This window comes from Petaurus breviceps, unplaced genomic scaffold (assembly GCF_028583685.1).
Source record: "Petaurus breviceps papuanus isolate PSGF00001 unplaced genomic scaffold, PetGlider_PUasm1.0 213, whole genome shotgun sequence".
NCBI lineage: Eukaryota > Metazoa > Chordata > Mammalia > Diprotodontia > Petauridae > Petaurus > Petaurus breviceps.
The window spans coordinates 6,209,120-6,266,514 of record NW_027185860.1 but is presented as its reverse complement, the minus strand read 5'-3'; the positions used below and the strand labels follow the sequence as shown (position 1 = coordinate 6,266,514).

At 35.4% G+C, this 57,395-nt stretch overlaps 1 pseudogene; it reads left to right on the top strand.

Annotated features, from left to right (window-relative positions):
* The first annotated feature begins 32,787 nt into the window (after positions 1-32,787).
* LOC138165561 (14-3-3 protein zeta/delta pseudogene) lies at positions 32,788-33,626 on the top strand (annotated as a pseudogene).
* The last annotated feature ends 23,769 nt before the right edge of the window (positions 33,627-57,395 follow it).

Sequence of the window (57,395 nt, the reverse complement as noted above, 5' to 3'; positions counted from 1 at the left end):
ATATATTTAAACATTTGATCTTAAAACTTTGAATTCCAGATTCATTCTCTTCCTTCCTTTCCATCCACCCTTACTGGGAAGATAAGCAATTCAATATAGGTTGTACATGTGTAGCTATTCAAAACATTTTTACAGTGGATATATTGTAAAAAAAAAAAATTGACTATATTTCCCTCCCTCCTATCCCACATCCCACTTATTCTTTTCTCTACTTCCATCCTGACTCTTTTCAAAAGTGGGTTTTTCCAACTTCCCTTCACCCTAGCCTGCCCTTCCTTCTATCCTCACCACTCCCAACCCCTTCCTCCCACTCTCCTGTAGGTTAAAATGGGCTATTTAGTGTGTATGTCATTCCTTCCCTAAGCCAAATTGAATTGGATGAAAGTTGGCCCGTTCCCTTTTGCCTTCCTGTTCTTCCCCTCCATTGTAACCATTTTCCCTTATATCTTCTATATGAAGTAATTTACAACATTCTGACTCGGCCCAACATCTCTCATTATTAATTTCTCTTACCTCTTAATTCACCTTTGAAATATCATGCCTTCGCATGAAGTTGGTCCTATGACCTCTTTCTATGCATACATGTATATATATATACACACACACACACACATATACAAGTATATATGTATATATACATATACATCTATAAGTATATATATACACACACACAAAAAAATTAATAAATGTATTCATGCTCACATATACCCTCCTATATAGACATATATATGTATATATGTATGAGTGTGTGTATGTATAAACACACACACACTTATTTCTATTCCCTTAAGCTATTCTCATACTGAGAAATGTTTCATAAGTTAAAATGATCATTTTTTCCAGGTAGGAATGTAAGTAGTTTGATAACTTCCTTATGATTTATTTTCCCTGCTTACCTTCTCATGTTTCTCTTGCTTCTTGTACCTGAATGTCAAATTTTCTATTCAACTCAGGTTTTTTCATCAAAAATGCTTGAAAGTGCTCTATTCCAGTATATGACCATATTTTCCCTTGAAAGATGATGCTCAGTTTTGCTGGGTAGGTGATTCTTGCTTTTAATCCCTGCTCCTTTGCCCTCCGGAATATCATATTCCAATCCCTACAATCCCTCAGTGTAGAAGCTGCCAGATCCTGTGTTAAGCTAATTGTTTTTCCACAATATTCAAATTGTTTCTTCCTGGCTGCTTACAATATTTTCTCTTGGATGTCAGAATTTTGGAAGCTGGCTACAATATTCTTAGCAGTTTTGTTTTGGGGATACTGTTCAGGAGGTGATTGGTTATTCTTTCAACTTCTATTTTGCCTCTGGTACAAAAATAGCAGGGTAATTTTCCTTGAGAATTACTTGAAGGATGATTTCTAGGTTCTTTTTTTGATCATGGATTTCAAGTAGTCCGATAATTTTTAAATTATCCCTACTTGATCTATTTTCAAGGTTCAGTGGTTTTCCAAATGAGATATTTCCCATTGCCTTCTATTTTTTCATTTGTATCTTTTTAATAGTTTCTTGATTTCTCATGAAGTCACTAGTCTCCACTTGCTCCAGTCTAATTCTGAAGGAATGAATCTCTTTACGGTGCTTTTGAGATTTTTTTCTTTTCATGTAGCAGATTCAGCTTTTTCAGGGATTCTTCTCCTTATTGCCTTTTTGAGTCTTTTTTGCGATTTGTGTTAGTTTTTCTTTTAAGGTGAAATTTTCTTCATTCAGGTTGTTGACTCTCATTTCATAATTTTCTTGCATTATTCTCATTTCTCTTTCAAATTTTTCCTCCACTTCTCTTATTTGGTTTTCAAAATCCTTCTTAAGGTCCTCTATGGCCTGTAACCAGCTCAAATTTGTTTTGAAATCTTTTGGTGCAGGAGTTCTGACTTCACTGCCTTCCTCCCATTCCATGCTTTTATCTTTTTTATCCCCAAAATAGGAGTGTAAATTTGGATTGCTCTGGTCTTTTTGCTTCCTTTACCTGCTCACATTAGCACTCAATTACTTGACTTTTGAGGTTTTGCCAAAGTAGGAATCTGCTACCAGACAGTGGAGCTTCATCCCAATTGCTGTGGTTTTCTCAGCTGCCAAATGTATTATTTGGATACCCTCTCTGAAGCATCCATACTCTCTGACAAACTGGTAGCATATGGCAAGACCTCTACCCTACACTTCAATTCATATCCAAGCAGTTTCAAGCAAGAGCAATTATACCTCAGACAGCTCACTTTGTCCCCCTACAATCTGAAGGCCAGGTGCTGAAGCAGCCACATGGCAGCAGCTGCACGGCTATGGTGCCTCAGTTGCTTCTTGCCCTGGGGGCAAAGGCCAATCACACTCCCAACTACTGGATCCCAAATTCTACAGTGCACTGACTTCTCACTTTGTCCTCAGCATCTATCTGTTCTTAATTCTGGAAACTGCCAAAGGTACTGGTGATCGGAAGTCCCTCCAGCTGGTGTCCAGTCAGCCCATCCTGAGCCTAAAATTTCAGGCTCGGAGGGGGTGTGCTCATCTCCGAGAGTGCTGTGTTGGCTGCTTCCTGTTGGTCTGCCAGGCTTTCCTCATCAGGAGGTTAGCTTCTCTGTGTCATTTCGTGGGTTCTGTAGCCCCTAAGTTTGTTCAGAATCACCTTTTACATGAATTGGAGTTGCTGAAAGCCAGAGCCACACAGAATTTTTGTTTCCACTCTGCCATCTTCACTCTTCCCCCTCTCCTCTTTCAAATAAACTAAAGACTGACTTCCAAACCCCATGATTCATCTACCACAGGCTGAACATTCCCAACTTTTGCCTGTATTCATAAATAGGAAACTGTCCCTGCTCTTGCCTGGACTGAAGTGACTCTAGCTTGGAATCACACATATAGGTAACTCTCTGCTCTGGTTCTGTATCTCAATTTACTGCTCTACTCCAAGTTCTTTGAAGTTTCTGTTTCTAGGAAGACAAAACTTAACAGTTGCAAAAATATTTATACACATTTTTGTGACTATCCTCTCAATTCACTTTCTGTCTGACAAAGTAAGACAAATCAACAGACAAAGTTTCTGTCTGAGAAATCAAACACAAATAAACAGTAAAATGCCAGGATTTCTGTAAACAGCAGTAAAGTCCTCCTTCAGGTTTTCTGTATCAGCAGTAAAGTCCTCTTACAACAGACACAATTCTTCAATTACATAAACACAGACAGAATAGATAATGTGCCAAAATCACAAGCATTCTCCCTCTCAGTTCTTCGTGGTCCCAGATAATGTTAGAGATCTTCTCTGCTCAACTTCTTCCTGTTCCACCCTTCTTGTTCTGTTTTTTCAGCAAAGTCCTCCCACTTTTGGCTCCACATGATGATGTTAGGCCTAACAAGTTAAGGGGAGGTCTCCAAACTCACTGAGGCCTGTAAAAGCAACACAATGTATGTTGTTTCCAATAAAGATTTGAAAAAAAAAAGTGAGCCTCAAAATACCTTGAAACAAAATAACTGAAACAAGCATCAATGTATCACTTTGCTTGTGATTACACGTGCAGAGATGGTTTTGCAGAAATCTGCAGGAAGATCCCGCTGTCTCACCTTGACCTCCATGTGTCTGCTATATTATAAATACATCTCATCCCTGTCTTTGTTCTTCATAGGCTATACTCATTTACATTCCTTTTATTTTATTTTCTATTTGTTATTTAAAAAAAGTTTCTAAAATTTATTAAAAAATACATAAAATACTATTTAACATTCATTTAAAAATCGATTTCCAAACTTTCTTCTTCCTTCTTTCCCCTCATCCCTCTTTGAAAAGCCAAGTTATTGAAAGATATTATGTCTGTGTAATAATGCAAAACATATTTCCATATTATGCATGCTACAAAACCAAGAGATGCCCCCCCAAAGAAAGAATGAAAGATAAAGTAAAAAAAAATATGCCTTTATCTGTGTCTCTATCAGATATTTCTCTGGAGATGGGTAAGCATTTTAATCAGAAGTCCCTTGAAATTTTCTTCTATCAATGTGATGGGGTGCTTGGGATCTATGTCTGTAAACTCAATTTGTAATATCAATTTGTAACATCAATCTGTAAAACCAGTCTATAAAATTACTTTTTCCCCTCCCCAGCTTCAGAGCATTAACTCTTCCCCTTCCGCCTGCTAGTGCTCTGCCCAGCAACAGCTCATGAATTGTTTATCTCTGCTTGGAACTATAACAAGCTACACCTATGAATCCTTCACTACACCATCTATAAACATTTTAGCTCAGGAAGTGGCCAGCTGCATCCATGAATCCTTCAAAGTACTATCTATAGGTTAACTCCTTAGCCAATTATCTGAAAACTGAGTCTCCTTTAGCCTTGATTTCCAACATCCATCTTGTCAAACATGACAGTGATTGGAGGCATACTAGGCACTTCTCAGTTAGCCCTTGATCGCTAGCTGAGTTAGTGACATTTCAGCCCAAAATCCCCACCTCCAGGTAGCCCCACCTTGGGCTATTTCCCAGTGAGTTATGGGCAATATACCTGAGCAGTTGACATTAAAAGGGTATGTTCCTTTAAGCATTGACTACTCCTTAACTCCTCCCTAATCCTACTTAGGGAGTTAGCATAATTGACAATCAATTTACTCCCTATACTTCTTAAAAGCTATGTCTATGTCTTCTTTAATTTTGCTGATGCCCTAAGCACCATTGGCTGCTGTAAGGCATACAGTAAACTTTTACAATTATGACTCCAAGAGTACCTTGGGCTACTGAATTCTGTTCCAGACTGAATCACAGGCATTCTGGTATTTGATAAGAATCAAATTTCCTTTATAACCTATTGCCATCCCTCAACAACTCTATTGTTGAGAATAGATAAGTCTTTCACAGTTGGCCATTTTATAATATTGCTGTTTTATAGCAAGATTGTTGTACACAGTGTCTTCATGGTACTGCCACATGATTTTGAATAAGTTCATGTAATTATTGTGTTTACCACTTCTTATAATAAAGGAGTATCCCATCACAATTATGCACCACAGTTTATTCAGCCATTGCCCAACTGATTACCATCCCTTCAATTTCCAATTCTTTGCCACTCAAAAAGAGCTGTAATAAATATTGTTGTAAGTATAGGCCATTTTACGTTTTTTTTTTATCGTTTTTGGTATATATTTTTAGTAATAGTATTTCTAAGTTAATGGGTATGCACAGTTTTTTAATGCTTTGGGTGTAGTTTTAAATTGTTCCCCAGAAAATATGTCCTGTGATGTCAAAGAGGTAAGCCTACTAGCAGTCAGTCTCAGGTAAGTGTATAGACTGAAAGAGTTCACATAGAAGGTAGTAGATGGCATATGGTAGTAGTAGGTTTGGTCCACTAATTAATTGAAGAATCACTTGTAGAGTTGTAAATTTGTCTCAGTCCTCTATATATTTAAGAAATAACAGTTTTATCAGAAATACTTGCTGTGATTTTTCCAGGTTTCCTGTTTGACTGCAAATATCGACTGCATTGGTTATGTTTTAATTTTAATTTCATATAACTAAAATTATCCATTTTACATCTTATAATGCACTGTATTGACATAAGTGGTGATAAATTCTTTCTTTATCCATATTTCTGACTACTTTCCTAATGTGGTTATATAAATCTCTCAATCATATACCAAATTTGCCAGACTCTTTCCTAATTTTCCCTGCAATTTTATTCAAATGTTGAACTATTGTCCCCGAAGTTCAGACATTTATGTTTATAAAACACTAAATCACTATGTATTGTGAAACTAATGTATTACACTGATCCACAATATTTTTTTTAGTTTCTTTTTTATTGGTAAAAAATATTTTTATTTATTCGTTTATTAACTTTTAGTTTAAAAGATTCAATTCCACATTCCCTTTAGTTTAAAATTTTCTCTCCCTCCTTTCCCCCCTCCCCATGGCAACATGTAATCAAGTATATGCTCTGCAAGTGCTTTCAAAATAGAATTTAATCAGGCTGAGAAGAATGATTGTAACAGATGGGATGAACAAGGGGAAAGAGGAAGTAAAGCCAAGCAAGAATGCAAGTATTTTGCTTCAGTATGCATTCAGATTCTGTTGTGTCTAGTTCTTTCTAGTTATTTCTCTGAAGGTAGAAATCTTTTTTTTTTTCCATTGTGAGCCTTTTGGAATTGTCTTTTAGCCTTCCGTTGCAGAAAAGAGACCAGTCTGTCAAAGTTGGTCATTAGACATACGTTCTGTCTATACTTGTGTACAAATGTCTTCTGGTTCTTCACTTTTCACTTAGCATCAGTTTGAATAAGTCCCTCCAGATAAATGTGAAGTCTCTCTGATCCTCATTTCTTATAGCACAATAATGTTCCATTACATTCATATACCACAACTCATTCAACCTTTCCCCCATTGATGTTTATCTCATTAATTTCCAGTTCTTTGACACTGCAAAAAGAGTTGCTATAAATATTTTTTTATGTACAGGTCTTCCTTTCATTTCTATGATGTTGTTTGGATAAAACCCTAGAAGTGGTATTGTTAGGTCAAAGGGTAGGCAATTATTTATAGCACTTTGGGCATAGTTCCTCCAGATCGTTCTCAAGAATGGTTAAATCAGTTCACAATGCCATAAATAATACATCAGTGTTCCAATTTTCCCACATCCTTTCCAACATTTGTCATTTTCCTGTTTTATCATCTTAGCCAATTTGACTGGTGAAATGTGGTACCTCAGATTTGCTTTTATTTGCATTTCTGTAAGCACTAGAGATTTAGAGCATTTTTTTATAAGCTTATAGATATCTGTATTTTCTTACTCTGAGAACAACCTGTTCATATCCTTTGACCATTTATCAACTGGGGAATGACTTGTATTCTTATAGATTTGACCCAATCCTGTATATATTTTAGAAATGAAGTCTTTATCAGAGGCACTTGCTTTAAAATTTCTTTCCCAATTTCCTACTTTCATCCTAAACTTGGTTATATTGATTTTGTTTGTACAAAAACTTTTCAACTTAATGAAATCAAAATTATCCATTTTGAATTTTATAATTCTCTCTAGCTCTTGTCTGGTCATAGAGTCCTTCTTTCTCTGTAAGGCTGACAGGTACACTATTCTTTTCTTTCCAGATTGCTTAAAGTATCATCCTTTATAGCTAGATCTTGCACCCATTTAGACTTGATTTTGTGTAAAGTATTAAATAAGGGTCTATGCCCAATTTCTGCCATACTATATTCCAGTTTTCCCAGAAATTTTTGTGAAATAGTGAGCTCTTATCCTAAAAACTGGGATGCTTGGGTTTATCAAACAGTAATCTCATGTACTCAAGCTATTCCATTGATCCTCTACTCTATTCCTCACCCAGTACCAAGTAGTCCTGATGATTGTTGCTTTATAATACAGATTAAAATCTGGTATAGCTAGGCCACCTTCCCTAGCATTTCTTTTCATTAATTCCCTTGATATTCTGGACTATTTGTTCTTCCAAATGAATATTTCACTATTTTTTTCTAGCTCTATATATTAGTTTTTTGGTAAAATTTTTGGTATGCACTAAATAAGTAATTTAATTTAGGTAAAATTGTCAATTATATTTTAGTCTCTTGACCCAGCCATGAGCAATCGTTTGTTTGTTTGTTTTTTCTAATTCTTAAATCTGACTTTATTTCTGTGAGAATTGTTTTGTAGTTGTCTTCATATAGCTCCTGGATTTGTTTTGGAAGGTAGATTACCAAATATTTTATAATGTCTAGAGGAACTTTAAATTGGATTTCTCTTTCTATCTCTTGTTTTTGGATTTCATTAGAAATATATAGGAAACATCAAGGATTTATGTGGATTTATTTTATGTCCTGCAACTTTGCCAAATTTATTTATTCTCTCAAGTAGTTTTTTGTTTGTTTTTCTATGATGCCCTATATATATCATCATATCTTCTGCAAAGTAGTTTCCTCTTTGCCTCATTTGATTACTTCAATTTATTTTCTACTATTACTATTACTGCTATTATTTTAGTGCTAGATGGAATAAGAGGGGTGATAGTGGACATCCTTTTTTCAACCCTGATCTTATTGGAAATGCTTCTAACTTATCCCTATTATATGTAATACTTGATGATGGTTTTAGATAGATTCTACTTATTACTCTAAGGAAGACTACATTCTTTCCTATACTTTCTAGTTTTTTGAATGGGAAAGGGTTTGTATTTTGTCAACAGCCATATCTGCATTTATTGAGATTATCATATGGTTTCTGGTAGTTACACTGTTGATATGAGAAAATATAATGATGTTTTTTTTCCCAATATTGAAACATCCTTCCATTCCTGGAATAAGTCCTACTGGATCAAAGTGTGTTATTCTTGTATTCAGTTGCTGTATTCTTTTTGCTATTATTTTATTTAACATTTTTGCGTCTATATTCATGAGGGAAATTGGTCTATTAGTTTTGGTCTCTCTTTTATCTCTTCCTGATTTAGGTATCAGTACCATATTTGTGTCATAAAAGCAGTTTGGTAGCAATCTTTTTTCATGAATTTTCCCAAATACTTTGCAGAATATTGAAATCAATTTTTCTTTAAAAGTTTGATAGAATTCACTAAAAATTTCATCTGGCCCTATAGATGTTTTTCCTAAGCAGTTCATTGATAACAATTTCACTTTCATTTTCTGAGATGGGATTATTTAAGTAATTTAGTTCCTCTTCAGGTAATCTGAGCAACTTATATTTTTATAATTATTCATCCATTTCACAAAGATTGTCAAATTTATGCACATGAAATTGAGCAAAATAATTCCTAAATATTTTTTTTAATTTCCTCTTCATTGGCAGTAGATTTAACCTTTTAATTTTTGATACTCATAATTTGGTTTTCTTCTTTCTTTTTTTATTCATGTTTACTAAATGTCTGTAAATTTTTTTTCATAAAACCAGCTCTTAGTTTTATTTATTTGTTCAATAGTTTTCTTAATTTCAATTTTATTAATATGTTCTTTGGTTTTCATTATTTCTAATTTAGTTTTTAATTGGGGATTCTTAATTTGTCCTTTCTCTAGCTTTTTCAGTTGCATGTTAAATTTATTGAACTCCATTTAATCAATTTTATTTATGTATGCTTTCAGGGATATAAAACTGCCACTAAGAACTGCTTTTATTGCAATCCACAAGTTTTGGTATGTTGCTCTTTTTTATTATTCTCTTTAATGAAGCTACTTATTATTTCTATAAATTTTGTTTGACCTTCTCTTTTTTAGGATTAAGATATTCAGTTTCCAATTAGATTTTAGTATCTTATTCTATGGCCATTTATGCATAGTATTATTATTGCATCATCATCTTAGAAGGATGAATTTAACATTTCTGCCTTTTTGCAGTAAATTGTGAGGTTTTTATGCCCTAGTACATGATCGCTTTTTGTGTATGTGTCATGTACCACTAAAAGGAAGGTATATTCCTTTTTAACCCCATTCAGTTTTTTCCAGAAGTCTACTATATCTATGTTGTCTAAGATTCTATTTACCTCCGTAATTTCTTTCTTTTTTATTTTGAAGTTAGACTTTACAAGTTCAGAGAAGGGTAGATTGAGGTACCCAAATTGTTTATTTTTGCTTTCTATTTCTTCTAATTCCCTTAACTTCTTACCAAGCACTTTGAATTCTGTAATGCTTGGTGCATAAATGTTTAGTAATGATGTTGCTTCCTTTTCAATGGAGATTTTTTTTAAATAATTTTTTGCTTTCTGGAGGGCAATTGGAGTTAAGTGACTTGGCCAACATCACACACCTAGAGTTTTTTTTTCCTGCATGTGTGTGTGTGTGTGTGTGTGTGTGTGTGTGTGTGTGTGTGTGTGTGTTAAGTGTCTGAGGCTGGATTAAAACTCAGGTCCTCCTGACTCTGGGACCTGTGCTCTATTCACTGTGTCACCTAGCTGCTCCAATGGTGCCTTTTAGCAGGATATAAGTTCCTTCCTTATCACTTTTAATTAGATCTATTTTTGCTTTTGCTTTATGTGAGATAAGGACTGCTAGCCCTGTTTTTTTTTTAACTTTGGTTGAAGAATAATATGATTTACTCCAATCTTTTAGATTTAGCTAGTGTGTATCTCCCTGTTTCAGATGTGTTTCTTGTAAACAGCATATTGTAGTATTATATATTTTAATCCATTCTGCTATCTGCCTCCATTATATGGTAAAATTCATCCCATTAACATTAAGAGTTATGATTACTATCTTTGTCTTTCCCTCCATGCTGTTCCTTCCCCTTTCATGCTTTTAATTTTCCCCTTCTTAGGAGTTTTCTTTTTGACTCCCACCTCCCTCCGTATTCTCTCTTTATCAGCCCTCCTCCCTTTTCTTGACCTTTCCCCTTACTACTTCTTCTCTCCCTTCTCCCATCCCAATGTTCTTAGCCCTTCTCCCCTCTTGCTGCCTGTAGGGTGGGTTACATTTTTATGCTTATTTTATTATGTTATTTCTTCCTTGAACCAAGATTGAGGAGAATAGATCTCATGCAATGCTCCTCTCCTTCCCCTCTTTCACTCTGTTATGATAGGTTTTATGTCTCTTCTCTATAGAGTCCTATATTTAACTAATTATGTTTTTCTCTCCTTATATTAGGACCAATGAGGGTGAAGTTCCTATAATGTTCATCTCCCTCCCTTCTTCCCTTCCACTATAATGTGTTTTATGCCTCTTTGTGTTGCATAATTTAAACTTTTCTGTTTCATTCTTTCTTCTTTTTTCCATTGTAGTCACTTTGTACCCTATAATAATATTTTCTTATCATCATTTTGTTTAATTTGTACCAATCCCTCCTATATATTTATATACCTTTTAAATGATGTGATAAGTTTACAATTTTCAATACTACCATGCGTCAGCATATAGGGATGTCAGCAATTTGCTCTTATTAAATAACAAGTTGTGTTAGTGGTTGTGTTTGTTTATGTTTGTGTTTCTCCTATATAACTTTCTATGTCTCTCTTGATTCTTGTATTGGGAGATTGAATTTTCCTTTGAACTCTGGCTTTTTCATCAGAAAGTTATGGAAATAACTTATATCATTTAATGACCATCTCTTTGCATTGAAAGATTATGCTCAGTTTTGCTGGATAGCTAATACTTGGTTTTAGCCTGTACTCTTTTGACTTGTGACATATCACATTCCTGTCTCTCTATTATTTCACAGTAGCAGCTGCCAGATCCTTTGATATCCTCACTCTTTTCTGTATATATTTCAATTGTTTCTTTCTGTCTGCTTGGGATATTTTCTCCTTTACCTAATAGTTATGGGATATGGCCACACCAATTCACAGATATTTCAATTTGTGGTCTCTTTCAGGAAGTATCTGGGATATTCCCTCAATTTCTATTTTACCGACTCATTCTAGGATGCCAGGGAAGTTTTCCTGATGAGCTCTCGGAAGATATTGTCCCAGCTCTTTTTTTCATCCTTATTTTCTATTAGACCAATGATTCTTAGATTATCTGTGCTGGATCTGTTTTCCAGGTCAGTTATTTTTCCATTGAGATATTTCACATCTTTTTCTAATTTTTCATTCTTGAGGTTTTGTTTGACTGATTCTTGGTGCCTCATAGAGTAAATAGCTTCAATTTGGTTGATTCTAATATTTAGCTGATTATCATCCTCAGTTAGTTTTTGAAGCTCCTTTTTCATACATTCAGATTTCATTTTTATTTCACACCTTTTTCTTTTTAAGGAGCTACTTTTTTCATTGTAATTATTTTTTCTAATTTCACAATTTTTATTTTAAAATAATTATTCCTTTTATATTCTATCTAACTAACTTATTTTTAAAAGTTCTTTTTTTCAACTCATCTGAGAATGCTTTCTCTGCTTGAGAATAGTTCATATTCCCTATTGAGGCTTCAACTGTTGGTGTGGAGTCAGTACTGTCTCCTGAATTTGTTTCCTCCTGTTCACAATAATAGGATTCTAGACTCCGCCTTTGCAGTCTGTTTTTTTTTCTTATCCATTTTGAGTAAGAGCCTTATTCATGCCCTTGTTCTATGGCTCCCAAGTATTTTGTGTTTAAAATTTTCCTATTGAGCACTTATAACTGTGTTTTCAGCGTCAAAGAAGGGGATTGGAGCAGCCAGGGTTCACTCTGCCATCCTGCTCCCTGAAAGTTCAGATATGTGCATTTTAATTTTCCAGGCTGTGAGTTGATAGCACTTGGAGTAGCTCCTCCCACTGCCTCAGGCCATGCATTTGTCTCTTACCCAGCTCCAACAGCTCTCAGCCCTGGGGTGATAGGCCTGGGAGTGGCCCTTGGCTTTGGCGAATCAACTTGCCATGGTGTTGCCCTGGTTCTTTGCTGCCACATGTATGCCACTGCAAGTCTCCCCCACCATATTTTTCTTTTAGCTAGGACAAGATTGTTTTCATGATTACCACTTTGTAATATATCTTGAGATCTGTCACTACTAGTTGACTTTCCTTCAATATTTTCATTTATTCCATTGATATTTTTTATCTTTTCATCTAGCAAATTAATTTGGTTGTTTTTTTTTTTTTTTTTGCCTTTTGGTAGGCAATTGGGTTTAAGGAACTTGCCCAAGGTTACACAGTGATTTGTGTGTGTGTGGGGGTGTGTGTGGGGGGGGGGGGGGTGTGGGTGTGGGTTTAAGTGTCTGAGGCCACAACCAAACTTGGGTCCTCCTGACTTTGGGGACAGCGATTGACTCACTGTGCCACCTAGCAACCCCAGTTGTTATTCTTTCTAGGTGAATAAAATAATTTGAGTTAGTGTGATAGTAATGGCAATTAAAGATTCCCCTGTATTGGCTTGGTTTTCAAATTGATTGTATTAAAACCCAGAGTTTGTTAATCCCACCTGTGGGATGGGCTTGTTGATGTGAAAAGAAAGTCCTGAAGTGGGAGGAGCTGGTGACGTAGATTTGGAGAGACACTGGAGAGAGGCGGAAGTTCTTTTTGGAAGCAGCACCTCGTGGAGAGAGAGAGACTAAGAGATTGCTGGTGGCCGCTTTGAATTGCCCTGGACTTTTGAGACCTGCCCCCTGAGCTGCCAAGGACTGAGGAGACATGGCTGTTTTGCTGGTACTTTGTCTGTCTGTTTTGATGTTCTTTTGCCAGATTTGTCCACTGGTGAAAGACTGTCCTGTTGAAGAAGTCCTGGAACCTGGCATTTGGTTAAGAAGGCCTGAGACTATCCTGCAGACAGAGAGTGAATACTGTCCACTGGTGACGGACAGTACTGTTGTTGCAGGGGTCTGGAGACTGTCCGGCAGACAGAATGAATACTGTCCACTGGTGAAGGACAGTGTTGTTGTTGCAGGGGTCTGGGAGCCTTTCTGTTGGTTCAGAAGCCCTGAAGAAGGATTTTCTTGTTGTATGTTTACAGAAATCCTGGGAGAGGGCTTTGCTAATGTGTTCAGGGGTTCTAGGACTGTTCTACAGACAGAGGATAAATTCATGAAGGGACTGGCAATGTATCTTATGGCCTTGCTAAGCCTTGTCTCTCCAGGAACTAAGATTGCTGAGAACTTGCCTCTTGTCAAGATGAAGAAAAGACCTCCATTTGGGTATTAAGTGCTGTGTTTAAACTTGATGTAACTCTGGGGTAGATTCAATTGTGATCCAGGGGTGGGGAACTTTTGACCTTTTTGTGTTCTATGGTTGAGCAAATGAATGTATTTTACTTATGTTTGGAAACTAATCTCCATTTGAGAAGAGGGGCTTTGTGGTGGACTTAATTAAGGTGTAGCCTAGGGGTGGAGAAGTATTTGGAACAGAGACTTTGTAATTGATTGAATGATTGGAAAGTCCTGGGGTGGGGTAGGCCTTGGAGATGATTTAATCACACTTAGTAAATGCTGTATTTTGAATGATGTCATGTTTTGATCTTCTCTGTTCTGGGTTTGTTACTGAATAAAATAGAGAGCACCTATGCTGGTATTTCGAACCTGGGAAGTTGCCTTTGCTTGGTATTACATTACAGTTAGTTAGATTGATTTAGCACTAAATTAGTTAATTCATTTAGGTAGAATTGTAATTTATAATAATTTGGCTCATTCTACATATGAGAAATCAATGTATCTCCAACTGTTTTGATCTAAATTTATGTAAGAAGTGTTTTGTAATTGAGTTCATATAGTTCCTGGGATTGTCTTGGTAGCTAGACTCTCAAGTATTTTATATTGTTTATAGTTTTTGAAATGAAATTCTATCCCTGCTTGATTTTGTAGAAATAGATAAAACTATCATGATGTTTTATGTGTTTTTTTTTATATCCCACAAATGTCCTTAATGTCTTAATTGTTTCTTTCTTTCTTTTTTTAAAGCAATCAGGGTTAAGTAACTTGCTCAAGGTTATATGGCCAGTTATTTCTGGGTGTGGTGCTGAGTATCTGAGCCCGGATTTGATCCAGGTGATCCCAACACTGGAGCTGGTGCTCTTACTTGCTGAGCCACCTGGCTGCCCCTTGGTCTCAATTATTTCAACTAGTTTTTAATATATTCTCTAGGATTCCCTAAGTATACCACCATGTTATCTTCCAAGAGTGATAGATATGCTCCCCTGTTGTTTCTTCTAGCTCCTGTTTCATTTTCTTATCTTATTGACATAGCTTACATTACTGGTTGTTGTTATTCATTCTCAAAGAAGACCAAAATGACATAACTAAATCATAGCCAAGTGACAGAGTATAAGACAGTGACTGATCAACACTAGACTAATTCAGAATGCTCTACCACAGATTGGCTACAAATAGTTCAAGTGAATACTTGAAGTGGATTCTCTAAATGTGTTTACCTTACCTTTCTTTTGAGCTACTGCAATTCTCCTTTGCACAAAAAGCACAGCACCTTCTCTCATGAAAGTATGCCACACTCTGTCTAGTTTTCTGCAACTTTATATTATCACATGCTGTTTTAAAGTTCCTAGGAAAAAACCTTGAGAAAGTCATTGCATTATTTTTTTCTTGCCATATTGAGAATAGTTGATTTGCGGTATTTCTCCATAAAATAGTCTTTAAGGCAAGCATATGTTTGACCTTCAAACCATGTGGACAGCCCACTGGAGTTGCCTTCTTTTGCAGTAAAGTTTGAGTGCTTGGCTTTTTAGTTTGAGAAAGGAACTCAGTTACTGGTAGCTTACCCTACCTAGTGATCTTCCTAAGACAATTCATAGGAAAGCAATTCAATTTCCTGGCTTGATGCTGGTATACTGTCCAAGTTTCACAGACATATGACAATGAGGTCAACACCATGTCTCTGTAGACCTTCAGTTTGGCAAGGAGTACATTACCTCACAAACACTGAACCAGCTCTGGCAATGTAAATATTTTTTTTTTATTTACTTCTGGACATCTCCAGCATAATTGACAGGAGGCAAAAAAGAAATCTGTACATACTTTTATATCTAACCAAGGACTTTCATACTGTCATTCACGAGGACTTATGAAAAATTCTTTCTAAATTTCATTGCCTGGAAAAGTTCATCAGTATTGTGCATCCATTTCATTATGGCATTCTTGCACAGGTTCTGGATAATGGACAATCCTCTCACACTTTTCCAGTTATCAGTGGGATTAAACAGGGCTTTGTGCTTTCTCCCATGATTTTTAGCATGATATTTTCTGCAATTTTGTCAGACACTTTCATTGAGAAGTTCATTCATCAAAGTAAGCTTCCATAGTGAGGATAAACTACTTAAATCTAAAAAAGGCAATAAGCCAAGACTAAAGTGGAAGGAGAGGTGATGTGTAATTTTTGTTTCCAGAATGTTTTACATTCAACACAGCCTCTGAATTTGAGATGCAGCAAAGTATGGATTGAATCCATGGAACTTGAGCTAATTTTGGCATGACATTAACTACAAGGTAACAAATGTATTTTTACCATCCAGCACCACATCTTCCACGTGGGAAAATACCATTAATAAAAAAATGAAGAAGTTTTGAATACTATGGACAAGCTCACTTACTTTGGCATTATACTTTCCAGGGGTAAACATGTTGATTATAAAGTGATACACATATCTCTTCCTAGCATTTCTCGTATAATATTGAATACTAGTGTTAATAATAGTCCTTTTTGCTTCACACCTGATCTTACTTGAAAGACTTCTAGTTTATTCCTGTTGCAAGTAGTGCTTGCTAATGATTTAAGATAGGTACTACTTAGCAAATTAGCTAAAGCTGTATTTATTACTAAGCTTTTTAATTTATTAATAGTAATGTGTTGTACTTTGTCAGAATATTTTTCTGCATCTATGAGAAAATATTTTGCTTTTTTCATTATCGTCATTTTAAAAAAATGTTATTTGTCAATTATGCTGACAAATTTTCTACTGTTGAACCAGACGTTCAGTCCTAATATAAATCCTAACTGGTCAAAACTTGTGATCTTCATGATTCATTCTTGTAATCTATTTGATAGTACTTTATTATTTTCCATCAGTATTCAATAGAGAAATTGGTTTATACATCTTTATTTTTTACCTTCTTGCTTTAGGTATCAGCACCATATATGTGTCATAAGAGGAATTTTGTAGCACCCCTTTCTACCTATTATTTCCAAATTGTTTATATAGATTAAAATTAATTCTTCTATACATGTTTGTTAGAATTCCTCTGTGAACCCAATAGGTTCATTGATTTTTTTTTTCTTTTCCCTTAGGGAATACATTGAAGGCTTCTTCAACTTCTTTATTTGGTTCTCCTTCAATTGATTTACTTAGCTATTCCATATCCTGTTTTGTTAATTTTGCCGATTTATAATTATATAAATATTCATCTGTTTCATTTGGACTATAAGATTTACTGAAATGTAATTGAGAAATATAAATATTAATCACTTGAATTACTTCTTCATTGGTGGTAAATTCATCCATTTCATTTTTCATAATGGTAATTTGGTTTTTGTCTTCCTTTAAAAAAATCTGGTGCTATATACATACATACATACATACATTATATACACACACACACACACACACATATATATATATATATATACAACCAACATCTTATTTTATTCCTTAGGTCAGTGGTTTACTGCTTTCAGTTCATGTAACATCTTGTTTGATTTTCAGAATTTCCACTTTGGGGTTTAATTGGGTATTCAAAATTTCTTCTTTTTCAATTTTTTTAGTTGCATGTCTAAACCATAGACCTGCTGTTTTTTTTTTATTTATTGATCTAAGTATTTATAGAAGCAATTTTTTTCCTAGTTAATTTTTAACCTTTATTCCATAAATTTTGTTATGTTTTCTCATTGTTTTCATTCACTTTAATGCATTTATAGATTGTTTCTATAATTTGTTCTTTGACTCCCTCATTCTTTAACAATTCATTATTGAGTTTCCAATTAAATTTAAACTACATTTCCATAGCCCTTTAATTAAATTTTATTGCATTATGATCTTAAAATAATGCATGTAATTTTTCTACTTTCCTGCATTGTGTTTCGAGCTTACTATGCCATAATACATAGTTCATTTTTGTACGGCTTCTATGTACATCTGATAAAAAAGTATATTCCTTTCTATTTTCATCCATTTTTCTCCAGAGGTCTATCATAGTTAAATTTTCTAAAATTCTATTCACCTCCTTTACTTTCCTCCTTTTTTTTTTGTTTTGCTTTTGTTTTTTAGATTTATCTAGTTCTGAGAAGTGGATGTCTAGGTCCCTCACTTGTATAATTTTACTATCAATTTCCTCCTTCAGCTCATTTAATTTCTTCTTTAAAATTAAAATGATAAATCATTTTGCTCTTATGTTTAGTACTGATATTTCTTGGTTGTCTATGGAAACTTTTAGAAAAATATTATATTCTTATCCCTTTTAATTTGATTCATTTTTTTCAGTTTTGCTTTTTCTGAGATTATGATTGCTACGCCTACATGTTTTACTTTCCCTGTAGCATAATAGATTCTGCTCTCTGTTTCAAGTATGTTTTGGGTAACATCACGTTGCCAAAATCTGATTTTTTCATCAACTCTGATATCTTCTGCCCCCAGGGTGAGTTCATCCTATTCTTCTTCCCAGTTATGTTTCTTAAATATATGTGTGTATGAGTATATATGTATATATGTGAGTATATATGCGTTTGCGTATGTGTGTGTGTGTGTGTATATATATATATATGTATGTATATATATTTGTTTTAAGCGATTGGGTTTAAGTACCTTGCTCAAGGTTATACAGCCAGGTGTTTCTGGGTGGGTGCTAAGTTTCTAAGCCTGGATTCCATCCCCAGGTCACCCCAACATGATGGCTGGTGCTGTTACTCGCTGTGCTACCTGGCCGCCCAAACTATATTTCTTTTTATCCTATTTCCCCTATGTTTATCCTTCTCTGTCTCTCTCTGTCTCTGCCTGTGTGTGTCACTCTCTCTTTCCCCCCCTTCCAAAATCTGCTTCGCTTTTTACCACTGCCTCCCTTAATCCTCCATCCCTTCTATTGACACCTCTCCCCTTATTCCTTTGTGCTCCTACTTTCCTATAAAGTATATTATACTTTTATACTCAAAGAAGTGTTATTCTCTCTTTGAGCCAATTCAAATGCAGTAAGATTGAAATGTTGCCTGATAGTCCCCCTGTACTGTTAAAGCACTTCTTTTTGCAGCTTTTAATGTGAGATATAGATTTCCCCAATCTACCTCTCTGTCATATTTCCCCAAATGTATCCCTCTTTCCAACCCCTTATCCTATTTTATTCTTTATCTCCAATCCTATCATATTCAACTCACACCTGTGTTCCCTATTTATGTCAGCTCTTTGCAATTGTCTTAACAATAAAAATTCTCTTAGAAATTAGAAACATCATTTCCCATGTGATAATGCAATTTTTTAATCCTTACTGAATCTCTTATTATTTTTCTTTCCTGTTTCCTTTTGAATGAGTTATTTAAACATCAAATATTCTGTTCAGCTCTGGTCTTTTCATTAGGAATGTTTGAAGGTCCTCTATTTTTTTTTGACATCCATAAAACGATTTTGCAAGTTTAGGTAGAATTGTCATTGGTATTATATTAGCTTAGCTTTTCATGATCAAGTGAAAATTTTCCATTTATTCAGAACTGACTTTATTTGTGTGATAAGTGTTTTGCAATTGTTTTCCTATAGTTCCTCCGTTTTTCTTGGCAGGTTTACTCCCAAATATTTCATAATGTCTAAAGTAACTTTATACAGAAATTATCTTTCTACTTTTTCTCTTGGGCATTTTTTTTTAGCAATATATAGAAATGCTGATGATTTTTGTCGGCTTCTTTTATATCTTACTCCTTTGCTGAAGTTGCTTATTATTTCAAAGTTTCATTTTACTTGATTGTCTAGGATTATTCAAGAATATCAGCATATTATCTGCACAGAGTGATTCTTTTGTTTCTTCATTGCCTATTCTAATTACTTCAATTTATTTTTCCTTTATTAATGCTAATGCTAATATTTCTAGTACAGTATGGAATAGCATTGATGATAATGAGCATCCCCTTTTCACCCTTGATATCATTGGAAATGATTCTAGGTTATTCCCATTACATCTAATGATTGTTAATGGTTTAAAATAGACACATAATGCCAAATATTAAGGAAGACAGTATTGGTTCCTATGCTCTCTACTATTTCTAATAGAAATGAGTGATGAATTTTATGAAAAACTTTTCCTGCATCTATTGAGATAATCTTGTGATTTCTGTTAGTTTTGTCATTGATATGATCAATTATGCTGATAGTTTTCTTAACATTGAACCAGTCCTGCATTCCTACTATAAATCTTACTTATTCATAATCTACTATCCTTCTGATAAGTTGCTGCAATCTCTTTGGAAATCTTTTATTTGAAATTTTGGCATATATATCTGTGTAATTTGGTCTCCAATTTTCTTGAAGTGTTTTGACCCTTTCTGCATTAGGTATTTGTATCATAAAAATACTTTGGTAGGAAACCATATGTATTCCCAAAGAGTTTACACACACTCAGACACACACACACACACACACACACAAACACCCACACATTAATTATTGTTCTTTAAAGGTTTAAAAGAATTTTCTTTTGAATCCATCTGTCTCTGGAGATTTTGTTTTTCCTTAGAGAATTTGATGGCTACATTTTTTTTTCCCAAAATGCGGTTCATTAAGTATTTTATTTCCTCTTTTGTTAATCTGAGATATTTATGTGTTTGTAAATATGTATCCATTTCATTAAAATTGTCAAAATTAGGGGCACACAGTTTGGGCAAAATCACCACTAATTATTGCTTTAATTTCCTCTTTATTAGTGTTGAATTTTTGCCTTTTAATTTTTGATTGTGATGACTTGGTTTTCTTCTTCCTTTTTTTTTTTCAAATCAAATTATGCAAAACTTTACCTATTTCACTGTTTTTTTTCATAAAATCAGGTTGTAATATTATTTATTAGATCAATAGTTTTCTTAATTTTAATTTTAGAAATTTAACCTTCAGTTTTCAAAATTTCTAATTAGGTATTTCATTTGAATTTTTAAGTTTGTTCTTTTACACACACATACATACACAAAGAGATGCATTTAATATTTCCTCCTTTCCACATTCAATTTTGAGGTTTTTAAGCCTGAAAAAATGGTGAATTTTTTGTTTAGGTACCATGGGACAATAAAAAAAGATATATTCTTTTCTATCCTCATTAACTTTTCTCAATTGGCATACCACATCTAACTTTTCTATGATCTATTCTCCACCTTTACGTCTTTCTTGTTTTTTTTTTAATTCCATTTATCTAGTTTTTTTTTTTTGTTTTAGTTTTCAGTATTCACTTTCATAAGGTTTTGAATTCCAAATTTCTCCTCATCTATAACCATCCAACATGCCAAAGCAGTATTTAATTTAATGCCGATTCTACACATATTTTCATACTGAACCTCTTTTCACATTAGACATGTTGTAAAGAGGAATTAGAAACAATGGGAAAAAGTACAAGAAAGAAGAAACAAACAAAAAAGTGGAGGAGGGGCAAATAATATGATTCAGTCTGTGTTTAGACTTTGTAGCTCTTTATCTGGATGCAGATAAGAATTTCCATCATGAATCCTTCTGATTTCTTGGATCCTTGCCTTGCTAAGAAGAGCCAAGTCAATGAAAATTTCATTGTTTATTGTGTCTGTTCATGTGTACAATGTTCTCATCATTCTGTTCACTTCACTCATCATAAGTTCATAGAAGTCTTTCCTGGTTTTTCTGAACTCCATTTCTTAATTTTTTTTTTTTATATAGCACAACGGTATTCTGTTACATTCATATACCACAAGTTGTTTATCCATTCTCCACTTGAAGGCATCCCATTAATACCCAATTCTTTGCACCACAAAAAAGCACTGCTATAAATATTTATTTTTTTTCCTACATGTGGTTCTTTTCTCTTTTTGTATGATCTCTGAGATATAATCATAGAAGTGGCATTACTGAATCAAAGGGTATACCTCTTTTCTTATATCGCATATATTTTATATACTTACATATGTCATAGTTCGAAACTGATCTCCTGAAGGGTTGGATCAGTTTAGAACTTCACAAACAATGCTTTAGTGTTACAATGTTCCCCCATCTTCTCTAGCATTTATCATTTTTCTTGTTTTGTCATGTGAAACTATCTGATGATTGTGATGTGATATGAACCTATGATATTTTTTTTTTGTTTTACATATCTTTAATGAGACATTTATCAGAGACCCTGGTTGTAAAATCTCTTTCCCATTTTCTGCTTGCCTCCTACTCTTGGTTGCACTGGGTTTGTTTGTCCAAAAACTTTTCAGTTTAATGTAATCAAAATTATATGTTTAACTTTTCATTATATTCCCTATATGTGGTTTGGTCATAAATTCTTCCTTTCTCCATAAATCTGATAGATAAAGTATTCTTTGCTCTCCCATCTTACTTATATTATCAACATTGATATCAAAACTGTATGCCTGTTTTCACTTTATTTTGGCATACCAATATAGTTCTGAGAGGGGGAGGTTGAGGTCTCCCAATAATTAAGTATTCTCTTTCTTCCTATATTTCCCTTAAATTCTTCTCTAAGATTTTGGATTCTAAAACTCGTGCTGTATATATTTTCAGTAATGATCTGCCGTCTTTGTCTAAGTTATCTTTTAGAAGGATGTGGTTTCCTTCCTTATCTCTTTTAATTACATCTATTTTTGCTTTTTTTCTGATATCTGGATTCCTACTACTTATTGCTTTTAACTTCAGCTGATGCATAATATATTCTACCCCATATTTTACTTAATTTATTCTGTGTGTATCTCTGCTTCAAATGTGTTTATCGTAAACAAATAGTAGGAGAATATTTTATTTTCTTTTTGCAGGGCAATTGGGGTTAAGTGACTTGCCCAAGATCACATAGCTAGTTTTTGTGTTAAGTGGCTGAGTGAGAATTTGAACTCAGGTCCTCCTGACTCCAGGGCCAGTGTTCTATTCATTGCACCACCTACCTGTCTGAAGACAATGATTTTTAATCTACTCCCCCCTTATTTCCTATATGGTAAGTTTAATTTTTATACCTTACTGAGTATATTAGTTCTACTTTGAGCCAAATTCAATGAAAGTAAAGTTTACATAATTCTCACTCTTTCCCTTTTCCCCTTATACTCTAATAATTCTACATTACTCTTCATGTCATATAATTTATACTTTTCTTCCTCCTCCTTTGCTCTTCTCCTAGGAAAATCCCTTTTCACCTCTTAATTCAATTTTTTAACATCACATCAGAGTTCATTTATTCCTATGCACTCTTCATACATATTTTCCTCCTAAATGTCATGATAAAGATACAGATCTTAATAGTTACAATTTTTGTCTTCCTATGTAGGGATATAAACAGTTTGCCCTTATTAAATAACATGTTTTATTTTTCCCTTCCTCTTTACCTTTTTATGCCTCTCGTGTGTCTTGTATTTGAAGAACGCATTTTCTGTTAAGCTCTGGTCTTTTCATCAGCAATAATTGGAAATGCCCTATTCCATTGAATGGCTGTGTAATGAAAGAGTATTATAATTTAACTGGGGAGTTTTCCTTGGTTATAATCCAAGATCCTTTGCTTTATTATCTTCCAAGATCTGTCATCCTTTAATGTTCAAGGTGTAGAACCTCAGTGATACTGCCTGTGGTTGCATGATATTTAAATTGTTTATTTCTGTCTGCTTGCAGAATTTTATCTTTGACTGAGCAATTCTGAAATTTGCCTATAACATTATTTTCCATTTCAATCTTGTGTTTCTTTAAGGAAATTAATAGTGGCTTCTTTTAATGACTATTTTATTCTTTGGTTCTACAATCCCCAGGGCAGTTTTCCTTGATAATATCTTGAAAGATGCTGTTCAGGATATTTTTTTTTTTGCATGACTTTCTGGTAGACCAATAATTCTTAAATTATCTCTCTTGGATCTATTTCCTAGGTCAGTTGTACATTTTCTTCTGTTTTATTATTCTTTTGATTTTGTTTGACTCATTCTTTATGTCTTATGGATTTTTTACTTTCCAGTTGCCTAACTTTAATTTGTAAAGAATTGTTTTTCTTCTCTCAGCTTTTGTACATCCTTTTCCATTTGAGCAATTCCAATTTTTGAGGAGATCTTTTCCTCAGAGAATTTTTGAATCTTCCTTTCTATTCAGCCAGTTCAAATTTTTAAGAATTTGTTTTCCTCCTCAATCAACTAAGATTCCCCATCCCCCCAGATTAGCCAATCATATTTTTAAGGAATAATTTTCTACTGTCAATTTAGGTTTTTTTTTCCCCCAAACTGTTCACACTCTCTTCTGTACCTCCTATCTTTTGCCAACTTTTCTTCTGTATGTCTTATTTTACTTTTAATTAAGTTTTTCAAAGAAGGTTTTTGGGCTGGAAACTAACTTATAGTAATCTTTGAAGTTTCAGATGTAGATATATTGATAATGAAGTCCTCTTCTGACTTTGTGTTTTGATAGTCCCTGTCCCCATAGAACCAGTCTATGATTAGTGTTCTACTTTTGCTTCTTCAACTTTCTTGACTATTTCCTGACTTTTAAATTTTGAACTCTGTTTCTGGGACACAGAGGGTACTGCCCCAAGCTTGTTTTTCTGGGAACAAGTGTCTGGTCACTCCTTTTGTGTGCTGGGGCCTCAAGAGCTGGCAGCTGAAAACTATAGGGATATGAAAGTTTACCTGCTGTTGAACTGGGTTCCTAGAAGTGGTGACTGGCATTTTCTGCATTTGCCTAAACTATACTGAAAATCTCAGGGTGGTGTCAGGTTTATGGCTAATGGACGATGCCTGCTTACCAGGACCATGATGAAGCATAAGGGAGATTTGACTGCTGGAAAATGCCTGCACACCCCAGTTGCACTGAAGAAAGCGGAGGTTCAGCTGCTAGAGGACAGATGCCAGTCAGCATACATGATGTTTGCCTGAGATGGAGTCTAATTGTTCCCATGACAATGCCAAGAAAGGTGAGGTCCTGCTGCTGATCTCTTGGCACCCCCCTGGGCCTCAGAATATCCTGCTGGTTTGTGAAGGTTGGCCTTGCACCTGACTTGCTTCAAGTCCTCTATTGCTCCCTTTCTATCAGAGTGAGAAAGACATTTTCCAGTAATCCCCCAAGTCTTGTGGTCTATAAAATTACTACATACTATCTTTCTGCTGGCTCCACTGTTCTGGGTTTTTCCTCGTGTGATATTTTCTGGGTTTTTCAGGGTCAATATCGGAGATTGAGAGTAATTTACCTCTTACTCTGCCATCTTAAATCCCAGAAGTGCAGGCCAACATCTGTTTTTAACAGCTACTCCTGGTGGTTATAAATTTTATGCTGCTGCCCTGGTCTATGAGTGACCAAAAGCACCTTTCTCTGCTCTAAAATTGTGACCAGGGCCCTTGCTACCTTACTGAAATGGGAATGTATATTTTTAAGATCTTCCTTGCCCCTAGGCTAAAGTGCATCTGGAGACTGGGTTTGGAGGCTTGTTTTTCAGTAGATACTTTTTGATTGGCCAGTGGGTCCAGAAGGCTTTTACATTCTCTGAGCCAGAAGCAGGCTATATAAACCCTGATTTGAGGCTTTGTTTTGGGGCTCACTTTGAGAAGTGTTCTGTAATTTCATAAGATGTCACTCTGGGAACCCATTGTTGAGAGCCCCCTGGCTTTGAAAAACCCAGATGTTGATTTGGTATAGATGTAATGGTTGGACAGTTTAGAATCCTGTCTACTTGATCTGTTTCTGTCTTGATAATTCTGTCTGTATACTCTGAAGTTTGGGGTGTTGAACTTTTTCCCTTGAACTAGGTAAATGATACATATTGGACTGATTAAAGTAAGTTTGTTAGCCCATTTTGAGTTGCTTTCCTTTAACAAAGCAGATCTAAGAACGTGTGTTGGCAGCCACCCTGGTGATGCTGGGGTGCTTGCTGCTACACTTACAAAAATAGGTGCTATTTTTCCTTATGGATCTTAAATGTAATTTATTCCCCTGCTCTCATCTAGTCAAAAGAGCACTTCTTTCTTCATTGAACCAGACACTGGGGCCCCTTTTACCTTTGTGAGTAACTGCAATAACTTTTCTAGAACTTCAAACCCTGGAAAAGTGACCAAACCTCTTTCCCTTTGTAGTAACATACTAGTGTTCTAGTGTTCCTCTTTACCTAGGAACTTTCACCAAGAGATATGAATGTCCATTTAAACAGCATCCTGTACACAATACCAGCAAAGGGTGAGCTGGAATCTCATTCTGACTTGTTGTCTTTTTGTCTGTAGAATGAGAGCTCCTGAAACTGCTGCCACAACTGCTAGAGCTGCGTGTAAGTCCTTGTAAAGGTTTCCAATGTCATGACGTGTGCTTCAATATTCTCTAGGACTGACTAGAACACTGGGGAGGCAGAACTTTCCAGATAACCTCATAAGATGTTTTGGCTAAAAAATTATTTCTCCCTGAACCTTGATTGGTTCTGTTTCTATAGAAGAAAATTTGAGGAGTAATTTTAAAGTTGATTTCATCAGAATTTTGAAGAGTTAACGTGCATTCCTACCTTTTTTCTTTCCCCTTGGCTTTAACTGTCAGTTACATTTTCAGTTTTCTTATACCTTACACTCTACCCCATGTAATTTGTAATCCAGTGTCACTGTCTCCCTAGATCTTCTTAAAACAAATTACTCTGTTTTGTAATTCTTCTAAATTTCAGTGGATCTCTCTCATGTGTTGCATGATCTCTCTCTTCATTTCTAACTTTTGATTTCTCTTCTTTCTTTGAGTCCCAGATAAATTTCCTGAATCTAAAGGAAGACTTTAACTCTTTTTAATGTTAGTGCTTTCTCTCTATGTATTATTTCCCACTAAGCCTATCTATACCTTATTTATATATAGCTGTTTGCATATTATGTTCCCCCCCACACCCACTCTGAATCATGAGCTCTTTAAAAAGATTGGCTTTTGCCTTTCTCTTCACTCTCCATGATTCACAGTCCCTAGTACTTGGTAGGTATTTAGAATGATTAAAGATTTATTTTTTCTCTTTCCCATTTTAATGACTAGATTATGAAAACACTGTGGCACAAGCTCTAAATCTCCTTGCTTTTATTCACTGCCTTCCCATAGCTTTACAGCAGGAATAAGTTTGCTCCTCTCTTTAGGGCTATGTAGAATAGTGGATGTTTCCTATCCCTAGGGGTTAACTGCCTTGTCGCATTATTTCTGGTAATAATAGATGCATAGGAATGGTACAAAGTGCTATTTGAGTTTTGAAAAAGGAAAGAAGCTGGGGCTGGGGTGGGGGGGGTAATTAGGAAAAGCTCTTTAGAAATATTTAGAAGTCCCATGATTGAATTGTGATCTCAGATACAGTTTTAACTATAGTTAAAGAGTAATTTATCATATCAGTATAGGCAACAATTGGAGCAATATGCAATATTATTTATTGCCTGTCATAGTAATGTTCACTTTTGCCTACCTAACTGTAATGAACATATCAATATTGGGAAAATATGAGTGCTTTTCACTTGAGAATGTGACAAACTTTTCAAAACATATTTTAGTTTAGTAAAATTAAATACACTTGCCAAATGTTTATGAAATTCAAAGGAAATAGAATCTATGTAATTTTCACTTAGATCACTAACTGGCATGTCACGAGACCTATTTGACCTGACATGATTGACTTTCTATGATTTTTAAAGTCTTTTGTTCACTCATGTATTTGTTTGTTTGTTTCTTTCTTTTTTAAAAACCTCTCAGAGTGATGCTGCTTAGGACTAATCAGAATTTAGGCAGCAAAACAGATTTACATTAAACTTTGAGAATATATGAAATAGCTCGAAAAAGAACCATTCATTCATTAAACATTTTACTTTATTCAGCACTAAATGTTTCCCTTAATTATATCTGGCAGTTATTTATTGCATTTTGTTCATTGATCTTTCAAGGTATATGACCTCAACATACCACACTCCTTTTTCTTTTTTTCTTTTTTCAACTCATAACCTGAAAGTTGGTAAATAGTATAGGAAGTTTCAAAAGTCTTAGTGCAGTTTTCAGTTTTAATAACTTCACAAGTATAAATACTGCACACTTCCAAAAGTAAAAAAAATATAATTATTTACAATTAAAATCATATTATCACATTGTTGAATTTTGAAAAGTACATTCATAACTATAATTTTAACATTTTGTCTCTCTACATTTCATGTGCAGCAGTGTCTGTATGACTTTCTAAGATCTGTAGATTCACACAGGAGTCCTCTTCTTTGGCAAATTCTATCACGTGATTGAATTATATGTGACAGAAGATGGTAACTATGTTAAATTTTAATAAGGGATATATGAATATTTTTTACAATTAACCTTTCATTATTTCCTTCAGGTTTATAGTATTTATACTTCCAAAGCTATAAAAGAATAAAACTTCACAAGGAGTTTTGTGATGCTCTATATACTATTCCCACTGAATAGGGGACAGAAATGTTGAGGAAGAAACCTACAGGGATCCAGGAAGCAGGAGACCAGATTTCCCAGGTTAAAGTTGCCTGGAATGAATTCATGCACTCAAGCATTCTCCAAGTCAAGGTGGCAAAGATTTATTGTTATGCTATGCAGTGAGCAAGACTTGTTAGGCAACCTGAAACCTTAGAGTGTACAGTTAAAGTTTATATAGATAAACTATAATAAAACATTTGTCAAATATTTTAGCTAGGTGAGTCATTAAATGATTAGGGATTGTTTAAGGAGTCGTCAGTTCTTAAAGGAACCTGCATTTTCATCTCCACTGCACAGGTATTTTACGCAGAGTTCACTGGGAAATAGCCTACAGGGTGTGGGGGGGGGGGGGGGAGACAGGAAGGTGTGATTTAGACCTGACATGTGCCTAAGTCAGCTATCGTCAGGGCTGACTGAGAAATACCCAGTCTGCTTTCATAAATGTCTTGTTAGACAAGATAAACTTAAGGGAGTGTACATATAACTAAGTCTAGGATACATAGGAAAGGTCAATGAGTAGTAAATATTTTTATGACCCAGTACACCATCAGTTCAGCTAGTACACAGCTAGTTTGAAGTAGCAAATTTTATAGGTGCACCTGGCTACTTTATCAGAAAGAGAGATAAATATTTTGCAACAGGATGCTCCCCTTGAGCTGGAGAGAAACTGCTTGATATTGTGTTTTGAGGCTAGAGGGAAATGAGATTTTGGAACTGGAGCTCAAGCACAGGCACCCAATCACCCATCCCTACTACTACTACCATCACCACCACCGTTATCACCATCAATAATGGGATAATGGTGATGATGAGTAACATTTGTAAGTGGTTTACATGTGTTATCTCATTTGATCCTGGAAAAATCCTGGGAGCGAAATGTCCGTAGTTGTCCTGTATTACAGATAAAGAAGTTGAAGCTAAGTAAGGATTTGTGACTTACCTGATGACACAGTTATTAAATATTTCTGAGGCAGAATTTAAACTCAGGTCTTTCGGATATAAATTTCGGCATTTCTACTGAAGTTATATATACAGTTACAGTAAGCTTATGTAAGGCTGCATAAGTTTATTTCTATGGCAATGAATGTGTCCACCGCATCGTTTATGTGTAATATCCCTGGAAAAAATACTGTCCAGGTAAGTGAACTTATTCACAGTATTCAAAAAGATCTCCATTTGCTGTAACCAATGGTTTCGCATATGGATGATGTGGTATTGGATGGTTAAATGCCTATATTTTTTGGTATTAATTGTTAGGCAAAATTTAGCACAAAATCAGAGAATAAATCCATCCTTTTTTTTTAATCTCAGCTTCAGAGACTGCATTGGGAGTACAACAATCTGTGAAAAAACAAACAACAAAAAATCACGTAGAAACTATCCCTCCACTTTGGTCTTCGTTTGTAACCTTTTCAAGTTTCAGTATTTTAGAGAAGTGTGGGAGATAAGAGGTATTAGGCAGTCCACCAAACTGGTGTTCTGCCTGGGTAACCAGGACAATCTACCAGTTTCATGCAAAGAACCTGAATTTCTTCCATTTGAGTTATTTTGAGAAGATTCTGCATATCACTTAACAAGATGAAATACCAGAAACTGAGGCCCTTTCCTGAGCCAAACTTCAAAGAACTCAAACTCTGATAAAGAGAGCACAACTCCAATGGGCTGGCCACATTGTTCAAATGCCAGATGTCCATTTTCTTAAAAGAATATTTTACTGAGAACTCATACAAAGCAGGTGCTCATATGGTGGTCAGAAGAAGTAAAACAAGGACATTCTCAAGGTCTCTTTGAAGAACTTTGGAATTGATTGTGAAACATGGAAGATACTGGAAAAGGACTGATCAGCATGAAATGCCTACATCAAAGGAGGAATTTTGATTATGAATGAAATAGAATTGCAGTAGCTCAAAAGAAATATGAGATGTTTGAAATTAGAGAAATTTTCACTCCAAATGTTCATATGTATTATTTTTACCTAACCGGTGGTAAAGTCTTCTGAGTTCATGCTCTTATATACTGTACCTTGACTCCAACATAATAATATCATTTTGTTTCTCTTCAGCAGCAAAGGACAACAAACAACCAACCATAATAAGTCTATTTTACAAACTATGTTTGCAGTTGCATAGCTCAAATTTTGCAAAATTAGTAACTAGAATGTAAAGAGAATTTCAGTAGAGAAGCCTGGAATCAGGAAGTTGAAATCCAAATTCTGATCCTTACTATATATGTGATGCTAGGAAAATTATCTTAACCCTGAGTACCTCAATCAGGCACTGATAAGTGGAAATCTGCTTTGGTGCATGGTATATCTACCCTGATGAAATCATATATCCTTTGTGGAGCCTGTATTTCTATAAATACTAGAAAGCATTTGGCTCTATTCAGGCAATAAATTAAATGGTTTTCTACTACTTGAAATGATTGATTTCCATACAATCAATTAAGTTGATTGCAAGATACTATGGTTCCGCTATTAAGATGCCTAAAGACAGTAGAAAGATTATTTCTTGATGCAGTGTTTCCCAATTTGTAAACATTTTATAAAGTCCATATTAAAAAAAAATAAAAATATTAATTATGATTAACCATATACACATTTCAAACAATCTGGGATTTCGCTCTCCACTCAAAACTTGAGAGGAGAAACAAAATAGCATGGGGTTCATAAACTTAATGGCTTGTAGTCCACACAAAGCAAGAAATGTTGGAAAATAGAAATGTGGCAACTTTGTGTGATTGTGTAAATTTGTATAACTTTGATATAAAATTTTTCATAAGAGAAGGGATATAGTAGGTTGTATTATACTTATAACAGTACTAAGACAGATGATGTTTATTCAATATCCTGTATCTTCTGTTATTATTTATGTGACTTGAAATAAGTTATTTGAAGAAAATTTTGATGAAAGTAACTTATCTTAAAGGCATCTTAGAGCAGAAAAAAAGGAGGGTAAAGTAGCAAAAACGGGTCACATACCATGAAAAAGAAAATTCTTCATCCAAATTTCTTCTGATGATTTTCTATCCAAAAACATTGTGATATAATTTGGTGTTCGTCAGCTAAATATTTATGTAACTTGAATAGCTTATAACACATAGAAAAAAGTAGAAGTAGATTAAGTTCTCCTAAATATAGTCTTTTGTCTCTATGCTTTTCCCAAATCTTCTCTCTGTATTTCCCCTACTTCGATCTGATCTTTGGTAATTTTCAGCAGGTTCCCAAGTATATAGTAACAGTTAGAGGTAAAGGGAGAATGAGAAACAGAGAGAAAAGCAGAAATACAGATATTTGGGATCTTAGCATTATACCATTGAGTACAACAAGAGAAGGGTTCATCACCTTTGTGTCATCCTTATTTTTCATTCTTGTTTATTTTCTCCATTTAAAAAGATAAGTATCATTTATTACTTTCACCTGCCTCTGCTGTCCACTCAGCCTTAGTGGTTAGGATTTCAGATCCTCTCAGTTGGATTTATACAATAGTTTCTTATTTGGTATACCAGTTTCTTGGTATCCCTAATCCATCCTCCAAATAGGTGACAAATTGCAAAAGCTCTTTTTTCATACATACCACACACACACACACACACACACACACAAATATATTCTCATTGGTGTTACCCACTGCCTCTGAGATATAGAGTCTGCCTGGTGTTTTAAAACTTTCACAATATTCCTCATTCAATCCTTTAATCACATATGTCTAAATGGGCTGCTATATGTTCCCTTTATTCAACATTTTATTTATAATTTTTCCTTTGCAAAGTGAACACACACTTGGAATGTAGATCTATTCCTTACATCTGCCAAGTATAATTTCCAATTTCTTTCAAATCAAGCTTAGGTTTCTTATGCTACTTGCAAAATTTCTTTATTCTTCCATTATTAGTATACTTTCCCCCTTATAAGTAGTTTCCATTACTCTGAATATACATTATATTTATTTGCCTATGTATATTTTGCATTTCTCTAATACAATGTAAATTCCAGGACTTTATTGTCTTTTTAAAAAATTTCTGTCCCTAGTACCTAGCAAATGGTTTTGCAATTCATGCTTCACAACTAAGCATTTTTTAATGTACTTCAGAGTGTTATACCAAGGTTTAGGATAATTTTCAGAATTATTTTTTAGGAAAAAAATATCTTTTTGAAATACAAAGATTGGCATCCCCTCCCCTAAAAACCTCCTTTCTATGTTTGGATTTCCAATAAACAATATTTGCTTATATATAAATCTTCTCCCTTGTAATATTCGTCCTGATAATTTCGCAGGTGGAGTGTCTTTGGAGCTATTAAGAAAAAAATTTAAGAGGATAAAGATTGACTAAATTGATGAGGGATTTTCATTCACATGAAAAAAATAGAAGGTGAAATGAGGGGAAGGGGGAACCACAGAATTTTGTTTCAAACTAAAAATGTCTGATTCACTTTATAAATAATGTCATGTCTGTTTTGGAAAAGAAACAGCTTATATTTAGTCATAATGTGAAACATTCTACAAAAATGTTCATGTAATGTATAATTTTACAGAAAAAATTATTCCACAGATGGTATTTATATGACAATTTACTAGATTTAAAATGACATTGTATGGGCTTCTCTTTTCAAAATTTATCTGTTTTTAATTTTTAGAATAACGACAACTAATTTTACAAGCAGGAATATATTAATACTTGCAATACCAACATTGGGCCAAGTTAATAGACCCACAATTTCCTTCCTACATCATCTAAAGTTGCTTTATAATTGTTCAAAATTCTTACTTTTCAGCAGTGTAGTCTTGGCTGGATGTAAAAAGAAAAACAAAAGACTTTCCCCATGGCTGATGCTAGGACAGGAGAGTGCAACAACTTTTGTGAGCACAAATCCTCTCAACTTACATGGAACATAGAAAAGATGCTACCACCCCCTGCCACCGCCGACCGCTCAACCCCCAGTTAGTCTGGCCACAGCCACTCATTCCGAGCACAGGGAATTCAGTCATTGATAAAAATGAGCTAATGCAGAAGGGCAACTTGGTTGAGCAGGCTGAGAGATATGAGGACATGGCAGCCCATGAAGTCTGTAACAGAGCAAGGAGCTGAATTATCCCATGAAGAGAGGAATCTTCTCTCCGTTGTCTACAAAAATGTCATAGGGGCCCGAAGGTCATCTTGGAGGGTTGTTTCAAATATTGAGCAAAGGACAGAAGGTGCTGAGAAAAAAAAAACTGCAGATGGCTGGATAATGCAAAAAAGAAAATTGAGACTGAACGAAGAGATATCTGCAATGATGTACTGTCTCTATTGGAAAAGTTTTTGATTCCTAATGCTTCACAAGCAAAAGCAAAGTTTTCTATTTGAATATGAAGGGAGACTACTACCGTTATTTGGCTGAGGTTGCTGCAAGTGATGACAAGAAAGGAATAGTGGATCAGTCAAAACAAGCATATAAAGAAGCATTTGAAATCAGCAAAAAGGAGATGCAACTAACGCATCCTATAAGATTGGGTCTGTCATTGAACTTCTCTGTCTTCTATTATGAGATCCTGAACTTTCCAGAGAAAGTCTGCTCCCTTGCAAAGAAAGCTTTTGATGAAGCCATTGCTGAACTTGATACCTTAAGTGAAGAATCATACAAAGACAGCACACTAATAATGCAATTACTGAGAGATAACCTGACATTGTGGATATCAGACATGCAAGGAGATGAAGCTGAAGCAGGAGCAGGGGAGAATTAACCAGTCTTTCAACTTTTGTTTGATTCATTCTAAAATGTACACAGTAGACTATTTGTCATCCATGCTTTCCTACAAATAGTTTTTTCTTTACAATTTATGACAGGTTTATATTACTTCTATTTGGATTTCTATATTTCCCATGTGGTTTTTATGTTTAATATTAGGGCAGTACAGCCAGTTAACATTCGGGTGGTTATCTGTTTGCATCTAAGGTGGCCAATATGGGGATATGGAATTTTTATATGCATTTTGCATGTTTGGCATAGTAATTTTGGTACATTGTGGTTTCACAAGGCCAGTGTTAAAGCAGCTTCCAGGTCTAAACAAAGAAAACTGCCTACATATTGGTCTGTCATGGTGGTGGTGGTGGGGGGAATGATAAAGGGATAATTGGTTCCAGCCACAGGTGTAGTTATTGTGAGTACTTTAGGATTGGAGCACTCATGGCTGTGGTAGAAACAGATGTTCCATAGATACTACATGTCATTCCATGTGTATTTGTGGAATACACAATCTCAAAGTTTATACCTTTATGATTGCAGTGGCAAAAGTGTTCCTTAAGACAAAGTTTTAACTCAGTCAGTTTACTCTGGAGAAGGGCAGAAATGGTTCACATTTCATTATTGATAAAGTTACGTGCTGTTCGCTTTCATTATTTTTGCTACACACATTTTATTTGTATTTCATTTTTTTAGGTAGCCTAAGAACAAATGTACAAGTAAAGATGCAGTAAAAATGAATTCCTTGATATTCATAAAGTCACTGTATATCAAGCACAGAAGTAAAACAACAACAAAAAAACATGTATTTAATTTTTTTTAGGTTTTTTGCTTTTGTGTTTTTTTTATATTTGTCTAATATGCATGTGTTGTAAATATAGTTAAGAGGGTAATAACTTGAGATGATGGCAAGCTTTGTTTAATGTCTTATGAAATGTTCATGAACAATCCAAGCATAATTGTTAAGAACATGTGTATTAAGTTGATGTAAGTGGAATAAAAGTTTTATGAGTGGACTTTTCAACTACCTTCTCTATAGCTTTTCATGTAAATCAGAACTTTAGTTCCGAAACTTCTCTAAAGGAAACGGTACATTTGGAAGATTTACTTCCCACTGGTAGCTATAATGGTCTAAAAAAAAAGTTTAAGTGAAAAATTATCAAATGGCAAGAGTTCCATGTGTTACATATTGTTCCGAAAATTGCTTCCCTCTCCACCAGCTGGATTTTCAGTTACTCTATTTTTAAAATTTATTTTATTTTTTAAAATTGTTTTGCTTTTTGTAGGGCAATTGGGATTAATGAGTTGCCCAGGGTCACAATAGTATTTGTGTTGTGTCTGAAACCAGATACAAACTCACATCCTCTGACTCCAGGGCCAGTGCTCTACTCACTGCACCACCTAGCCACCCCTCAGTTACTCTTTTAAAACAACAGGTGGTAGTCTGAATAAAATCATATGTTCCACTTAAAAAAAAAAAAAGATGCTACCAGTGTGTAAGTAAGGAGGATTTTGTTATCCTTTTCAGAGTTCAGGGAGCCAAGATGGTGGAATAAAAGCAGGGATTTGCTTGAGCTCACCAACAAAGTCCTCTAAATACCTTTAAAATTGATTCTAATCAAATTCTAGATCTGTAGAATGCACAAAATGACAGAGTGAAACACATATCAAAACCAAGAAAGCCTGTGAGGCTAAAAGGAAGGATACCTAAAACTGAAATAGGAACAGAATGTAGGTTGGCATGGACTTTGCCAGATGTGGACAGAGCTGGAGCATGCCTCAGGGTACTGAATCTCTGGTAGCTATTGCAATTCCATACTTCTCAACCAATTAATACTGAGAACAGTGTGGAAGTCAGTGGTGAAATTCTGTGGGACCTGGATGAAAAAGTAATATGCAGTCCAACCTCAGCAGCAGCAGAAGTAGTTGCTTCTAAGCTCTGGGCCCACAGACAGTAGGAGATCCAGGGGCTAACACAAAACCACTGCAACCTGTGTCAGTAGAGCCACCCCTACCCCTACTGGAAGCAGAGTCCTGCCTTCTCAGTGAGTAAGAACTTCAAGTATTTGATTGGGAAAATGAGTAAATAGCATAAAAAAAGTCAGACTATATAATCTTTGGTGATAAGGAAGATCAAAATATACAACCAGAAGAAAACAACAGAGTCAAAGCTCCTACATCAAAAGTCTCGAAGAAAATATATGAATTGGTTTCAGGACATGAAAGAGTTCAAAAATGATTTTGAAAAGCAATTAAGGTAAGTAGAGGAAAATTTGCAAATAGAAATATTAGTGATGCAAGAAAATAATGAAAAAATACTAGAGTTTAGGGACAGCTAGGTGGAGCAGTGAATAGAGCACTGGCCCTGGAATCAGGAGGACCCGAGTTCAAATATGGTCTCAGACACTAAACACTTAATAGCCGTGTTACCTTGGGCAAATCACCTAAGCCCAATTGCCTGCCTCCCCCCCCCCCAGGGGAAAATAAAAAGCAAAACAAAGGAACAAACAAACTAGAGTTTAGTTTCTCAGGAGCCATAACCATGGCAATGTCTAGTTTCCACCTGTTAGATAACTAATATCAGAAGAACTCCCAAATCATATACAGTAATTACTAGAATTATAGTGATGAGTAATGTTACTGAGACTGCACAGTGAGATATGGTTTGACATAATGTGATATTTATTGCCTTTGCACCAAATGGTGATATTGCCAAAGCTAACCTATGAGTTCTCTTTTGGTATGATGCCTTCTTTGTCTTTTGCCCTATAAATAAGTGGACACTGTTCAGTGAGGGAGGAACCCATCTGGAATTTGGGTAATGCATACAGGCATGTATGTACTTGCCTCAACTGGTCCCTGTTTAGGCTTCAGGGGTTTTATGTGAGTGCAGAAGCTGGAATGTTTTGAATATCTTTGTTGGCCTCAATAGGGGTAGTTGTCCCCTGCCCATCTTCTTTTCAGCCCCAGTAAGAAGGTTGATTAGGGAATGGTTGTAGGAGCTGATAATCCCATTATCAGAAGCTACCTCTTGATAATACTAAACTAGAGTAAAATAATATTGTTTACCCCTTCAAAGATATCATCCTGTCCTTTCTCTTTAACAAGATCAAGAGTGAGCTGTTAGAGGAGTCCAAAACCTTCTGTACTGGCCATGTGTTATTTGTGAAACACATTGCAAAAAGATACAGTCATGATAAAAATAAGACCAATTATTTATAGAAAGAAAAATAATAAAATTAATGGATTTGGAATGTGTGTATATATATATACATATATATGTGTGTGTGTTTATATTCATATACACCTACACACATATATTCATGCACACATATCTATATACATATGTGTGTAAATATGTGTATATATGTATATATATGCGCCTATGTGTGTTCACGACTGTTTCTTTGAGTACATCACTTTCATTCCATAAATTGTTAATGAATAAATGCTTATCTTCAAGTTACCAAGTTATGCTCTGAGAGATTTACAATGAATCACAAGATCCTATACTTAAGAAGCTCATAATCTAATAGAAAATATAAGACATGTATAAATATAATTATATTTCTAAGAAGAACGTGATAAATATACAAGATGGAAAAATTTTTACTTTTAAGATGATGCCCAGGATGAGTTAATGTATTTCCAAAATACAGCTCTAGAGCTGTAGAGTTCTGATTTGTGACTGTAATGTTAATGGAATGGGGAGATTAGCCTATGTGATCTGCTTTGAGCACAGGGCCAGCTGACTGCTGCAATGCAGTTTGAATCACATGGAGCCCATGGTGGGAGGAACTTGCCAGAGTGTAGAGCAGGAAGAAACAGTGAGACAGAGCTGGGAGAGAGAGGCAGAGCTGAGGCAGAGCAGCCAGTGTGAGTGAAAAAGGAGGAAATGTGCATAGGGGAGCTTGTTTGTGGGGAGGCCTAACAGAAGGAAGGCTTCAAGATGGCAGTGGGCCCTCATTTGGTGATATGTATAAACTTCATTGTTACCATGATGGAATAGGCTTTTCAGCACCCAAATAAATATTTTGGTTTTGTCTTTGAGGAAGAGAGTTATTTATATTTTGCTTTTTTATTTTTTATTGGAAATATGCACACATATTCATAGTGGCTACTATGGGTATCACATTGGTGATAAAGAGACTCAGACAACAATAACAACAACAGCAACAAAACTTCCTATGTCCCAATACATCTAGTTAGACCCAGTCTCCAGACATGGACCAAAACACAATGGAATGCAATACCCAATAGGTTCTTAGCCAGACCTCATTCCCAGTGTTCAAAGACCTCAGCCAAACTTTTTCTCCCAGCCTGGGGTGAAGAAAGCACTGAATTTGACTTTTAATTTTTTTTTGTCAAGATTCTCATATATCATATTTATTTATCTTATCAAGATTCTCTTGATATCATATCAAGATATCAGTCTCATGCATTTTATAGATGTTTTTGGAAGAATTTTAGAGGAGCAACTCATAGTACATCTTTTAGCTACTCTGTCATCTCAATTTTACAATCATAGAAGGTATTCTTTCACACTAACATAGTATTGATTTTTTATGACTACTTTTAACTAGCTTACTCTACAAAAAAAAAATACAGGATGTGAAGATGTAAATGCTGGTTAATAGAAGCTTAAAGAGAACAAAACGTAATCATCAAGGGAATGAATAAAATTAATTACCTTAGAAAATTAAAATTAACAGAGAAAGAATTAACTGGCAGGAAAAATATCAGTAAGAATAAGTAATGAATGATAAAGGTGAAGTAACAAACATGGGATAGTAGTAGTATTGAAAAGAAACAATCATGATTTACAGAAAATAAATGTCAAAAAAAGCTAGGCAAGATCATGAAATCTTAGAAAATTTCCCTTTTTAAATTCTTTAGTGAATCTGTGATCTTAACCACATGGTTATTCCCTTCAGTAGAACAAGTTACAGCTATTCCAAACCTTTTTAATTTATAACAGTTTTGTAAGTCTCTTAAACTTTACAAAATTTAATTATATGACGCTTTGTATCTAAATTTAATCTTTAATGAAATTATTTCCATTTTATATTGTTAATCTCTGAAAAAATATCTCATAGGGACAAATGATTCATTGATAGCCAAAAGAAATAGAAAAATCAGAAAGCTGCTATATATTAAATGGCAAAGACATACATCTACTTGTGTGGAAATTAGAAGGCAGAACTCTTCCCAGAAACAATGAGATCCTGGATAAAACCTAAATATGCCCAGTAACAGAGGTCTCAACCTGTTAACAAGAAAATTTTGTTAGTTTAGCCAATATACTGTATCCCTAACTAAACCTTAAGGTTTGTGGTTATATCCTTAAATGCTGCAAGCTAAGTCCCCTTTTATGTGAAAACCTCCTTGAATTTTTCTGGATGCACCCAGTACACTTGTTTTCCTTTCCTCGCTCCCCTTGCTTACCCATGTAGGAGAACACACCACCCCTCATTAAGCACCCAACACTTGTTTATAAATGTTAGCCTCTGTCTTTCTAAAAATTGGCATTACCCTTGTGAGATTAAAAAAAAAATATGTTTCCACACAGGTGCAGGAAAGTGGGTTTCTTCTCAAAGAACTAACTTCTTTTCTCCAAAACAATTCTTAAAATAGGGGGCTTTTGGGGCAGCCAGGTAGCACAGCGAGTAAAAGCACCGGCTCCAGTGTTGAAAAGACCTGGAGATCGAATCCTGGGCTCAGACACTTAGCACCCACCCAGAAACACCTGGCCATGTAACCTTGAGCAAGTTACTTAACCCCAATTGCTTAGGGGCGGCCAGGTGGCTCAGTGAGTAAAAGCACTGGCTCCAGTGTCGGGGATGACCTGGATCAAATCTGGGCTCAGATACTCAGCACCACACCCAGAAATAATAACTGTCCAGGTAACCTTGAACAAGTTACTTAACCCCAATTGCTTAAAAAAAATAGGGGGCTTTTTGCAAAACAATTCTTAGAATGGGGGAAAATAGTCTCAACTGGGTCAGTGTTAAGATTGGGTAAGTAGGTCAGTCAGACTCTGTGTATGCACGCTTAATATGCTTTATACGGGGGGGGGGGGTCATGACAAGGGAAACATGAAATAGGCATGACAGAAAGTTGAATACCTCAGAGTACTCAGCCAATGAGGATATGAGAGAGGGATTTTGCATTTTGGAATAGGGATTTAAATCACTAACTTTTTTTGTGGTGTGTGTTGTTGTATAGGTAGCACACCCACTTGTTGAAAGAACTGTAAAATAAATGTGCTTGCCCTTCTCTACCTCCAGAGTCTTTGTCTTTCCTCTGGAATTTTTATAAATAACACCCCTAAGAACTAGCCCACCACTTTTACATCAGTAAAACTCTCTTTGCTATGAGAAGCTCTGCCTCCTGAATTCTTTTCAAAAAAACTCGACTTCATAACATACAAACATCATATGCACTAATGATAAAACTAACTTGTTTTAAGATGATAATACCTTAAAATATGTAAAGCAATATATAGCAGGCCACGTACCTGAAAGGGCCAAAGGCTGTTGAGAGCATACATCACACAACCCTTATAGAAACAGGTGTTATTTATGACCGAAACTCACACAGGAGATGTGTAGCATTTTAATTGGAAGAGCCTTTTGGCTATATATTGGGGACAAAAGCCAAGCTCACATCTGTAACAACTAGTTTCAACAGGGAGGGAAAATGTATGGTCAGAAGAGCCAAAGTTCATGGGTACCTAGAAATATTGGGTAGTGTCTCAAGTGGACAACCTGAAACTGCCAGGGGATTTGTAGACTTTAAGAATTGGTTGCAAAAGGTGGAAGCACAAAACAGGCTCAAATTTTTGGCTTCTGTTAAAGTTAGTTGTTGAATATTCAGGATAAGATCTGGAGAGGGAGGTAAGAATAACAAGTTAGGAGTTAACAATTTCAGGGTATCTCACTGACTTTTAAATAGAGGTTTTTTTACCCCTTCACAAACATTTTTATTTCAAGAACTTTTTGAAAACCAAATAAGAGAAGTGGAGGGAAGATTGGAAACAGTAATGAGAATGATGTAAGAAAATCATGACGGGGCAGAGTTAAGATGAAAGAGTAGAAGCAGGACCTCTGAGTGACTCTGGCTTCCACCTTCCCCAATCAATATAAAAAGGAAACTCTGAACAAACTTTGGAACTTTGGAAACCAAAAAAAGACACAGAAGTTAATTTCCCACTGAAGATAGCCTGGAAGGCTGGCAGAAATTGGTCAGCACCGCTCTATGGGAGCTGAGTGCAGACCCCTATGACATGGAGATTTTAGCCACAGAGCATGCTGACCAGAGGCCAGAAGCCAGAGGGAGTCCAGATCAGCAGAAGCTGTGGTCCTTTACAGATTTATCAACGCATAGATGCAAAGGACAAAGTGAGAGGTCAGTGCAGTCTGGACTTTGGTATCCAATAAGTGTGAGTATGTCGGCTTTTGCCCCCGGTGGGGAGAAGAATCTGAGATGCAGCAGAGCCACCCAGTGCCATGTGACAGCTACAGCTCTTGGCCTGAAGAGTTTAGGGGGAACAAGTGAGCAGTCTGAGGGGTATTGTTCTTTATTTAACCTGCTTGGATCTGGATTACAATCTAGGGAGGAAGTCCTGGGCTGTGTGACCAGTTTGGCAGAGCATGTGGAAGCCTCAGAGAGGGCACCCATCTAATACCTCCAGCAGCTGAGAAAACCCCAGGATTTGGGATGAAAGCTCCCCTGTCAGGTTGCAGAGTCCTACTCTGGCAACAAGGCCAAGAGTCAAGTGAAAGAGTAGTGACCCGACCAAGCAAAAGAAACAAAGCAGACAAAAGATTCCAACATTAGACTCATAATTTGGGCACAAAAAAGATCAAAGCATGGAACAGGAGGAAGACAGTGAAGTCACAATCACTTGCAGCAAAAGCTTCAAAGAAAATATGAGCTGGTTAAAGGTCATAGAGGACCTTAAGAAGCATGTAAGAGTAGTGGAGGAAAAACTGGGAAGAGAAATGAGAACGATGCAATAAAATTATGAAATGAGGGTCAAAAGCCTGACTGAGGAAAATAACACTTTAAAAACAGATTAACTCAAACGGCAAAGGAAAGTCAAAAAGGCAATGAGGAGAAGAATGCCTTAAAAACCAAATTAGGCAGATGGAAAAATAATCTCAAAAGGACACTGAGGAGAATCATTGATACCAAATTAGATTGGAGCAAATGAAAGCTAATGAATTCATGAGATATCAAGGTGCTGTTAAACAGTTCCAAACAAAAGAAAGAATAGAAAGCAATGTGTGACCTGGAAAATAGATCCAGGACAGAAAACTTAAAAATTATTGGACTACCCAATAGCCATGATCAAACAAGAAACTAGACATCATCCTCCAGGAAATTCTCAAAGAATAATGCCCTGATGTTATAGAAGCAAAGGGCAAAAAAGAGGTTGAAAAAATCCACTGATTACCTCCTGATAAATGATCCCAAAAAGATTATAGCAAGGTTCTGGAATTCCCAGATTAGGGAGAGAATATTACAAGCATCCAGGAAAACTAATTTGAATATTGTGGAAACACAATCAGGATAAACCAGCACATGGTTATACTGAGGGATTGAAAGGCTTGGAATATGATTTCTGGAGGCAAAAGGAGCTGGAATTAAAACCAAGAGTCATCTACCCAGCAGAACTGAGTACCATGTTTCAGGGTGTAATGAAATGCCAAGGAAAGGCAACTTGCCAAGGTTCAAAATACCAGCATAGGTGCTCTCCATTTTATTCAGTGACAAATTAAGAACAGAAAAGATCAAAATATGACATAATTCAAAATACAGCATTTATTAAGTGTGATTAAATAATCTCCAAGTACTACCCCACCCCAGGACCTCACATTCATTTAATTAATTACAAAGTCCCTGTTCTAAATACTACTTCACCCCTAGGCTGTACATTCATTTGGTCCATCAAAAAGCCCCTCTTCTCAAATGGAGATTAGTTTCCAATCATAAGTAAAGTACATTCATTTGTTCAACCATAGAACACAAAAAGGTCAAAAGTTCCCCACCCCTGGATCACAAATGAATCTACCCTAGAGTTACAACAAGTTTAAGTATAGCACTTAATACCCAAATGGAGGTCTTTTCTTCATCTTGACACCAGGCAAGTTCTCAGCAATCTTAGTTCCTGGGCAGACAAAGCTTAGCAAGGCCACAAGATACATTGCCAGTCTCTTCATTAATTCACCCTCTGTTTGCAGAACAGTCCTAGGACTGCTGAAAATATTAGCACAACCCTCTCCCAGGATTTCTGTAAACATACAACAAGAAAATCCTTGTTCAGGGCTTCTGAACCGACAGAAAGGTTCCCAGAACCCTGTAACAACAGCACTATCCTTCACAAGTGGACAGTATTCGCTCTCTGTCTGCAGGACAGTCTCAGGAGCTCTTAACCAACAGCCAGGTTCCATAACTTCTTCAACAACAGGACTGTCTTTCACCAGTGGACATATCTGGCAAAACAACATCAAAACAGACAGAAAAAGTACCAGCAAAACAGCCATGTCTCCTCAGTCCTTGGCAGCTCTGGGGGCAGGTCTCAAAAGTCCAAGGCAATTCAAAGAGGCCCTTAGCAATCCTCTCAGTCTCTCTCTGCCTCCAAAAGGTTCTGCTTCCAAAAAGTTCTTCTGCCTCTCTCTTGTCTCTCCAAATTTACATCACCAGCTCCTCCCAGTTCGTGTCTCTCTTTTCAAGTCAACAAGTCCATCCCACAGGTGGGATCAACAAGCTCTGGGTTTTAACACAATCAATTTGAAAACTAAGCCAATACGGGGGGGATCTTTATATTCCATTACTCTCACACAGGGTAAAATACTGTCATTCAGTGGAACAGAAGACTGTCAAGCATTCTTGATGAAAAAGCCAGAGTTGAATAGAAAATTTGACATTCAGATACAAGAAGCAAGATAAGCATGAGAAGGTAAACAGGGAAAACAAATCACAAAAAAAAAAACATTTCAAAGTTGAACTATTAACATTCCTACATGGAAAAACAATAAGTGTAATTTACGAAACTTTTCTCAGTATGAAATTAGTTGAAGGGAATAGAAAAAAAAAATATATATATATGAGGGCATATATACATATGAATACATATGTGAATGTGAGTATATATGTTTACAGGTATACATAGAGAGCACAGGTCCAATTTAACAGGAATGGATGATACTCAAAAGGTTAAATTAAGAGTTGAGAGAAGACTATAATGAGAGGAGATGGGGAGATATAGATTGGGGTAAACTATCTCATATAGATTAGGCAAGGGAAAATGGATACAATGGAGGGGAAGAATAGGAAATCAATAGGGAATGGGTCAACCTTATTCTCATTGAATCTGGCTTGGAGAAGGAAGGAATTACACACTAAATAGGGGATCTCACCCTACATGAGAATAGGGGGGAAGGGGAAGAGAGGAGGGATAATGGAAGGGAAGGCAGGCTGGGGGGAGGGAATTTGGAATCATCCCTTTTTGAAAAGGGACAGGATTAAAGTAGAGAAGAGGACAAGTGGGAGTTGGGATAGGAGGGAGGTAAATATACTCAGTCTTTTACAATATATCTACTATGTTATTGTTTTGCATTAGCCATACATATACAACTTATACTGAACTGCTTATCTTCCCACTAAGGGTGGGTGACAAAGGGAGGAAGGAAATGAATCTGGAATTCAAATATGTAATTGGGAAAAAATATATACAGACACTGGGGCATAGAGATCCACAATGCCCTACTGGAAAATTCAAAAGGGGTGTGTGAGAAAATATGGGAGAGAGCAGATTGCAGGAGGGGATATCCTGTGGGACTCCTGTGAAATTGGTCCTGTGCCATCTATCTATGTATACCTGTATATGTATATATATATATATATATATATATATATATATATATATACACACACACACACACACACACATATGAAATTCACACATTTATATTCCCTTCCACTATTCTCATATTGAGAAAAGTTTCATAAGTTACAATTATCGTTTTTATGTGTATGGATGTAAATATTTCAACTTTCATAACTTCCTAATAATTTCTTTTCCCTGTGTACCTTCTCATGCTTCTCTTGCTTCTTGTAACTGAATGTCAAATTTTCCATTCAACTCTGGATTTTTCACCAAGAATACTTGAAAATCCTTGATTCTACTCACTGACCATATTATCCCCTGAAACATGATACTCAGTTTTGCTGGGTATGTGATTCTTGGTATTAAACCAGCTCCTTTCACCTCAGAAATATCATATTCCAAGCCTTTACACCCCTAAATGTAGAAGCTGCCAGATCCTTTGTTATCCTGATGGTGTTTCCACAATATTCAAATTGTTTCTTCCTGTCTTCTTTAATATTTTTTCCTTCATCTGGGAACTTTGGAACCTGGCTATAACATTCCTAGGAGTTTTCTTTTTGGCATCTTTTTTTAAAAGGTCATCAGTAGATTCAACCTCTATATTGCCCTCCTGTTCTAAAACATCAGGGCAATTTTCCTTGAGAATTTCTTGAAGGATTATTTCTAGATTCTTCTTTTTTTCATCATGGTTTTCAATTTGTCCAATAATTTTTAAATGTTATCTATTGGATTATTATTCCTGGTCAGTGGTTTTTGCAATGAGATATTACACATTGCCTTATATTTTTTCCATTTGTTGTTTGGTTGTATTTAATAGCATCTTGATTTCTCATAGTCACTATCTTCCATTTGCTCCAATGTAATTCTGAAGGAATTATTCTCTTCATTAAGCTTTTGAGATTATTTTTCCATATGGCAAATTTGGCTTTTTAAGGTTCTGCTGCTCATTGGCTTTTTGAGCCTCTTATGCCATTTGAATTAGTTTATTTTTAAGGTGTTATTTCATTAATCACATTGTTGATTCTCTTTTCATGATTTTCTTGTATTGTTCTCATTTCCATTTCCAATTTTCCCTCCATTTCTCTTATTTGATTTTCAAAATCTTTCTTAAGCTCCTCTATGTCCTGTAATTAGAACCCATTTTATTTGGAAGCTCCTGGAGAAGGAGTTCCATTTTTTTTCTTTCTCTTCTTCAATGTTTTTATTTTTGTCCCTGATATAGGAGTCTAAAGATGGATTGCTAAGCTTGCTTTGCTTTTTCATGTTGGCACTCAATTATTTGACATTTGAGCTTTTTGTCACAGTAGAACTCTGTTTCTACAGAGAAGAGCTTTGTTCCAAATCGCTGGGGTTTTCTTGACTCCAATTAGTTGGGTGACCTCTCTGGAGCCTGCACAAGTTCCAGCTCACTGGTCAAGTACCCCAGAAGCTCAACCCTATACCAAATCCAGATCCAAGCAAGTGAAAGCAAGAGTGATTTACCTGCTGACTGGTAGCTTGGTCCCCCTAAAATCTGTAGGCAAATAGCTTTTCAGCTGTCAGTATGCAGTGGCTGCTGGTCCTCAGCAGCTTCTCCCTCTGGGCACAGAGCTGGACCACATTCTAGCATGCTGTGATGGCTCCTTTCTACTTGTATCCTGGCCTGTCCTCAGTGGGAGATTAGTTTCTCTCTGTCACCTTGTGGGTTCTGTACCTCTAAAGTTTGTTTAAAGTCATTTTTACATGTATTAAATGTGGTGGAAGTGGGAGTGTCACAGAAGTCCTGTTTGTACTCTGCCATCTTTGCTCCAACACAATTTTAATTTCTTCTCTGTGTTTTGCAAAGATAGGAATTAGATAATGCCTTTGAAAATGTAAACTACAAAATCGAACAATGTGAATGGCAAGAAATTCTTCAACAAAATAACTAGTATGAATCCAGAGATGTTAGGTTATGGGATGTTTTTATATTACTACTAGACTAAATTTCATGTAATTCTTTATAAAATCGATATTATATGCCCACAAAAGAATTTGATTTTTCATATAGACCTCATAGACTATTATTGAACCATAGAAAAAACCAAAAACACAGAAAACTGCCTTAGGGAGAGATATTCCATTCATTATATTAAAGGTCAACAAGGTGCACTTTAGGGAAGAAACAATGCTCAATTCTTCATAGGTGATGTCCCATCAGACAACAGAGGGACAAATTGTGGGATTGATTTGAAATTTCCTTTATCTTCCAAGCAGAGCATTAATATGAAATGAACATCAAGAATCCTACCATAACTCAGGGGACCATGGTATCCTTAATCACTTATCCTAGGATGGTGGTTTAGAAATACATCTATGCAATCATATTTAATATATATTAAAATTATAACCATTCATATATTGATAGGTTGCACACCACACTAAATGTATGATTAATTCTAGTTTGCATTATCAAAACTTTTTATACATTTTACCTTTATTTATAAATTCAGTTGAAATGTTATAAATTCTCATAGTCTGTAGAATGAAAAAACATTTGCCAAAGATAGATGTATATCCATATATTCATATCTACATATATGCATACATATATACACATATATAAATATATACACATATATACATACATATACATATATACATACACACATATTATTTTGGAGGGCAATTGCGGTTAAGTGACTTTCCCAGGTTCACATAGCTAGTAAGGGTCAAGTGTCTGTGGTTGGACTTAAACTCGGGTCCTCCTGACTCCAGGGCAGGTTCTCTGTTCACTGTGCCACCTAGCTTCCCCTAGGCATAAATGAATTTATAAATGTGTCTAGGCACACACACCTTTGTTCCTTTATGATTTCTCATTTAATCATTTATTTTACAAACAGAACCATTCAAAGTAAAGAGTCGCAAAGAAGAAATAGAGGGAGAGATTGAAACATAGAAAGAAAAGAGCAGTATAATTTGAAGTTTAAGGGGGACATTATGGAAAAAATAATTATTAAACTATTAAATAACACTTAAAATACTAAAAAGTAGGTAAGGGAGTATTCTATCTCATCTTCTCAGCCACCTCAGAATGAATTAAAATTTTGTATTAAACCAGCAACCTAGTTACTAGTTTTTGATTCTTTGGAATTTTATTGTAGCTTTTTTTTTAATGGTATTTTCTTCATGCACAGACTCAATGAAGTGGATGTGACATTTCATATTATTTTGCTGTGTGGACAGGATCAAAGATTAAAAATATCATGCCTTTTTTTTTTTAAGCAATTGGTGTTAAGTAAATTGCTCAATGTTAAACAGCCAGTTTTTTTTTTCTTTTTTTTTTTGTGGGTCTTAAGTATCTGAGCCTGCAATCGATCCCAGGTTCTCTATACTCTGGGGCCAGTGCTCTTACTCACTGCACCACCTAGCCGCTCACCACAACATCATTCTTTTTCACTCAGATTTGCTTTTCTGTATCCTCAGTATACTAGTGGTATATTTGAATGAGTTAAATTAAATACATTTTTCAGATTGCATGTAACTATGTCAACGTAGTTTTAAACACAGTTTAAAAGCCTCCATTTAGTATACCATAGAACAGGTGTAGATGCTGTTATCCTGATTCAGGATTATCTAGCTATCAAGTGTGTAGGGCAGTTCTAATCCTTATTCCTTGCCAATGGGATTAATAGTTTATGTTCTCCAAATTTGTGGAAAATACAGTTCACATTTGCTACATAATTTGCTGCAAATGAATTCATCAAAACCTGAAAAGTTTTATTTAGGAGAAAGACTTTTATCTCAGACTTCCTATTTTATTACCCAATGTCTTTTCCTGGTACTTTTAGAAATGACCAAAATAAATTTTAAAATCTTGCTTGACTGGCACAAAGCTAATGCCCTTTGGGACATTAGCAAAATTTATCTGTGGTTTATCAGTGTGTGACTCTTTAAAATCCCATTTTCTTGGCAAAAATACTGGACTAGCTTGCCATTTTTTTCTCCAGCTCATGTTTTTTTTTTTTTTTTGCTTTTTGAAGGGCAATTGGGGTTAAGTAACTTACACAAGGTCACATGTGTAGTATTGTGTGTGTGTGTGTGTGTGTGTGTGTGTGTGTGTGTGTGTGTGTAAGTGTCTGAGGCCACATCTGAACTCAGGTCTCTTTACTCTGGGGTTGGCACTCTACTCATTTCATCACCTAGCTGCCCCATTCTCCAGCTAATTTTAAAGATGCAAAAACTAAAGTAAACAAGGTTAAGTGACTTGCTCAAGGTCACACAGTTAATGAGTATATGAGGTAGGATTTTTTTTCCTGATTCTAGGTTCAGTTCACTATCCACAACATCACCTAGTTTACTACATTTATAATGTAATTTCAAAGATATTTCCTTTACCTTATATAGAAACATTTTATATATTACAAATAATTAATAGTATGCAATTTAAGAGAGATTTAAAAGACCATTCCTTACTCATCTATAACCCATCAGACTTTTAGACTAACAACCCCTACTCTGACCAACAGGGAGAACCAAAACTAGTTATGCTGCTTTGAATTTTATGTTGGCCAAAATTCTGAGCTAAAAGACCTTCACACTTGGCAAGTAAATCAACTCAAAAATGGAATGTTGAGTGAGGGTAAAACTGAAATGGCTAAAGTTTAGAGGGTGAGAACCTCAAATATGGCACATACTTCTAAGAACACCCAGGTCTCAACTACTTCTTTGAATAACAGGAAGAACCAGGGAATTTCTGCTTACCCTCCTCATACATGTGTACCACTCCTCATTTCTAAATATTGCTGAGGAGTTGATAATTAATTTATCATTACCATTTCCTAACAATCAACTCTATTGTGATACCACATAAAATGTCTGTGATTTTAAGTCATAGATTACCTTAGGCTAAAGCTCCCATGCCTCCCCTTTTCCTAATAATTCTCCTACAGGCTTACTCCTCCTACACCCCTATGATGAGGAATGTGCTTGTCAAAAACTTGTTTCCTGAAAAATTCCGTGATGCCCCTGCATCATTCAGTAACATCCCAATTCCTAACTAATAACTTATCACAAACAGACCAAAAAACCAAAGAGAGACTTTTTCCACTTAGCACCTGCGTTGTACCTACCATTGCTTAACTAAAGTAACCTTAGAGCTAAAAGGCATACCACCTTTTCCATCAACCAGTTCTACACATCATTGTCCTATAGAAGAATCATTCTTACCCCGGAGACACACACACACACACACACACACACACACACACACACACACACTTTGTAACGAGAATTGTGTTATCCTTCATAGAATTAGTTTCTGAGTATCCATGACCATGGGAATGCCTATATTCCGAGTCATATGTAATAGCTCCCAGAATATGCCCAAGGATTATAGGTACTAGTTCCCATAATTGCAGGGACAGACAGTCCTATTGAGGCTGAACAGTGAGATAAAGGATGACATGATAAAATATTTACTCTGCTTGCACAGAATGAATTCATTGGCAAAGTTTACCTGTGAACTTTATGTTGGCAAGATTCCTTATTTGGAAAGAGGCAGGCCCAGAAGGCGACCAGCCCCCAGAGGCCTGATCAAATCAGGGGGCAAGTCATCCTACAAACTACAAGGGCCATTACCAGGCCTATCACCAAAGGGTTGGAATTGGAAAGAGCAAGGTAAAAACCAAATGCAGGGGCCCCTCTCTGGGGCAGCAAATACTCCTGGGATTAACACTTCATAGCCCAGAAATTTAATTAAAAAAAAAAAGCCACTACCAGGACCTCCAAAGACGAGGTTGGGAGAGTGAAATCCTTCTGCTTCAACTTCCCCCCCAAAACAAAACAAAACACAACATAGTAACTATTTCCCCAGGGCAAAACCCTCTACAGTAAAGGCTTGGGATCCCTAGAGGAAGGGTGTGGCCAAGGCCCTGCTTCAAAATGGGTGGAAAGCAGACTACAAAGCCTCTGGAATCCTACTATCCTCAGAGGGAGGAAGCAAACTCAGAGGGAGACAATGTGGACTCCACACTCACAGCTGAAACATCAACAGGGAACTGGTCCCAAGAACAGAAGGCTCTGTTAGATGAGCTCAAAAGGAACTTTGAAAAGCAAATGAGAGAGATGGAAGACAAAATGAATAATTCCTTCAAAACCAAGATTGCAGAATTAGAAAAAAAAAACCTTATAATGAAGAAAACATCTCTCTAAAAACAAAAGTGTATGATATGGAAAATGAGCTACAAAAACTAACCAAGGAAAATGATTTGCTAAAAACTAGAATCAACTAAATGGAAACAAATAACTCTATGAGGAACCAAGAATTAGTCAAACAAAACAATAAGAATGAAAAATTAGAAAAAGAGGTAAAAAACCTTAAAGGAAAAAAATAAGTGACCTGGAAAACATATCCAGGAGAGATAATCTGAGAATTATGAGCCTACCAGAAAATCATGATGAAAAAAATGAGCCAGGACAACATTCTCCAAGGCATGATTAAGGAAAACTGCCCTGAGATAATAGAAACTGAGGGTAAAATAGAAATTAAGAAAATCCACTGAACACCTGCAGAAAGAGTTCCCAAACTGAAAAGTTGTTGAAATGTTGTGGCCAAACTCCAGAACTACCAGGTAAAAGAGAAAACATTTCAAGTAGCCAGAAAGAAACAATTCAGATATTGAGGGACCAAAGTGAGTATCACCCAGGATTTGGCAGTCTCTACCCTGAAAAATCAGAGGCAGTGGAATACAATTTTCCAGAAGGCAAAAGAGCTCAGGATACAACCAAGGATCACTTACCCAGCAAAACTGAGCTTATTCTTCCTGGCAAAGAGATGGTCTTTCATAGATATAACAGAGTTTCAGACCTTCCTGATGAAAAAGCTAGAACTCAATGGAAAATTCAACCTTTGATTATGAGATGCAAGAGTGACATAGCAAGGTAAACAAGGTAAATGCACACACACACACACACACACACACACACACACACAAACACCCTGCTATTTAATAAGATCAAATTGCTTATAGAAAGGTAGAGGGTATGAGTATGAAATAAGCAAAATGACGATAAAAAAAATCTTATTAAGGGTTACAAAGGGCCTGCAATGGAAAAAGATGAATGAATGAAGTGGAAAAGGGTAAAATATTCCACAAAAAAGGCATAAAAACAATATATCAGAGGAAAAGAGGGGAGGGAAATGAGAATCATATGATCTTTTCCCTCATTGGTTCTGGTGCAAGGAGGGAATTACAACCAGTTAAGCATACGACTCTAAGGAGAAGAAAGGCAAAAAGTATAATTTTAGAGGGAAAGAGGGGAGGGAAAGGAGCTATGCATGAGATTTGTTCCTATCATTCTTGGTGTGAAGAAGAAATAACATACTTCATTAAGTATAAAAATATCTTAAAGGCATAGGAGGGGAAAAGGGCTAAAAAGGGGCAATGCGGTTAGTAGGGAGGGAAGAAGTAAGTGGGAAGGGAAGGAAAAAGGAGGGGGGCTGATAAGGGAATAATGAGGGAGGAGGAGGTCAAAAGGAAAACTCTTAAGGGAGAAAGGGAGAAGGGGGAAAATATGAGCAATAACAGGGGAGGGAATAGAAATGAGGGAAGAAATATATAACAATCATAACTATAAATTTGAATTGAATGGACTCTCCCATAAAATGCAGATGGATAGCAGAATGGGTTAGAAATCATAATCCTACAATATGCTGTTTACAAGAAACACATCTGAAGCAGAGGGATAAACACCGGTAAAGGTAAAAGGTTGTAGTAAAATATATCATTCATAAGCAAAAGTAAAAAAAAAAAAAAAGCAGGGGTAGAATCCTAATGTCAGATAAAGCAAGAGCTAAAATTGTTCTAATTAAAGGAGATACAGAAGGAAGCTATATCCTGTTACAAGGCACCATCAAGAATGAAGCAATATCATTACATAACATATATGCACCAAATGGTATAGCACCCAAATTTCTAGAGGAGAAAGTAAAGGAATAAAAGGGAGAAACAGTTAGCAAAATTATGCTGGTGGGAGACCTTAATCTCCCCCTCTCTGAACTTGATAAATCCAACATCAAAATAAACAAGAAAAAGTTAAGGAAGTGAACAGAATTTTAGAAATAATAGGAATGATTGATCTCGAGAGAAAACTGAATAGTGATGAAAAGGAATATACTTTTTTCACAGTAGTTCCTGGCAAATACTCAAAAACTGACCATGTTCTAGGGCATAAAAATATCACAATTTTGTGCAATAAGGCAGAAATATTAAATTCATTCTTCTCAGATCATGATGCAATCAAAATTATATGCAATAAAATCCATGGAAAGACAGACTAAAAACTAATTGGAAATCAGTCAATTTTATCCTAAAGAATGAGTGGTTCAACAAGATATTATACAAACAATCAGTAATTTCATTCAAGATAATTATAATAATGAGACAACATACAAAAATTTCTGGGATGCATTAAAGGCAGTTCTTAGGGGAAGTTTTATATCCCTGAGTGCATACATAATTAAATTAGAGAAAAGGGAGGTCAACAAATTTGTCATGGAATTGAAAAACCTAGAAAAAATCAAATTCAATATCCCCAATTAAATATTAAATTAGAAATACTGAAAACCAAAAGAGTGATGAATAAAACTTGAAATTAAGAAAACTATTGAATTAATAAATGAAATTAAGGGCTGCTTTTATGAAAAAAAAAATTGATATACCCTTAGTCAATATGATAAAAAAAGAAAACCTAAATATGGGTATCAAAAATGAAAAGGGTGAATCCACCTCCAATGAAGAGGAAATGAATGCAATAATTAGGAATTATTTTTTCCCAATTATATGCACATAAATTTGAAAATCTTAGGGAAATGGTTGAATATTTAGAAAAAAAATGTTGCCCATATTAATGAAGAGGAAGTAAATAACTTAAATAACCCCATCTCAGGAAAAGAATTTGAACATGCCATTAGTCAATTCCATAGGAAAAAATCTCCAGGGCCAGATGGATTAGGTAGTGAATTCTATCATACTTTTCAAGAACAATTTATTCCAATACTCTACAAACTATTTGGGAAAATACATGAAGGAGACCTAACAAATTCTTTTTATGACAAAAATATGGTAATGATACTTAAATCAGGAAAACATAAATCAGGGAAAGAAAATTATAGCTCAGTCACCCTTATGAATATAAATCCAAAAAAAAAATTAAATAAAATATTAGCAAAAAGACTCCAGCAACTTATCTCAAGAATTATACACTTTCATATGGTAGGATTTCTTCCAGGAATCGAAGGATGGTACAGTATAATTAATCACATCAACAATAAAACTAGCAGAAACCACACAATCTTCTCAATAGATGCAAAAAAGTCTTTTGACAAAATACAAAATCCATTTCTATTCAAAACAGTATAAAATATAGGAATAAATGGAACCGTCTTTAAAATAATAGATAGCATTCATTTAAAACCATCAGCAAGTATATTTAATTGGGATAAGCTAGAAGTATTTCCCATAAGATCAGGGATCAAACAAGGGTGTCCACTATCACCCCTCTTATTCAATCTGGTACTAGAAATGTTATCAGTAGCAATTAGAAAAGAAAAAGAAATCAAAGGAATTTTATTAGGCAAAAAAGAGACCAAGCTATCACTCTTTGCAGATAATATGATGATATGCTTAGAGAATCCTAGAGAATCAAGTAAAAAATTACTTGAGACAATAAATAAATTTGGCAAATTTGCACGTTATAAAATAAAACCACATAAATACTCGGCATTCCTATATATGCCTAATGAAATTCAACAGCAAGTGATAGAAAGAGATATCCCATTTAAATTTAATGTAGATGTTATAAAATATTTGGGAATCTACCTACCAAAAGAAACACAGAACCTATATGACCACAACTACAAAACACTTTTCACACAAATAAAGTCACATATAACTAATTGGAAACATATCAATTGCTCATAGCTCGGTCGAGCTAATATAATAAAAATGGCAATTTTACCTAAATTAAATTGTATATTTTTTTCATAACAAATAATTTACCAAAAAACCTACTTTATAGAGAAGAAAAAATAGTAACAAAATTCATTTGGAATTATAAATGATCCAGAATATCAAGGGAATTAATGAAAATAAATGTAAGGGAAGGTGAACTACCTATACCAAATTTCAATATGTATTATAAAGCTGCCATTATCAAAACTGCTTGGTACTAGTTGAGGAATAGAGGAGTGCATCAATGAAATAGATTAGGCACAAGAGATTCATAAGTAAAAGACTATAGTAATGTATTGTTTGATAAACACGAAGACAGCAGTTTTTGGTATAAGAATTCACTATTTGGAAAAAAAATCTGCTGGGAAAACTGGAATATAGTATGGTAGAAATTGGGCATAGACCATTATCTAGCACCATATGCCAAAATCACGTCTAAATCGGTACATGATCTAGGTATAAAGTTTCATATTGTAAGCTTTTTCGGAAAATAATAGGAATAGTTTACCTGTCAGATTTGTGGAGAGGAATAGATTTTATGACTAAACAAGAATTAGAGAACATTATAAAATACAAAATGGATAATTTTGACTACATGAAATTGAAAAGCTTCTGTACAAACAATGCCAATGTAACCAAGATTAACAGGTGTAGCAGCAAGCACCCTGGAGTCCCTAGGGTGGCTGCTCACACAGGTTCTTCGATCTGCTTTGTTAAAGGAAAGCAACTCAAAATGGGTTAACAAGCTTACTTTAATCAGTCAAACATATATCGTTTACCTCGTTCAGGGGAAAAGGGTCAGCACCCTGAACTTCAAAGTATACAGGCAGAAGTATCAAGACAGAAATAGATCAAGTAGACAGCTTTCCAAACTGTCCAACCATTACATCCATACCAAATCAACATCTGGGTTTTTCAAAGCCGGGGGGGCTCTGGACAATGGCTTCCCAGAATACAGATCAAATCACAGAACACTTCTCAAAGCGAGCCCCCAAAACAAAGCCTCACATCGGGGCTTATATAGCCTTCTCCTGGCTCAGAGAATGTAACTACCTTATTGACCCACTGGCCAATCATAAAGTATCTACTGAAAAACAAGCGTCCCACCCCAGGCTCCAGGTGCACTTTAGCCTAGAGGCAGGGAAGATCTTTAAATTTGCATTTCCATTACAACAGGGAGGTGCGAAATTGGGAAATGATTTTTACAAGGTATGTTTCTGAGAAAGGACTCATTTCTAAAATATGCAGAGAATTTATTGAAATCTATAAGAATAAAATTCATTCCACAATTGATAAATGCTCAAAGTGTATGAACAGTCAATTTTCATAGAAAGAAATTAAAGATATCTATAACTACATGAAGAAATGCTCAAAATCACAATTGATTACAGAAATGCAAATCAAAACAAATCTGAGGTACCACATCTCACCAGCCAGATTGGCTAAGATGAAAACAGGAAAATGACAAATGCTGGAGAGGATGTGGGCAAATTGGAACACTAATGCATTGCTCATGGAGTTGTGAATTGATCCCGCTTTTCTGGTGAGAAATCTGGAATTATTCCCAAAGAGCTATAAATAATTTCATGTCCTTTGACTCAGCAATACCACTCCTAGAGTTTTATCCCATAGAGATAATAGAATTGAAAGGAAGACGCATATGTACAAAAAAGTTTTATAGCAGCTCTTTTTGTGGTGGCAAAGAATTAGAAATTAAGGGTCTGACCATCAATTGGGGAATGGCTGATCAAGTTGAGGTATATGCATGTTATGTAATACTATTGTGCTATAAGAAACGAAGAGCAGATGGACTTCATATTTACCTGGAGAGACTTATATGAACTGATGCTGAGGGAGAAGAGTAGAACCAGGATAAATTTGTACACAATTACAGACACAACATATGTGTAATGACCAGCTTTGATAGATTGGACTCTTCTCAGCAATGCAGTGATATAAGTCCATCCTGAAAGACTCATAATGGAGAGAAATGTGTACATCCAGAGAAAGGACTAGAAAGAACTGAGTTTATATCCAGATTGAAGAAAATTATCTGATCTTTTTTTTTTCTTTTCTTGTTTAGTTTTATTTCCTCTTTGCCATTTTTCATTCTATCTGATATAATCCATCTGTATAAGCTTACTAATGTATAAGGTGAAAGCATTTACAGATCCTATACTTGACTATATGCCTCCATGGGGTGGAGGGCAGGGACGGGGACAGAATGTGAAACTCAAGTATTTGTGGAATTGAATTTTGTAAATTAAAAGTAAAGAAACATATTAATACCACACCCCCCAAAAAATATTTGTTCTGTCTTCCCATATAAACCAAGCAGTGGATGGTCAATGAGTGGGGGAGGGGAACTAAAACAAAGGGAACCCATAGGGAATATGTGTGTTCCTCAACTGCTCCTCCTGCTTGAGACTTGAGGGGATATAGGGGAACCTATAAATTGTCCCCATCTTGATTGACACCATCAAAACATAGGCCTAGGTTTCCCCCTTCCCCCTGACCCCTGTAAGAAGGGTGATTAGGCCAGGCTATAGGAGCAGTTTCTCCCAGCAGCTATTTGAGAAGACTAGATTAGAATTCAGGTGATTATTAATCCCTCTTAAAGTGTTTGCCTGTTGGACCAGATCAAGGATGAACCTGTTAGAGGCTGAAGACCAAAATCTCCATTGGCTCCTGTGTCTTTTCTGTGAAACACACAGACATGTGTATACTTGTAAATGCACCTGTGTATCCATGTGTGTACATATATATTGTTTGCATACATATGTGTGCATATGTGTATATGTATGTATATCTCTATCTATCCATCCATCCATCTATCTATCCATCTATCTATCTATCTATCTATCTATCTATCTATCTATCTATCTATCTATCTATCTATCTATCT